Source organism: Dendrobium catenatum, unplaced genomic scaffold (genome assembly GCF_001605985.2).
Source record: "Dendrobium catenatum unplaced genomic scaffold, ASM160598v2 fragScaff_scaffold_740, whole genome shotgun sequence".
Taxonomy (NCBI): Eukaryota; Viridiplantae; Streptophyta; class Magnoliopsida; order Asparagales; family Orchidaceae; genus Dendrobium; species Dendrobium catenatum.
This window is the reverse complement of record NW_021319202.1, coordinates 1095108-1155089: the sequence shown is the minus strand read 5'-3', so window position 1 is coordinate 1155089 and position 59982 is coordinate 1095108. Positions and strand designations below refer to the sequence as shown.

Here is a 59982-nt window from a genome sequence, read left to right as displayed (position 1 = left end):
ATGAGTTCGAGTCATACATGAATATCTTAAGGTCTATTACAGGACTATCTTAAGATCTATTGGGGTATGCTGAACTGTTTGTCCCGATGGGGAGAGATTATTACATGCGAAGTCTGGACAAGAAAATTGTGAATGTGCACAGTAAAATTATAGTAAAAGCAAAATTAATTTGCACACTGCGTTTTTATTGTGTTTTTACTGTGCACTCACAGAATCCCAACACAATTCTGGTTGGGACTCCGTACGGAATAATCTCTCCCCCTAGGGAGAGCTCCCTTTCTCTTTCTCTGGTACCCGTATTCAAGCGCACTTGCTTCTAATTATCTTTGACTCACCTTCTAAAAAAAAAAATTCTATTCAATTGGATGTGAATCTTTTGTTAGAATTTTTTTTTTTTTAAAGTTAGTATGAGTATTATAAATATATATTTTTTGAAAGATTGGATAACAGTTTCTTACAGCTCTCATCTATTAGTAGATTTGATTGTAAAAAATAGTTTTCAATCACAAAATTTTTGTTAAAAGAAAGCAGTCAAAGAGAAGTATGATTGTGATCTGAAATGCTAAGCAGTTAGAAAGCCATCCTAAACAGGCTCTTCAATAGAATCTCTCTTATCTTTAAATAAAATGCATAGAATATTTTCAATTTTTTTATGTAGTTTATAAAAGTTTTCATTTATAAAAAGTTGAAAATAATTTTTTTTTTTTAATTTTCAACTCTAAATTATATAATTAGTCTCTTGCTTGATATCTTATCCATTAATTATTATTTAAGATCCAAAATAATAACAAATTATACAACAACCTCCTCTAATAATAATTTTAAAAAAAATGCTAACGGAAACTTTGGTCAATGATTAATCATATAATTAATTTCATTGAGAAATAATTGAAAGTTGTTAAGTTAATCACAAAAGATTATGATGCTTAATTAAACTAATTAAGAACAATTTTTCCCCAAATTGGGTGAAGTTGGTATAAGTTGGACTATCTAATCCAAATTTTAAAATAGGGTTTGTTGGGCCATTGAATGCATGTGGTCTGCTTAAATATAAAATAATATTCTATTGTGTTTAATTATTTTGATAATATTTTAATTAATATTAAAAACAACTAAGCACACCTGATTATGGACTTTTTTAAATGGTTGTTGAAGGCAATTATAGAGAAAAAAAAATCTATAAAAATTTATTAAAATATCATTTCAATTTGTTTATTTTAAAATGATTGATATATTAACAAAATCATAGTACTTTTCTTACTTTTTATGTAATTATGTGAAAAAATTTGAGTTAGTAGGATTGAAATAAACACATAACCTTAGGGTTTATTTCATTTGAAATTGTTCCACTAGTATCGTTTTGGATTACGGAGCGTCGATCTCCCTCCTAGTTGATAAAGACAAGAATATAATGTAAAAAATTTGAACTATAAGGGATGACTAATTTTGTGGTTGTAGTAGAAAGAGTTTGATTAACTCTAACTCATGATGAACTCAGCTTGATTTTGAGTTTATCCTAAGTAGCTCAAAATTGGATCGAAATGGCTCTCATTTCGGAGAGATTATTACTTGCGGAGTCCGGATGCAGAGAATCGTTCGGTTTTGTGACTGTGAGCAGCAAAATCACAATTAATTTTCATTACTGCGCTTTTACTATTCACTACTACGCTTTTACTGTTGCGCGCAATTAATGTTCACCACTGCGCTTTTACTATTCACTACTGTGTTTTTACTGTTCACAGTTATAAAATCGAACGGTTCTCTGTGTCTAAACGCCGCACGTAATAATCTCTCCTCATTTTGTGGTTGTGCTAAAAAGAGTTTGATTAACTCAACTCGCGATGAACTTGAGTTGATTTTGAGGTTATCCTTAATAGTTCGAAATTGGATCTAAAATAACTTCGAATGAGTATTTTTATAAAAGCTGAAACTAAAATATTTGATTATATGAAGAGCAAGAAATGCTAATTAATGACATTTTTCAAATATGGTACCATACATTTAGTTCAAACTTGAATGACTTAAGGTGATTAATGTACTCCTCCTTAAGGAGAAAAGACCTTACAACCAAAATGACAGGGGACAACAAGTGTCCTAAACGGCATTCAAAGCACAATTTTTTTTTTTTTCCACAGCTTTTTGCAATTAAATCCATAAGAAAATACCATTGGCATGAGATTCCTGATTTCCAAACATTTTTTTTTTTTTTTAATTCCACAATATCTCTTCAAGTTTTCAAAGGTTTGTTATGTAATAATGTTAAAGATTCTACTAAGTATGAAAATATTGACACCATTTATTTTTTTATAAAGGCTGTTTATTTTTTATAAAGGCCTTAATTCAGCATGTACAGAACTTTTTTTGGGACATTTTGATCAATTAAAATAAATTTATACATACATCATGTATACAAGACTCGAATTCGAGACCTCTTGGTTGTTAGCAAAAACTCTCAACCAACAAATCAATGTGAGCTACGTATAGGAATTGAACTCACTCTTCCTGCAAAGTGTAAGGGTGTAAATACTTGACATGACCCGAAAATCTGACTCTAACCTGACCAAAAAAATTCGGATTAAGGTCAACCCGTTTGAGAAATAGGTCAAGTTTGTATTTAAGATTTCGACCCATTTATAAATCGGATTGGGTTCAAGTTGACCCAAAAACCCTAAACCAACCCGGGTTGACCCGCATCAATCATCTTGTCAAGTCCAAGTTGTCCAACCGCATGACTCGTGAGTGCAATGACAATGAGTGCGACGGACCCTGAGGCCCCTGACCGTTAGACCCGAGTCAAGCCGGCGTTGCGTCCTTTAACAATTCGATGTTACTCGCCGCCCCGCGACTCCATCGTCCGCAGTCGCCTCCTTTGACAGTTCGATGTTACTCAGCGTCCCACGACCTTGCCGTCCGCAGCCGCCTCCTTCGACAGTTTGACGTCACTCGCCATCCCGCCATCTGCAGACGCCTCCTTCCCCTTGTTCGGCTTCGACACGTTGACGAATGAGAGGCTGCCCTTCCTCCCATTCATGCCTCGTGACTTTGCGTGTCTTCGGCCATAATCATGTCAGGTCGGTCAACCCGGAAGCCCGACTGGTCCGATCCGGGTTGAATTTTATGACCCATTTACAAAAATGATTCACCCCTAGAAAATTATACAAAAAATTCATCTGCAGAACAAACAAATAAAATTGCATATGTTATCCTCCATGTAGTAATTAAAATCTTCTACAAAGTTCTCATTACAAAAATTCTAAATGTCATCAAATTTATTTTTAGAAAAATATAATTATTAATTGATTCATTCATTCATAAATTATATTTATATCAAATTATGTAATAACTGTAAAAATTTGACTCAATTTTTTTTTATTATTATTACAAAGTCAAGTAGCCTGAGACATTACAAAAACAACAAATCTTCTCTGAAAGAATATCACAGCAGAAGAAATATTAACTCCAGAAGTGTGGTAGTGGACACTGGACAATGGGAGGAGTAGGTAGGTACATAGAGCACAAACGTTGGCAGGTAGAAGCATCGGCATGTGCTTTGTCTTATCAACTCCTTTTTTTTTTTTAATGTTTTTCATCTACCCGTTGCCACTCTAAAAAGAACAGTTTAACTAATTTCTCGGCGAAATTTAGTGAGGCCACCCAACAGCATCGGGCACACACTTGCTTTACCCTGCTTCAGAGGGGCAGCGCAGCCATAGCAGGGGGGATTCGAACTCGTGATGGAGGTTCTCAAACGTGCTCGCCCACCAACCACCCTAAACCTTGATGGTTGTTTTATCACCTTCTGAAAATATAATACTTTTTCCCAAAATAAAAAATAAAAATACCTATAAGGCTTTTTAATTATTATTTGAGGGATTTTGGATAGGGTTGCAACCCGATTGAGCAGTTGAGTAGGTATTTATTCATATTTGAGTCTTTTTATTATCAATTTGAGTTCGATTCGAACTTTTTTTACGTGTTAAAGTTTGATTTGCATAAAATGATAGAAGTTCATATTTGATTTATATTCAGTTCATTTTGAGCTTATCGAGCTTTAAACAAACACGCCTTATTGTGCTATTAAAGAGCTTTATGTTCTAAATGCTTATTAGCTTAACAAACGAGCACTTCGAGCCTACTAATAACAAACAATTATCATAAGGCTTGTTCATGAACTAAAAATTATGTAGAAATAGCTATCAGTTGTGAGCAAAGGTAGGGGTGTCAATTTCGGGTCATGGGTCGAGTTCGGGTCGGGTTGGAACTGACCCGGGTTCAAACTGGTTGACCCTAACCCGACCCGTTTAGGTAAACGGGTCGGAAATGCTAACCCGGACCCGACCCGGCGGGTTACCGAGTTGACCCGACCCTACCCGGGAAAGCTGGTCGCGCGGGGCGAGTGCTCGGGGCGAAGTGCGCAGGGCGGGGTCGCACGGGTGCGGGGTGCGGTCGTGCGGGGGCGGGGTGAGTGCTCGGGGTGGGGTACGATCGTGTGGGGTGGGGTTGCGCGGGTGCGGTCGGGACTGGGCGGGTGCGCGTCGCGTAGGACGGGGGTCGCGGGCAAGTCGGGCGGGGCAAGGGCAGGAGGGCGGCGTGCGCGGTCACCGCGCAAGCGAGCGCGGCAGCAGCGGCAGGCGTGCTGGCAGGGGGCAGGGCAGCGCGGGCGGGCAGGTCTGCGGGCAGGTCTGCGGGCAGGGGTTCAAACGGGTTTCCGGGTTGACCCGTCGGGTCAACTCGAACCTGACCCGTTTTTTCAAACGGGTCGAATCCGGGAACCCGAACCCGACCCGTTTTGGAAAAACGGGTCGTGTCTAACCCAAAAATTCCGGGTCGAGTTTTCGCGTCATGTCAAATATTTACACCCCTACTTATAAACAAGCTTGTTCACAATCTCTAAATCGATAATGAATTAAGCTTCTTAACGAGCTTTGAATTCGAGGCTTATTCATTGAGTTTTAAACGATGCTGTTTGTTCATGAATATAAACAAGTCAAATAAATAATTGTTCAAGCATGTTTATTTAACCATTGAGTATTTAAAGAAATGTTCAAACTATTTGATTACTTAGTCAAACGATCACGGATAAATCATAATTGAGTGGGAATCAATTTGTTTGCAGCTCTGATTTTGAATGTATGCATTTTATTTAAATATACTTTTTAAAATTTTTAAGTATTTAATTAAGAGTAAAATAAATTAAAATATTTTTTTGATGATTTTGAAACTAACATCATACTTAAACATGATAACCTACTAATTTTTAATAATTTATAATATGATTTTATAATTATAAGAAATAATTATGAAATAAAAAATATAATAAAATTCTTGATTGTTGGATGAAGTATGCACACATACCTAACCTTTAAATCCATATTTCAACTGCTCAACCAATCAAAAGACTAAAGAAATTTGTAGAAATAAATGCCAATGGATTACTAATAATTGTGCCATTATATTATTCAAATTGGTGCATTAAGATTTTTTTTTTTTAATAATGTGATAAACCAGTACATTATTTCTATTTGTGATAGTAAATAAATAATTTTTAATCGAATAATAGATAAAAAAATATTTCAATTTAATTAAATACCCAAACTTGGTGCCTAAGAGTTTATGCCTAAACATCATTGAATCTTATCTATTAAATTGATTTTCAATAAAGATTTATTGACTTGTTGGAGATTAGAATTGCAATTTATTTATTTTTTTTTAATTGAATAATACTTTATTAGAAGAGCATTTATATATTGATTATAAAAGAGAGTAATATTAAAAAAATAAGTAAAAATATTCCTAATGATGAACATATATTATAAATTTGTAATATAAATATTAGATATTTATTTTAATATTTATATAAAGCCATCTTCAACAATATATCAATAAAGCTCTCTTGATAGATCCTCAAAATCATGATCATTATCTTTGAAAGCTTGAAAAACTTGAAGCACATGGCTAGATTGATCTGATGTAACTTAAATAATGGCTAGGTTAGAAATTTTGTTTGGCTAAAGCTTATTGAATTTGGTTGGGTGGGATCAATTGGGTTTGGAATCTAAACAAATCTAAATCTAATTATGATTAGATTAATTTGTTTTATATCATTTTAGTGAAGGAATTTGAGCTCTAAATTAGTCGAGTATATATATATATACTTGGAATAAGAAAGAGAGATATAATTTTTAAATATTTTCAATAACTTTATATTCAAATCATTAGTTTTTAATATATTTTAAATATACTTTATATTAATAAATATTGAATGAACTAGCTCACGTTCTAAAGAGTCAAGTTATTAATATTGGCTCAAACTTAGCTCATAAGCTCGTTGAGCTCATTTCGCTAGCTATTTATTGAGTTGAGCTTGAGCCAACTTGTGAGCCGACTTGACTCAATTGCAACCCTAAACATCAATTTTCTTAGCCCAAGCTCATATACTGGTTGGCTCAGTTTGGGTCGGCTAAAAATAAAAGGAAGAATGCGCAAAAGCACCTATGGCTCAATCCCAATGAATAATCACAAGTCAAAGTTATAGTAATCAGTTTAGCATATGCTTAATCTATCAAAAAATAGCAAAAAAAAAAAACATAATAATAATAGGTTGAACAAACACTAATCAGAGATTAATGCATTTTATTTTATTTTTTAATTTGGCTTTTATATAACTAAGAGATAAATTTGATTTATTTAAAAAATATACTAAATGCATTTTTCTTATGGAAACCTCTCTACCCAATCCTACTAAAATCATTGTAATTCAATTATCTCCTCCCAACCCTAAAAAACTCAATTTCTCATAACCAATCAAACAATAAGAATATATTTCCTCAAAAAAAAACAAAAGAAGGAAGATTATCTCATTTCAATAACATGTTCACTTTCAATTCCTCCCTTTAAATTCTCAGTTCTTTCTGTTTTCCAACCTTGGTATTATTTGCTAATGCATTGAACTCTATTATAAGAGGAAAAAGTGGTCTAATCAAACCTTCACTTGACTAGGATACAAACAATTTCATAAATATTCTCAATCTCTTTTAAAAACACCTCCTCAAGCCCCCATCATGAAGCTTCATATCATCATCATTACTTATGTTTCATTTGAGATGACTTTCTTAATGATTTCTAATGCAGCTTTTTAGTACAATAATTTTCAGTTCAAGAAATTTTTATACTAAGAAATTTTGTAAAAATAAAAAATAAAATAGTCATCCCAAGGGAAATCTTAGGTTTCGTTTGGGGATAGATTTTTTATTGCTTCATAAAATAAATTTTTAATAATTTTTGTACTAAAAAAATTACTTTATAAATCAGTAAAAAAACCTTCCCAAACGAAACCTTAGTCATATACTTTTCTTCAAATTATCACCATAGATATTTAGGGATAGATTTTTTTATTCTTTCTAAAATGACTTTTTAGTAGAAAATTTTTGTATTAAAAACCCATTTTAGAAAGCAACAAAAAAATTATCCTAACCAAATCTTTGAGTGTTTAAAATAACATTATTATCACCCCAAATAAATCCTTAATTAATTGAAAGAGAGTTCTATCTCTATACTTAATTTCTTTTGCCACAAAAGATTATATACTTTTTGAGTCACATACTACATAATTTATTGCTCATCATTGAGGAAAACAAAAACTATCTACCCTTATGCACTTTTTCTAGGTCACAGAGCTTTCATGATCAATTTATTGTAAAAGCTTAATTTAATTAGCTAAAAGAAAACAAAATGATTTTTATTATAAGAATACCAATTCAAGAAACTAAATCTTATAAATTTACTAAGAGCAAATTTGAATGCTTGAATTTATAAAATGCACTTTGAATAATAATATATTTTATTAGATTCATTATTTAGTGAAATGCAATCAGAACCTATTGTTGTCTACGAACAATTATTAGGTCAGGTGACCTGACGTAGCTCTACGTTCGGACGCAAATAATATGTCGTCACGTGGTCTTACTCAATACCGCGTGGCCCGACGACTTGACCCAGGATTGCTATATTCGCATTTTGCTCGGTATTGCTCTAGGTATTGCTTGGCAATAATGAAAAATATCGCTCTGTGAAGACCAATACCAAGAAATACCGACCAATACTGAGAAAAACTCAGTATTGCTCGATATTTCTCGATATTGCTCGGAATTGGTCTTCACAGAATTGTATTTCTCATTATTGCCGAGCAAAATCGACCAATACCGAGCAAATACCGAGCAATACCGAGCAACATGCGAACATAGCAATCTCGTCTCCGTTCCGGGTCGGGGTTGTCGGGCCGCGCGGTAAATAGTGAGAACATGTGGCACTATTTTACTTGCATCCGAACGTAGAGCTACGCCAAGTGACCGGACCAAATAAAAGTTCGTTGTCCACAAGTATCATAAATCTTGTAAAAATTTTGATTTTTCTATCTGAGAAAATTAAATCATCATTTTTTAGAAAAGAATTGAGAATATTTATTAAATTTAAATTTAATTGTGATAATTTAAATAAATTTCATCATAATTTCTAACCCAAGCAAACAAATGATCCCATAAATAAAATGGAGTTTGATGATCTATACTGTTGGATATATTCATGAAGAAATTTCAATTATCTTTAGAACAAAAAAGGAAATAAAAAAACTGAATGCAGAAAAATCCAAACATTCATGGAAACTGAAGGAAAAAAAAAAGTATAAAAAAGAAACTATGAGAGTAACAGACTATGAACAGCCAATGAAAGAATTATTAACAGTTTAATCACCTGTTCATCCATAGGTGAACTTAAAGCCATAATCCTGATGAGTGCAACCTGCAAAAAAAGAGAACAAACTTTTAGATTGATCAGAATAGTAACTAATCAGAGAAGGAAAAAAATTTAAGATCAAAATATTCTGATCAAATTATTTATTATGATCAACTTTAACACAAATAAATTTTATGATTAGCTACTAAGAATATTCCAATTCAATTTCCTTCCACAGAAAAAAGTAAATAATAAAGCTTTATGACAACAGAGACTTCAGCACGACAGCGGATGTGATGACATTTTGAGCTCGGATTGAGCTCGGATTGAGCTCGACAAGCAGCTCGACTTGGGACGAGTCGAGCTCAAGCTTGGTTTTTGAGCTAGACTCGAGTTTGAGCTTGAGCTCGAGCTCAGTATCTGGCAGTCGAGCTCGACTCGAATAACCCTTAGCTCGAGCTCTCGAGCTCGACTCGGCTCGTTTGCACCCCTAAACACAATGATAGTCTAAACAATCAAACTGTTTGTCTAAAGCTATGAAGGTTTGTTGTATGGAAAAAAAAGTATTGAAGTCATTAGAAGATGTAAAAAAAGCTAAATGCAACATAAAGCCGTAAACTTTTTAAAAATTCAGATTCGTACGCTGCTCATTGCATATTGAATTCTTTCATTGTGTCAGGACTGCAGATGATGTCAAAAGTCTTTCTATCCAAGCTGTCCTTTAAAATGGATATTTGTCCTTCTTTGTAGAGTATATCTTCATCGAGCAATTCAATCTTCTTGTTTAGAGATTTAAGCTCCCAATCCATTATCGTGTTGTTCTCCCTTAGCTGCTTCATCTCTTCCCAAATGTGATCCCTCTCCTCAGACACATTTGTCAAATTGCTCCTCGTAGCAGTCAAGTCTCTTGTGCATTGTTGAAGATCTTGCTGCAGCAGCAGGAAGTTTTCATCTTTCTTCTGCATCTGTATTCATCACCAATTTTTTACTTTAGCTTTACCAAAAGATTCTTCATGCTTAGATAGGCAATTAATTTTGTACATCAAAAGATAATCTCTTTTATACAATTAAGCAGAAGAAAAACAAATTTGAAAATAACAACAAAAGCAGCACAAGATTGTTTGAGTAATTGAAATATTTGGTGATATCTATTGATAAATGCAACTCCTTTCTAACATTTAGTAATTTCAACTCAGTTTGAAACTATAGATTCCTGGGGCAAATATATAGCTTAATCATGATTGAAATAAATTTTATGTTCCAAGAAATCAATGAGTTTTTTCACCTGGATCTCTAAATCCCTTTTCTTGTGGTTGAGGCAGGAGACTTCATCCTTCAGCGTCTGGATATCAGTGCTAAGCTGATCACATTTCCTAATTGAAGATGTCAAATCTCTTTGTAATTGCTCAATTTCCAGTTCTCTGGAACAAATCTTTTCTCTCAATAGTCTAGTTAATATAGCTTCAGCCTTTAGTTCCACTTCCATGTCATCCTGAAGAAATTATTGGCAAACCTCAATCCTATCAACAGAAATCAAAAAATTTGCAAAGGGCAAGCTAGAATGCAGAATATACAACGAAGTACATTTATTTAGCTGTTGGTAAAATGTTGAAATAATGTAGGTTATCACTAATTAAGAGATCTAGATTTGGATCAGAGAAACAGAATGAGACTTAACTATTGAAAATAATCTGACCAAGAAGTGCTATAGACTAAAAGCTAACAAATACTACTAGTAAAAAATTTTGTATATCCAAAGATAGCAAGTGAAGGTACATCATCAAAAGGTTAATTTAATTTGAGATTAGTAATAATAGCAGATTACAGGTATTATAATTATTTCTTAAACAATTAGGTAATCTTCAAAGCTTAACTCTGAACAAGAGATTATTATGGCCAATCTTACCTTCATTTTAGAAAATAAATCTTACCTCAGATCCGTGGCCCTTCTGATGCTTTGATGAATTAATTTCTGCATTCTGACATACGCATTTTGATGCTTGGATGCTTGATTTTTCCTCAAGTGTTGTTGACACTACTTTCAAACTTCTTCTAAAACTTCCTATTGCTCTTGTTAAATTCTGATGCTTGTAAGTCAAATCGACAACACAATATTTATCAGTATCACAATTAGCATTTTCACGATTCTCAGAGCGCCTGCATGAAATAAAATCTAGCAACTGACCACAAAAGTGGCTACTTTCATCAAGTAATGACATACTCTGCTTCTTTAGGCATTCTAACCATGCATGAAGCTCTACATTAAGCCTTACCAACGAGAGGCCATATCTATTTTCAGTTCCTTGTAAGCGGTTTAGAAGACAGATATTCTCATGCCGCAGAGATTCTGTTTCAGTTCTGCAACATTCCAGCTCCCTCCTGAGCTTCTGCTCGACACCAGTCAACCGCATTTTCTCTGTCTGTAGCTGAATAACATCAGCATCTCCCTCTAAGAATTTCTTTTCAAGATCAGTACTATAACTCTGTCTAAGGCCACTGATTGTTTTGTCTTGTTCATTACATGTTCTTTGTAATCTACCAAGCAACTTCTGCAACTCCATGTTCTCCCTTTCAATCTCCTTGGAGCTCATTTTAACATGGTCACGTTGTTCCTCTGCCCCATTGCAACGCTCCTGCAACTCCAACAATGCTTGACGAAGATTGAGGTTTTCTGCTTTTAGTTCATCTTGGCTTGCTCTGCTCTCATTCAACTGCCTCTCTATATTCACAACACTATTTCTGATCTCCAGTTCACTCCCTTGAAAGGAAAAATTTTCTCTTTGAAGGGATACATTCTGCTCTGCTAGTTCTCTTACCCTCTCACGCAGCCTCTGTTCCTCAGCCTGGAATTTAGAACGGTTTAATGACCATTCATTTGACCTTCTATCAAGCTCATTCTCCAAGCTCAACTTCAGTTCATTCTTTTCATTCTCCAGCCTCCTTGTTCGGGTATTCAGCTCCAACTTTGACTGCTTCAAACGTTCATTTACAAAAGACCTCTCTGCAAGTCGGCTTCTTATTTGTGAAGAAAGTTCAATAGCCAAATGTTTCCTATCTTCTTTGATCTTCATTATTTTCTGAAGCAATTCTCCATAACAAAGCTTCTCAGTCTCGGGATCCTCTTCGGTCAATAAATCGTATCTTTCCTCCAACTCTTTCAATTTTTTAAGCAAATCTTCATTGCTTACATGCTCTTGAAGCTTAGAGTTTACAATCTCATCATGCTCAGAGGTCTTAGCCCCTCTCCTTGAGAAACAAACCGTCTTGTGGTCAAAAGGTTCATACAACAAATTACCATTAAACTTTTTCTCAAGCAGAATAAGATCAAAGGAGCACCCTTGAGCTGTGCTATCTGGGTTCCCATCTGACAAGTCCTCGGAAATGTCTTCAACTGGAGCATTTATTCTAGAGTCGCATTCCAGATTGCCAGAAATAGATTTCCCAAGCAATGCACATGTGCTCTCAATGTTTTTTCCCAAGTATTTATGTTGGAATACAGGATTGATATCATCACTTGTCCATTCTCTGTTAGAGAGGTCAGGACGCTTATCTCTGATCTCCCGAAATGAGTATGATCGATGATTCTCTCTATTATAATGAGGTGACATTGGTGCTGTACACAAAGCTCTTGGTGGCCTTCCTATGGTAGGAATTTTATTGCTTTCAACCAAATTACCATCTTCTTCAGTTTCAGAAGCACATTTTTTAGAATCTTTTTGTACTTTGGTAATCTTATGTTCTCCATCAATGTAGAGGTCAAGAATATTGTTCTGGGAAGAAATCTTGGATGTGCGAGTTGTTCTACATTTTAGAGGGATTGGGGTACTGCAAGCTGAGTTGGAATCTGATGAATTTTGATGAACACCAAAGGAACCAGGAGAACGTGGTTTCTCAATAGCATTGAACAGAAGATTCTCTCTTCCTGCTCTTCCATATCTATCTGGAGTGAAGGAGCCGTGGCTGCTGTAAGAATAAAGAATCCATTGTAAGAGAAAGTTCAAGTCCTCTGAATCTGCTTCTTCATAATAAAAAAACTTATTCTAACAAGAAATATTTGGCGCATGGAAGAAGCATGAGTTTTTGTTACTGATTTTAGAGGAAATATATAAATAGATTTCTTTATTGAGAAAGAAATTACAGAGAAATCACCATATAAAAACTTAAACACTCGAAGCATGAAACACAAAAAATAGTTCACCAGTATAACCGCTCTTACACTTAAAAAACATGAAATACTCTGTCAATAAGAGCGCATGGAGAGCCGATATATTTATTATACATCCATCCATGGATAAAAGTTAGAAACAAAAAACGAGCGAAAAGGACTTCTGCTGAAGAAAGAAAAGATGAACAAAAAAGAATGTAGATTTTAGAGGATAATGGGGCTCACTTTAGAGGATATCGTCCCACATGTTGATCATTATCACGGCAGGAAGTCATTCTGCTCTGATCACTTGAAGAACTAAAACTTCCCTCATTCAAATGATTGCAAATAGCTGCAGATGTAAGAGACAGGCTCCTTCGTAGATACGGATTAGATGAACTATCATCTTCCAAATTTTGATTTCGCGGCTTGAGAACACAATCTTCTGGAGTCTGAAAACCATCAAGAATCCTCTCCTGAGTTGAAGTTTTAGAATTGATCTCTTCAGTTGCCCGTGAACTGACCTTCTTCCTGCTCTTGTTCAGTTCTGAAGGAGCAAGTTTGTCGTTTCCACTACTATATGAAGATCTGAAAGAAAAGAACTTCCTCATCCTTGACTTCTTGTATAAATTTATTAAACCATCAAGATGTTGAGCTCACAAGCTACTAAAATTCTTTCATGAATTCAAACTTCAAGAAAGCTGCCATCAACCTGATGATTTATAAATTCTAGCTTAAGACACTGAAGAACAAGATAAACAGTTAACAAAAAAGAAACCATACAGCATGCCGTTATATTAGAAAGCTTGGAAACAATATAAGTCAACAATACAAGGAAAAAAATGATCATATACCCGAAGCGTGATGGAAAGCCATCGCAATCAACAAGGTTAAGCAAATGTGCGGGCAGGTTCAACATCCAAGAAAAAAGTCCATATAAAGAAATTAATGTATTTTAAAGGTTGTCCAAGCCATTTGCATTTTATGGTGTTTCTACCTCTTTTCTTGCAACTAACTCTCACCACTTCAGTGATGCAGAACCTAATTGTATTAATATGCTACATGTAATTATTGGGAAGTAAAACCACACACCAAAAAACAAACAAGAAAAAGAGTATGTAGAGAAGAAGAAAAAACACTATGATTTAATTTTAAATCAGAAAAAAAAAAAACCATGAAGTCACACCAAGAAATTCACTATAAAAATGGGAGGATATCTCTCTCTCTCACATTGTCTACTTGTTTCATTTCACTCTTACATCGTTCTACACTCAGCACTAACAAAGAGACGCATTTCAACATCAACAAAGGATGCAACCCTTCAAGTAGAATAAGAGAAACAAGAAAGAATAACTGCTCAGCGCAACTCGCAGCACATAGTGTTGGCATCTGGAACACCATCTTACTCAACTTTCTGTCCATGAGTCCACCCTGCAGCGTCGTGACGCCCAGCTCTTTGTCTCCAACTCTTGAGAGTGCAGTGCCACGATGCTATACACTAATGATGTATTTTAATCAAACAATCAAATTCTGCAAATTCTAAAAACCTCCCACATGAAACTAATTGTGATCAAATCTTCTCCTAATCTACTTGCCCTTGCCCTCAGCCTTCATGTCTCCAACTCTTGAGAGTGCAGGAGCACAAAGATGTTGGATAGGGAGCATTGCAACATTGTACTCTGCTTGGGAGTATCCAAAATATTCGATGAAGCGTTACGATGTTGTAAACGGTGGTGTTGCGGCACTAGGCACAAAATTGAGTTTTTCTATAAATATTCAAAACCATTTCCATTTCTCATTTTCACTATTAAACTATCACATAAGAGAGGAAAAGATGAGAGAAAAGGAACAGAGGATTTCGGAGGCCATAGAGTCACTGTCGAGCTAGTTAAGAAATTCATCGAGCACGAGATAGGTTCCCAATTCCCTATTTCTGATTTCAATTTCGATGTTTGTACAAAAAGTTATGAGATAAAATGTGATTTTAATGGGTTGAATAAATGTTTCACCATGTAATTTTTTATTTATTAATATATTATAGAATATCTCATTCAGATCATTTTAACTGTAAGAAATCAAATTTTCACCAGTTATTTTTATCTGTACAAATTTTTGACTACTTCATATTGAATATGATATTTTTGGCATTAGTTATAATTCATTGAAAGACTTAAAATGATGTTTTAAAGGCTACTTTTGAATGATTTTTCAAGTCACAAATGTCAAATTTTTATACAAATTATACATGTGTTACCGCTTAAAGTGTCATACATTTGACAAGTTATGCATGTTCATGTTAAATGTTACAATTACATGTCACATATGCAACTTTTGCATGTGCATATCATGTCATGGAGGATGTTCTGAAGTGAAAGATGATAAAGTGCACTATGAATAATGTTATAAAGACCCTCCCTATTTTGTTCTATTATGCTCTATTTTATTTTTGGCCTCATTTGTCTTGTGCAAATGTGGGAGGATCAAGAAATTTATAAGTGGAATCGGGCTAGGTCTCCATCTATTGTGGGCATAGTGAGTTGTCCTAGGAGGCATTAGTGAAAGTGAAGTTAAAAGCAGACATTAGTATATGTATATATCATAATTCATTTGTTGCATATTCTGTTAAATTAAATAAGTTCAAGTATAAGTGATATTATGTTAACATGCATACTTTGATATTCATGTATAGTACAAGTGTGAGTATATGTTAATATTTATAATATTCAAGTCTAAGTGGCGAGTCCCTAATAAGTTATTTTTATGCAAATTCAAGTTCAAGTTATACATATGTTGTTCTTCTAAAAATATAAGCAAATAAGCATAAGTAATCACGTGATAATATTTTCAAAGTATAAAGTCATTTTCTGTCATTCCATAAAGGTTATTTAAACTTTTTATTTGTATACAGCAAATATGGATACTAATTTTGTAATATGATTTTTGGTATAGCCTATTGAGCATCTTGTTGCTCACTCTGTAAAGTATCTATTATTTTAAGAAAAAGAAAAGAATCGGCTGAGTAGGAGTTGATCATATCATAGTTGTCAGGTGCTAACATAGTTTAATGTATTTTTTATTGCCCAATTTTTAATTTAAATATTTTAATGTTTCACGAATATTTTAGAATATTGTAAGTAATTATTTTGGAAGAAATAAAAAGTTGTGATTTTTGTGTATTTCATTTTATTACAATTTTGGATTTTTAGTGGATTTAGTGTATGTGAAAATTGAAGATGAGGTAATTATGTTCAAGTTTTAATTCTTTCATTAGGTTATGGGGCATGACAAAAGCTCTCTAAATTTTGTAAGAGCTCTACAACCCCACTTAAGACATCCCATTATCACTTCCAAGTTCCAAATCATTTCCCTAATTTTCATTGAGCCAATACCCTTCCACCATAAGCCTAAATCCTAAGTAGTCAATTAGGCCATATTAGGATTTTTTGGGACCTAATCAATTCTAAATTCCCAAAAATTATTTATATCTTTCCAAAATTTTGTGAAACTTTCCAAACAATACAATTACCACTAACTTTTGCAAGTAATCTCATGATTTATTTTATGAGTATTCAAGGATCTATTATTTGAAGTCAGCCTCATGATGTCTGAAATTTGTCCCAAACCCTAGGACGACCCTTATGGCTCTCCAAACCTTCAATCCACCATCAAATTAAATACACCTATAAATTCCTCATCTATATAAGTCTCTTGTGAAGGGTTATGAACCAACTTGACCCTCACCAAGTGGCATCTCCATCAAGCTACACCAATAGGCCCAATTATATTACAATCATGGTCGGAGCTCATATATTCCCCAATGGCTAATACTCTTGAATAATGAATCATAAGGTAAGCTCGATAGGACATAAAATCCTCTGTTAACAAAGATCACTTGAATTTATCACCTTAGACAAACATTCACCCCAAATCTATAAGGTGTTCTTAAATGAAACAACTCATAAATGTCAAAAAGAATCTTTAGTCAGATTGGGTCAGCTACCTTCTCTGCCTAAATAAATTAGGGATCATGACAACCCAAGATGACAGAATCATAAAATTTTGATCAGGTTTGTCATCATTTCCCCAACCACCCACTTTAAGTACATGGTGATATATTTAAAATATGATAATAAATTCATTATTATTACATGCCAGGTATTTAATATCTACCTAATGACTAACCATAATCGAAAGTATTATGGCATCATTAGACGGGATAATTAACTATAGGGGAAAGCGCTTATGGGGAAACTTGAACTCAGATCTTAAAGTCATCATAAAATGAGGGCGAAGTCTATGGGTACTGCATATGTTTAATTTAATATGCTTTCTGAAAATTTAACCTGGAGCATGTCTGTTAAAACTCTCTCAAAACGTGGCGAGGCAGGGGGCACAAATTTTCGAAGCACGCACATGCACATGACTAGCTATAACTATGTCTCAAGAGTGATCATCAACAAAAAGAAATAAAAAAAATCTTAATTCTAATGGGTAACAACAAGACTCAATCCGCAAATATTAAAATTAACTTACTCAAATGTAAGGCAATTTAGACTCGACATAGAGAATAGAAACGAAACTCGATGATATTTATCTAGCTCGCAGGCATTATATTCAAATTTGAATAGAGAGGAGGATATGGGAACAAACTCCATAAACTTTTATCATGGAATGACCAAAATAGAAATGTCATTGTTACAGAGTGATGGTAAAAGAGAAGACAGGAGAGACAAAGTGCCAAGTAGTAAATAACACTAGTGAAAGAGCATTGTAGTGGAATTTTATAAGCTTTTATGAGATGTTGAATGGTTTTAATGTTATATGAAGTTGTATGAAGTATTTTGGATTCAGTAAAGATTTCCTATTTTATATTTTCTTTATTTTTTTCTTATGTTTCTAGCTATCTTTTTTTGTGACTTATAAATTTTCCCTGATATTTGCTGAATTTTCCTATTGTTTGTTGAAATTCCCTGCAGTGTTTTCCCATTTTTGTTGTCTTCTCGTATTCTTGCTTCTTGTTTGGTCTTCCCTAAGTGGTTGTTTTATCTTCTCATATTAGATGTTGGTCTTCCCCATGCTGGACTTCGGTTTTCCCTCCTAGCTCTTTGTTTCCCCAGCTACTCCTTCGATTTCCTTGTTTTCTTTATTTGTTGCCTACTCATTTTCCCTGCAGTAGCAATGGTTTTCCCATTTGCTAAAACTTATGATGGATACTTTATTTCCTAATTAATTGGGCTGATTTGGAAGAGTTTTGTGACTGTTTTGGAAGGCATCCATTGGCTATTTGGGTGGCAAATTTAAGTGAGCATTTAATATCATTTCCCTTTTTTTCTATATAAGGTGGTTCATTTCTTTGTTGAAAAAGAGAGTGATATGTGATGAATATTTGGGGCGTGAAACCTGCGGGTTTGTCATAGCTTGCGAGCTATCCTCTTCTACCTTCATTTTTATATTTCGTTTCGGACTTTTATAGTTTTATCTATTCTTCTCTCCACGGTTCTCATTCCACTTGTATCTTTCTTCTCGAAACTTTGATTAGTTGTAGGTTATGTTGTGTCCAGGTGTTTATTTCAAGTTGTAAGTAGTGTTATTTTTTTTAAAAGTTGAAAATGGTGTCATGCCTTATAAGTTGTAAGGTGTTATTATGTTCTAAGGCTATGTTTGTTTTGTGAATTGTATATGTGTTGTATGTTCTATTATAAGTGTTATTTTGTCTTGTTTTATTGTTGTGTTTGTTTAAGTTATTTTGAAAGAAAGTGATTATTTGCATACCTAGTGTTCTCCTAAAAGGTTTAGGAACTTTAGGTTGCATCAATTTGTTATCAGAGCCGTAGATTGCATCAATTTTGGACTTGATAGAACGGATATATGGTTTGTCTAAGCTTGAAAACAAGGTTTGGCAGACAATTTATAGAGGAGGTAGAGCAGAAACAATGCAAAGCATAAAGCGAGCAATGATTATTTTATAGCCTCACTAAACAAAACTACAAATAATCACAAGGGCATGAAGGCCTTATCAAAGGACTTCAATAGAGGAGACGATCAATAAATAAACTCCAAGGAAAAGAAACTTGCCAAAACAATCTTCAAAGTACTTGAAACAAAAAAAAAATTCTATTACATCAATAATTGAAGTCTCTTACATCACATTTGCATAAATGGAGAACAACTCATTTACTAAGACAAAATTGCAAATTTTCATCCAAATACAAATTACACACTTCAACAAAGCATGGAATAAGCATAGCTTACAAGCCATAAAGTAATTGGGGTTCTCTTTCTAAATCCAGCAAGGTATTTCTTCATTTGTTTAGCAATACCTAAGCAACAATTTCCCTCTCAGTATTGCACATTTTCCTCAAAGAAAAACCACAGCCACTATTTCCTCTCTTACCCCCATTCCATCAGAACAACAACATAGAAACTAACATTGAGCTGGCACAAGCAAAGCAAGCCACTAATCCATCTCTCTCCAACAAATAAGTTATTCTAAACAAAACTACTTTGCCACCCACTATATTCACTAAGAAGTTACCAGGACTACCACATGACACATAAAAACTATTATGCTAAAATAACAAGGAAAATCAGCTGGTTTGTAATAATTAATCCCTAAATAAAGCTCTACATGGACCATTTCCAAGAACGACCACAAAAGAAATGAAACATTCACGAGAATCTAAGTGCTAAAAGCAAAATTATGTGAAACATTTTGATTTAAAGAATTACAAATAGCAGGAAAATTTGGCATCAACAAGGAAAAAACTACCTCAATATTTGCTTTATCTTTCTAGGTCACTGCCCAATCCAATAATAGGGATATAAGAGTACAACAACAATAATAATAACAAGTAGGATTGGCTACATGAATACTTTTTCTTCATTGTGTCCTATTAAGAGTCAAATTCTCATTTAAATCTAATAAAAAATCTAATTTCTAATATTTTCTAATCATGTATTTTAGGCCTACCTCTACCTTTTTCAACATAGGCCGGATATAATACATCTAATCTCCTAACAGGTTCTTCATCGAAAGGCCGACATTTCAAGTGTCCAAATCATCTAAGGCGAGACTCTCTCTAAATACTGTCATTGACGGATCCTAAGCCCTAGATGAGAAAAGTTAAGGGTTGCATTAGGTAGCCAACAACCCTTTAAAACATGTCGAACAATCATGACATAATTACTTTAATACATTGTGTTAACCGGTGTAACAGATTATCAATAAAACTTTGAGCATTAGAAAATCACATCTCCCATTACATGAAAACTAGATAATTTTTTAGAGAGGAAGGGCTATCTCGAGCTGAGCTGAACTACAATTAGTCCTAAAACAAGCTCAAAATTTAGTTATACTAGTCAAATTTGAGCTTGGATCGAGTCAAAATAATGGGCCTGAGCGCAATACATCAAACTCTAGCTACCATAAGCTCTACTATTGGAAATATAATATGGCGAGGGAAGCTGCCGACAATGAACAATTGACACTTGTCAGACTAAAACATATTAGATGATGTGTAGTCGTCCACTACAAGAGAGAAAAATGCAAAGAACAATGAAAGGAAAGAGAGGGGCCAATAATGATGTGTTGTTGTCAGAGGTTAAAGAAATTAGAAAAGAGGAAGGAGAGTACAAGAGGCTGCCACTGTGAGCCTCCAAAAGGGACACCGCTCCACGGGGGACAGAATGCAAATGGTACAATCGCACTATCCCGTAGGACAAAACGATCGCAAGCCTTTGCACTCTTCGCAAGCGGGCCAATGGGAGAGCAGATGAGATCATACATACGATTAATCATTGAGGATACCGGCATTCGCCTATGCACCTCGATGGGCAATAATATGTATAATCTGATTAAAGTTACGAGATTTTTCCCACCCGATACATCAGCTCGAGTGGGTTTATTTGATGTGGGATTCAGTTTCCCACGAGCGCAAGCCCCTGTGATTAATTATATCTTAAGTCGGGGCCTAAGAAGACTCTCAATTAAGGATTATATAATATTATTTCATATGGGATTGGCACATAGGGAGGAGTTTAGGAACTTCCTAGTCAAGGGGAAGGAAAGGCTCAACTTGGCTCAGTGGTGATGGCTTGTGCTAGCTGTAAGGAAAGTGACTGAAGTGGGTTCTCGGACTCATCTCCTGAATCCATGTAACAACCACCCTCTGGAATGGTAAACACAAATTCCTCCTCACACTCAAACTCATCATCAAACGAAGGATCATTAACATTACAAGAAATATGTAATACATGATAAAAACGAGTGCTAGAAGAAGTAGAGCTAAAAGGAACACAATACCAAAAGTAGTCAGAATCTTCTTCTATTATTTCAACATCAGTCGAAGTGAGAATGAAATCCTTCAGTGTAAGTGCTGGAAGGGGTCACGTCTTCCCCTTTGAAGTTACAACAATTTTTTATCTTTCATACATTTTCTTATTACATTAAGAAGAAAAATAAATGTGCTCAATACGCACTACAACAAAAGAAGGAAAATGAGCTAGCGAAGTAACTGGGCTGGCAACTATCGACTTGGCCTGAGAATGCCTCCTCTCAACTATCTCTAAACTCTAAACTACATGTATGTTCATATTCGAGAGAGTGCTAACTATCACTCTGCCTTAGAACTACGGAGTGATTTACTGCCACTGTTCTAACCATCACTCTAACTGTCACTATGGCTGGAACCTAAGATCATCTGAACAATTTGAGTAGCTTTGCCCTGGGGCTGCACCAAATCGTTATCTTATAGGTGGATCTTCCCACAAGTAATGAGTCTCTCAACTCTATCCTTAAACACATAACAGCCTTCAATAACATGCCCAATACGTCTATGGAATGGACAATATAATGGATGATTCGTATGCTCCTCTTCTTCCACCGTATTGTTCGTTGGGAATGTCAGAAAATTTTTATCAAGGAATTTAAATATCTTCTTCACACTCTCCTTCTTAAATGAATATTCATTGTTAAGCTTCTCCAGCAGGTACTGCTGACTCTATGGAGTCTTACGGGAGGGTCTATATTGTGTTGCTGACTGCCCAGGTGTGTACGACGACTGCTGTGGTGCTGAAGTAACCACGGGCTTCTTGCCCTTATCTTGTAGCTCATAAGTACTGTGTACCTCCCATTTCCTACGAGGAGGTACTCGTGAAAACTCTTGTCGCTGAGGTCTACACGAGGGTTAACTCTCAACCTTAGGAGAGACTGCAGCGGGTATACTATCCTATAAACTGATCACCTTCGTCAACAACTTCTGAAAGGTTCTAATGATGAAACCCTTCAAGTAAGGAGCTATAGGACCTACTATATTTTTTAGCAAAATCTCAACCGCAAGTTGCTCCTACAACTGAGGCTAACACTACAAACTGAGATTTCTCCATCTGACTATATAATCTGAGAAGGTCTCATGGGGGCGCTGTCTGACTACAACCAACTCACCCACTGTAACTCTGTGCTCGGCACTAATGAACCTTTGAACGAACAACTGCTCAAGCTCTGCGAAAGTACGTATTGAATTGTTAGGGAGGTCGGCGTACCATGCAAATGCCACCCCAACTAAGCTGCTAATGAACAGCCTCAATATCAAAGCATCATTCCCTCCTATGTTGTAATATATGACCCGATATTGAGCCACATGCTGCCTTAGGTTCCCAAACCCATCAAAAACTCTAGACCGTGGAGGGACCAAACTAAATGGTAAGGCTCCTGCTAGTACTCTACTGGGTAAGGACGCCCCCTGCTAACTACCTCTCAAGACTTCCTAGAGGAAATGGCCTGCTCGATCTTCTGTGCAATCAAATTCGAATTTGCTCGGCTGACAACTGCACTGGCTGATTCTGAACTGGGGTAGTGAAGGTAGTTACTGTAGGTGCCACTAGAACTGCACTATATACCATATCCACTACTACAGTATCTAATGCTAACACAGGTGGTACTACTGGTTCATCCCTGAACGTAGTAGGAGTACCTACACCCATAACTTGGGACATGGCCCTCAATGCTGTCAACTGAGCGGTCATCGCCGCCATTCCTCTAGCCATCTATGACATCTGAGTTTGTAGTTGTAGAACTGTGGCATCTGTCTTAACTGCCCGGGAGATCTACCTACTTCAGCCTCTCCCTGCTCATCATCATCATTTGGCTCTCTCTGTTCATCTGAAAGACTTCGTTTGCTTCTCCTTAGTTAGGTTCTTTTCTTTCCGGCCTACTTGGTCATTTTGTCCTTTATCCATCCTTCTTCTCTTCTCATGGTACCATCTTATACTAATTATTTTAAATCTCTTTTTTTTTATTGGCCGACAGTGTCATAGCGTCCTTCGTTCCTTCCATTACTTTCTGTTTCGGTTCTGACGAGCGGGTGGCACTCCCTGAGTCCCTACTAACTAGTCCTCCTGCCAGAGGAATCACTTTTGGTTCCTTCACTAACTCGGCCTTCGTCACCCTTGGCGGGCCTACCCCTTCTAAGGCTGTCGCCTTTTCTCCTCCACAGGGGAGAGGCCATGCAGTCATATGCCCTTTCAAATGTCCTGTTGCTCGGCGGACAGCCCGAGAACCTACTCGTTCTACTCTTGTTAGTGTGCAGTCAGTGCACCATGTGGTTAGGCAGCGAGTGCCTATGCCACTCCCTATTCAACCTACTCGTCTAGCGGTCAGGGTCAATCCGAGTTCGACCCAAACCCAAACCGCGAACCCATTTTGACAACCCTATATATGATTTTATCATTCTTATTATTATTATTTTTATTTTAAATTAATTATGTGAGGTTCCTTTGTTATTTAAAATATCGGCAACCTTCCGACATAGGGGGTGTCAAGTAGGCACTTGCCTTTGTTCATCACGTCGAATCAAAGAAACGATGGACGTGAAGGTCATCATAAATTTTTGTTCTTCACAGTCGGATCAAAGATACAACGGACGTGACGTATTCTTTAGTTCTTATTATTTTCCCGGTCGAATCAAAAATATGATGGATGCGGGTTCTTTTGTTCATGTTTAAGCAAGCAATAAAAAAAAATTTATACATTCCATCTTATGGTTATACTCGATGAACTGAACTTCATCCGGAGAATCCTTGGGTGAGTCGTGTAGTATAATTTTATGACCATATAATATGTTATGTAATCAATTCAGATATGATTAAATTCTTCAATTAACTAATCTAATTATGCAATAATCTAAAAGATTGTACATCACAAAAGGATTTGTACAACATGAACTGTTTAAATTTTAAAATTCAAATTTATCAATTTTAGGAAAGTTAGATTTGACAGGAGGATTTTAATTATAGCTAATCATCCATTACGATGTGGCGTTTATATTGTAAAGTTAGTTAAATTAGAATTTAATTTTTTTAAATTAAACATTTTAATTAAATTATTTTTGAACTTATTTTTTGTTAGATTTTTTCTTTTTTTTTTAATTTACATCATATGTTCTATATATTGTATTTTACTTGTAAAGAAATATTGTTTTAATTAAGTTCCTAAAATCATTTTTATTTATTTTTTTTTATTTTTTGGCCGAAGCATAGTAACTTTTGTAAATTTTTTTTGAAAGCAGAGAAAAATTAATAGCTAAGCAGAATTATAATTATAATTTGAAAAACAAAGCAATAATAAAGGATCCTAAAATAATTTTAAATCTTTATTATAAATAGGAATTTATTGTGACGCGTAATAGATTTATTAGTGTCATAACTCATAAGCCATGGCCGTCATCGTAATTAAGAAGAAATATAGAAATTTTTTTCTCTCCTAGTAATGCCCTTCATGTTATTGATTATTACAATAGTTTTGGCTAATTTAGTGTAGAGCGATTTGATGATTGATAGTGACTAGCGAGGGACATTTTTGTAAAAGGAACTGAGAGTTTGTGAGCCGGTTGTTGTTGACCGAATAACAGGTTGGTGCCGGTCAACATTAGACCGTTGTAGAGTAATTTCACATTTTTTTCGACCCTCTAAATTTGAAATCAGGCCCGACCCAAATGTAGGAGAAATTAAGGAAATATTTATTACGTTATTTATTTGTACGTTTTAAAACAGTGCAATGTAAAAATAAAATTAACTATTGCAGATATGAGGATGCTTAGGAGGACACCTGATTTTACATTTAGCGATAAAAAATAAAAGGAGAAATGGTTGGAAATAAGATTAGAGAGTCGTCTCAGGCTTAGTTTGGGACGATTTTTTTATTGCTTATTAAAGTAGTTTTTTATAAAAAAATTAAAATTTTATATTGAAAAGCTACTTTAAGAAGCAGTAAAAAAGCCGTTTCAAACAAAGCCTTGGATGGTATGGTCTCAAGACCTCTTAGTTCATAATCAAAGTTCCCAACCAGTAGATCAAAGAGAGTTTCTTTATCATGACTATATTTATGCATGAGCTAAAATTAAGATGATCGATTATTAGATCAATTAAGACAAATTCATACACACATCAGATACGTAAACATCGAACCTAGGTCCTCTTAGTTGGTAGCCAAAGCTCCCAACTAACAGATCCAGATGAGCTGCAATTAATAAGTTTTATTATTACTCAAATTTATTTGATAAAAAATTAAAAGAATTTTAAAAAATCATTTGATAGTGAAGCAAAAGTGAGAAGCTATGCCTTTTATTTACAATAAATTTGGAAAAACTCCTTAGTTTAGATAAGACAAGTCTGATTGAGCTAAGAAAATATAATTTAAAAAAAGAGTCAGATCGTAGCTTAAATTTAGAAATCCTTACATCTAACTCCTTATTTATAAATAGGTGATGACATTATAGAGTTTTAACTTAGCACAATCATACATAAAAAATTAGGATGATCTTCTTGCAACTATTTTGGGTGGCATGCAAGTTCATTGTTGACAATATTACCATCTCAGCGTTCCTTCTCCATGAGGACACTACTTAGGATAAGTCACTGTTGTGCCCTCACCTGTTGGAGACACCATCTCTAAGACATACAATATTTGGACCGTTCAACCATCTGTCATTGACTTTATAACTACTTGACAATTAGTATATATAGGGGTGCAAATGAGTCAAGTCAGAGCTCAAGTTACTCTGCTCATCAACCAAATCATGAGCTTAAACTCGAGCTCAGTTCATTGTTATGGGTGCAAGCTCACGAGCAGTTCGTGATGCGTAAGGCCCGTTTTGATCCAACTTTCGTGTTTCACGCTTCCACGTGCCCGCTCCGCTGCCCTCGACTGAGCCTGCACAGCCACTACCGCCCCCGCTCCCACACTTTAGTCGTTGGCCTTGTAACTACTTGGCAACCAGTATATGTAGGGTGCAAACGAGTTGAGTCGAGCTCTAGTCATGCTTAACTCGAGCTCAAATGTCATGCTCGAGCTCAACTCGCTACAATGGGTGTGAGCTCGCGAGGTGTAAGGCACGTTCTAATCTCTCTTATGTATCTGCAGTTCCACATGACCATGCCCGTGTTCCATGCGCGCTCCCGCGCATGCACTAACATTGTCGCTCTCGCTCCCGCACTTCTTGTGTTCGCCTCTCGCGCTTGTGCTTCTTCAATTTCATCTTCTGCGGTCGAGCCGCTTGGTGAGTATTCGAGCCAAGCTTCCTCTCAATCAAATTCGAGCTCAATAATCCCACGAGCTTGATAATCTGCTCAAGCTCGAAACTCAAGTAGGGTCACAAGTTGTTTTCACTCGTTTGCACCCTCTAAGTATATGTAATAACTTGTCGTATTACCATGAGTATGCTGAAATATTTTTCTAACACAGCTCATTTTGGTCGGTTAATTAGGAGCTTTGACTATCAACAAAGACCTCTTGAGTTCCAAGTCTATGTATGTGAGGTGTGTGTAAATTTATTTTAAATGTCCCAAATAAAAAAATATTATTCTACACAAAATTTCTGCATCATCTCCTCTTTGTAAATACAGCCCACAAGCAACTTGTACTTAACCGTTTACGCTTTGTTCATATATATATATAATATAAGCGTATGTATATATTAACATGATTGACTAATATCTTTTATGTTATAAAAATTTATATGTAAGATAAAATAATAGATTTTACACGATAAATTGGTGTACAAAATTTTATAGTCATAAATTATAAAATTATATATATACAATGTCCACAACATCTATTCCAAGTTTTTATTATATCATAATGATTTTTATAGATATCTTTATCTTCACTAGAGTGAAAAAAATATCACACATTGTAAAATACCCTATCAAATATATTTATAAACAAAATAATTCACTCGAAAATATTTCAAAAATTATATGATGAAAATTAATTTTGAATTTGTATTAAATTTAACATAATAAATATCACAATTCACAAAAGCGTAACAAAACTAAATTCAAAGCAGGGCAACAATGGCTCACTTTGAGCTACACAATTTTTTGAATTGAATTGACGGATGAAATTGACTCTAACGCCTTAGTCTATGAACTTTTCAAGATCTTTTTCTTTCACTCTCTTAAAGTCTAGAACTTCTAAAATTATAAAAAAATAGCCAATAAATGCAACAACATACTTACAACTTATTAGCAAAAAAAGTTTGCAAAAAAGACACCAATTATTTCTAAAACATTTTCTTTTGAAAAGGCTAATCTCTTAAGGAAGATAAACTTTAATAAGAAATAAAAAATATTCGCAAATAAATCAGTTAAAAAAATAAACCTAAAAACTTCTCTAAAATCAATAAAACGTGAAATAAGCATTCAAGTTTTACCAAATCCAAATCAAATTTCTATAAGTAGACCCCAACACTTTAGAAGTAGCTATTACATCTATGGCTAACACATGTCAATCATTACCCAGCCTTCAAGGACAATCAACCTGATATGTCATATGTTTATTATAGATCAATATCATGCCTGGTTGTTCTCATTATAAGTAGGGAAACTATTTGCAAGGAAGATAGATGCTAGTGTTTAACAGGCATAAAACATTAACAAACATCAAACAACAGTCAGCTAGGAACTTCAAATGTCGAGCAATCAGCTAGGAACTTCAAATGTCGAGCAATGACAATTATTCCCCTTATAAGATGAGAGACCAATGCCACATATGTGGGCTTTTGATATCGGTGGCTGGCAAATATTAGATATTAATAAGCATGAAATGAAGGTTGATTAAGAATGTTGAACATTAGTCGATTGTAAATGGTTTATTATGTCATTCTTCATATAAGGTGGGAACTAAACCTTGAAAATAGTGCATTCTACGTTGGATGCTAATAGATGTGAGATGACAAAAATCATATGATGATGGATTGAGAACAACATACATTAAATGATCGTCAGTTGTATGACCATTCGACTTGTACAAAGGAAGATTGATAACCAAGAAGATGGGCGCAAACATTGTTGGCTTACTTTTATGTAACGATATCAGCAAACTTCAGATGATGGTTTGGGAACTTTCGAAGTCAAACGATAATTGATTGTCTACTCCATTCTTTTTATAAGACAGGAGACTAATAACTATGAACCCAAAATTTGAATAATGGTTGATTAGGAATGTTATATGTCATATGAGAGAAAATGATCAACTTGATCATTCTCCTTCTTAAAAGAGAAAAACACCAATCAAGAACAGAGTGTCGAATGTTGATAATCAACTGACTTCAAATGATGACATCAACAAACATCAGTGTTTCACAATATCATGCATTAGCATCGGTCAATGAAGGGCATTGGTGGTGGCAATTACCTACACCACTGTTAGTCAATTATCAACATAGACGCCGAATGAACAACTAGAAATTTCTCGAGTCACAAAATGCACTCTCCTAAAATCCTCTCAAGGATCTTTTTTGGATGCACAAAAAAATAATCTTGATACATAAGTAAAAAAATTTCTTGAAGCTGATACATCCTTAAAAATTTTTCTTGATCAGGAACGAATCTCAAGGCAAAATCAAGTTGGAAACTTCCAAAATTAAAATTGGGACCATCCAAACTCTGATTTCAGCAAGCTTATAATCGAACTGAAGGTCTCGGAAATACAAACCCAGCGAAACCAAATTTGACTCAATCTGAGCCCAAATGGGTCCAAAGCGTTGTTGGAGGGTTCGAACCACAATTTGGATTACTAAACGGTTTCCAAACATTATGTGTTTATAATTGAATTGAGCGGCTTAATGAGAAAAATTCAACAAGCCTAAGATCATTGAATTTTGACATCATTAAGACATTCAAATGTCCATCAAATGATCCACGATCAAGGGATTCAACATCGGTCGTCCATCCAAACCACTCCCCATATGCCCTTGATATCCCACCTATTTCAGGTCGTGCCACTCCAGGAAATCTATAAATAGACCCCCCCTCCTCCCTCTTGAAAGGGAGGCTCTAAGCAAGAGAGCAAGAGAGAGATCGGAAATCACTCATGCATCCTCGCTCCTCCTCGACCACCATCTGAGTTCCGTCGGACCACCGCCTAATGTCGTTTCTCCGCCGGACCACCACTTGAGGCCCTCACCTCCGCCGGACCACCACCTGAGGCCCGGACTTCTGTCAGACCGCCACCTGACGCCCGAACTTTCGTCGGACCACCACATGAGGCCTGGACTTCTGCCGAACCACCACCTGAGGCCCGTACTTCTATCGGACCAACACCTGACACCCCGACTTCTGCCTGACCACCACCTAAGGCCCAGACTTCTACCGGACCATCACCTAAGGCCCAGACTTCTGTCGGACCACCACCTGATGCCCAGAGTTCTACCAATATACCGCCCTACTACAACGATCTTTCTGACCCAATCTCCACCCTACTATAATCTTTTCAACCTCTATCCTATCAACTACGGTCTTGCCGACCAAACAAACATGCCTATATTGATTATTGTAACTCCCACGTGGTGATGTGCTCTATATGATGTACATTTGTGACATCAAGCCAAGGCCTTCTCCCTAAAAAGGGCCTCGTTTGTAATCAACTACAAATGCTAGTGAATTTATTCAAACTGAGTCAGGCCCCGTGGTTTTTCCCCCTTTTCAAGAGTTTCCACGTAAAAACTCTGGTATCTCTTATGAGTGCTACACCCTCTCTCTTATATGATAGTGTACTAAATCTTCGTACAACGCTAAGACATTAAACTATATATTTCTCCACCGCCGTGAATACTCCAGAACTGAACAAATCTATTTATAGATTATTAGAAATATAATCATGGTCTTTTCCCCTAAGAATCATGACACTCTATTTGAAGGTCAATTTGGGTTGATTTATCTAAATCAATCAATATTTGTTTCGGTAACTTTGTGGCTTTATCAATTCGTAATTTTTTTTTTTTTTTGAAGAAAATCAATTCGTAATTGAGTGATTCGTTTTTGCCGCTTTTAGATGCTTGCTTTTGCTTTGGCTATAAGCATGCTAAATTCAAAATTTTTTTCGTTCCTCTAATAGTCTCCTAAAATTTCTAATTATACCTATAAGTAGTTAATTTATGTTAAAAAAAAGTTAATTTACGTTTATTTGGACTCATGTAAAATTATTCTTGATATCATTTAATTTATGTCGTTTAATGGCACTATTTGGGTTATTAATTTATTAAAAACAAAGTACATATGATCTGATCTGAAAATATTTTAAAACTTTTGATATGAATATTTAAATATTGGGATTTTTACATATATAACACTTGAAACTATTCTAAATACATATTCAACACTCAAACTATTATTTTTACTAATATACCACATAAAACCTCCTTTTCCAAAATTATACCACTTCGTTTAAACCCCCGTTAGAAATCTCGCATCGCATCATTTTACATTCGTTCGTGCAAGATGGGGTTGGCTGGTAGAACAAGAGCAACGACGGCCATGGAGATGTCTCCGGCAATCTAGAGCCAGCTAACCCTCATCAAAAATCCCTGTTTCACCTGCAAGGTTGCGAGCGGAGCTTGCTCCATTGCTTCCGCTTATGCTCTCTCGGCTGCAAGGTCCCCCTTCTCTGATTCTTCAAAAATATGCTGCTCAAATTATACATTCTTCCGCTTCATGTGCTGAACAATCACCTCATTCACGATAACATCATCATCATCTTCCTCCAAAACGCCATCTTGGTCACCTTCCTCATAATCTTAACACCAAAACCTTACAAGATCCTCAAAGAACATCACAAATCAAAGAAATAATGCAAAAAACAATCAGTAAAACATCCATAAAGATGGAGCAATAAGAAAATGTGCGGTAGTGCAACCCCAGGAGACCACAATCTCCGTTCAGGGATACAAGATAATGCACTAAATCATCATAAATCGAACTCAATCAGAAAAAAAAATATAATGTGGGTTGCCTAAACCCTAGTAAACTCAGAAAAGATCCTCATTTTGAGAGGCTGACAAGAGCAAATAACAAAGCTCTTCTCTCAGAGGACTGCGGTTCTCCTGGAGCGCTGATGTGAGCTCATTGGAAGGAAGAATTATGGAGCTCCAGGCATATTAAATGCTCATCGGCGGGAGATGGTAAGTTTATGAGATGACCAAAATAAGAGCTGGAACTGGGCGGCAGCGGTGGAGAATACCCAATCGTCTTCACAACGGTGAGGTACAAGGATGGCGACAATCGCTGGTTGAGAAGGATTTGATGTGGAAGACGGAGAATCGACGACGGCGACTGACGGGATTTCTGACAAGCCTTAATGGAGTGGAGAATTGAGGAAAAGTGAGGTTTTATGTGGTATATCATTAAATACAATAATTTAATTGAATGTTGAATATGTATTTAGGATAGTTTTAAGTGTTATGTATGTAAAAATTCTTTAAATATTTTGTGTTATGAACATTGTAAATCATTTTTTTTAGTTTCATCAGATGAATTTTCTGGTTCTATGCATCATCTAATATAAAATAAAATGATATTTGCCTAATACCATTTTGTGTGCCATTTTTTCTCAAGCATTTATATTCAGTAATTGTAATTATTACTTTAATAAAAAATCCTAAGAAAATCTTTAAATAAATAATCCTAAGTTATTTTTAGGGTTTTAAAAACAAATCAGTTAATTAAAAAAACAAAAAAACAAACATTTTTATAAAAAATCAAAGCAGAAATAGACCCCAAACAAACCCTAACACAACAAGAAAGAAAAAAAGCTCTGACAAAACTTAAAAACTTTCACATGAGAACAATTTAACAAATAACATTAACGTATGTAATCACATTTAAGGCCGATGTATGTCATTGATAATAATTCTGACATTATTTGTCAGTGTAGACCAACGAGGCATATCATTGTTGTATGCATTTTTAAGTATTTTCTTGTAATAATATGTTATCAAGATTAGGGATGCAAATGAGTCAAGCAGACTTGCGGTCCTACTCGAGCTCAACTCGATAACAAGCTCACGAGCTGAGCTTATTGAGTTTTGAGCTCGAGTTCGATTGAGTTGCGTGTCAACTGGTTGATTTGTCGAGCGAGTTGAATAGGTGGAAGGTGGAATAGAGGAAGACGGAACTGTGGAAGGCAGAACCAGAAGCGAAAAACCCAAATATCCATTTACTTTTGGTCGAACCAAATCAAATATGATTCTCTTTCGTTGTTGCGTGTGAAGTGCGAGCTAGGGCTTCTGTTGTGGTTCGTGGAACATGATCAAGGAGGAGCAAGGAAGTTGTACAACATATTTAATTTGGTGCTGCCTTTTGGCCTCACATGCGCTGGTCTTTTCTACTTCTTGCATATTCTTCGGCTCACTCAATCCTATCGCCGCCATGTCCATCTTCAGCCTCGTCCTCCACCAGTCTATCACCGAGTAGAAGCATGCTCTTCAATCTAGAATCAGAAAAGAACTTCAGTCACTTCCTATTGTTCTCACACCTCACGAGTCTCCATCTATTGCCACGAGTCGAACTCGAGCATACCCTTTGAGCTCGAGTTAAGGTCAAGCTCCAATTCAAGCTCCAATTCAAGCTCTCAATTTGGCCTATGAGACAAACTCAAGTTAAATATGACTCAAACTCGACTTGACTCTACTTATTTTCACTCCTTATTAAGACTGCATGTGGTCATGAGAATATATTACAAACTTTGTAGGAGTGTTTATAACTAGATATAGAGGGTCGTAAGTAAAGACAGATTTACAAAGATAGGTTGCCATTCAATCGAAATTAACTTATTTCAGATGAGATATCATGAGCTGATGATATAATGTAATGATGTGAATTGTGATATATAATTTGAACGTTATGATGTATCAAGTGAGGAATATCGCATAGGTGGAAATCACACTACACTTTGTATGATCGATTAATGAGTGGACAACTTCAATGCGGCTAGAAGATAATTTTTTATCCTCTACAAATTGGAATTATATAAAATAAAAAATTGATTTTTTTATATGATACGTCATCAAAAAATTATATTGATCGGGACCATCCGAACAATGCAAAATCAAGTTGGAAATTTTCAAAATTAAAATTGGGACCATCCGAACTTTGATTTTAGCAAACTTACAGCCAAACTAAGCGTCTCGGAAATATGAACCCAAGGACACCAAATTCGACTCAATCTGAGCCCAAATGAGTCAAAATCAAGTACCCAAAGCATTGTTGGAAGGTTCAAACCACAATTTGGGTAACCAAACGGTTTACAAACACAATGTGCTTATAGTCGAATCGAGCGGCTCGACGAGACAAATCCAACGAGCCTAGAATCGCTGAATTCCGACATCATTAAGGCCTTCAAATGTCTAATAAACGGTGTATGATCAATGGATTCAATATCGGCCGTCCATCCAACCACTCCACATTTACCCCTGATCTCTCACCTATTTATGGGTCATGTCACTCCATAAAATCTATAAATAGACCTCTTATTTCTCTTGAGAAGAGAGGGAAACAAGAAGAGAAGAAAGAAGAAGAGAAGGAAGAGAAGGAAGAAGCTCCTCCTCGACCACCGCCGGACTTCCGCAGGACCACCACTTGAGGCCCTCACCTCCGCCGAACCACCGCCTGATGTCGTTGCTTCGGCGTACCACCATTTAAGGCCCTCACCTCCGCTGGACCACCGCCTGACGCCGTTGCTCCATCGTACCTCCACTTAAGGCCCTCACGTCCGCTGGACCACCGCCTGACGTCGTTGCTCCGTCGTACCGCCAATTGAGGCCCTCACCTCCGCTGAACCAACGCCTGACACTGTTGCTCCACCAGACCACCACTTAAGGCCCTCACCTCCGTCGGACCACTACCTGACGTCTTTGCTTCGCCGGACCACCACTTAAGGCCCTCACCTCCACCGGACCACCGCCTGACTCTATTGCTCTGTCGGACCACCACTCTAGGCCCTCACCTCCACCGGACCATAGCCTAATGTCGTTGCTCCGTCAGACCATCACCTGAGGCCCGGACTTCCTCCGGACCACCACTTAAGGCCCTGTGCTCCACCAGGCCACCACCTGAGGCCCGGACTTCCACCGGACCACCACCTGAGTCCCGGACTCCGCTGGACCACCACCTGAGGCTCGAACTTCCATCGGACCACCACCTGACGCCCGGACTTCCACCGAACCACTACTTGAGGCCCTATGCTTCACCAGGCCACCACCTAAGGCTCGGACTTCCACCGAACTGTCACTTGAGGCCATGTGCTCCACCAGAACACCACCTAAGGCTCGGACTTCCGCCGAACCGTCATTTGAGGCCCGGAGCTCCATTAGGCCACAACCTGACTCTCGGACTTCTTCCGGGCCACCACTTGATGCCGAGAGTTCTCCTGAAGTACAGCCCTCCTACTACGGTCTCTCATACCCTGACCTCCTGCCAACTACGGTCTTTCGGGCTCATGTCTCTTGCCGACTACGATCCTTATGACCTCCATCACCTACTACGGTTGTTCCGACCTCCATCACCAGACAATGGTCTTTCTGACCCCGGTCTCCTGCTTTCTACGATCTTTTTCGACCTCTATCTTATCAACTATGATCCTGTTGACCAAACAAACATATCCATGTTGATATTGTAACTCCCACCATGTAATGCGCTCTATACAATGTATATTTGTACCATCGAGCCAAAGCCTTCTCCCAAGGAAGGGCCTCATTTGTAATCGACTATAAATACTAGTGGATTCATTTAAACTGGGTCAGACCCTGTGATTTTTCTCCCTTTTCAGGGGTTTCCACAGAAAAACTTTGGTGTCTCTTATGAACGCTACACCCTCTCTTTTTATCTGTGTGTGTGCTGGATCTTTGTGCAATGCTAAGACGTTAAACTATACATTTCTCTACCGCCGCGAATATTCCAGGACACAACAATATATTATGCTATCAGACAAAAAATCCTATATATCATTATAAAATAACAAATACAATGTAATGATATGACTATGTAAATGTTGTTTTTGCAGTGAAAACATAAAACAATATATGGTTTTTGTTTTAGTAATGTTGGGTTGGATATTATTTGTGGTAATATAGGCTTTATTTGGGATAGCTTTCTTACTGCTTCTTAAATTAATTTTTTATAAAAAAATTTAATATTTGTATTAAAAAATTGCTTTAAGAAACAGTAAAAAAATCTTTTTAAATGAAGCCGTAATTTAAGTGTTAGAGAAACAAAATCAAGCCCAACTCCTTGTCTTCATATATTGATATTAAACTTATATATTATTGAATAAAAAAATATTCTTTGATATTTCAAAGACCCAAAATTTCTAATAGCAAGTGCTTAGAAAATTTATGCCTTGCCTTGAAGCTTGAGCTAAAATAATTAAATTTACCTAATCTATTTGGGTTTATTTGGCCTGGATTAGGTATTAGCTATGTAACTATTTTAAAATCATATGTGTATTAATCCCCTTAAAAGAATAAATTATCGAAATCATAACACCCATAATGCATTCAGCTTTCGCCCCAACTAACACTTTCAATTTTCAAATCAAGTGTTATGCATATGTGCACGAACACAAGTATTAGCCACCAACAACGCATAATTTCACCGAGACAGCAGAAGAACGCTATTAATCTCGCGTGACGTTATCTAACTGCTTCTGTTTACTGTGTATGTTCGTCGTTCTACAGCCGGAATAAGCCACTACGGAGCCGTCAATTTCCTAGGATTTTAATATCAGTTTGCTTTTCCCTCCACCATATAGAGTTTTCTAAGCGCTTAGTGCTCTAATTGCGGACGGCTTTACCACCTTTAGAGAAAGTTGTCATATTTTTTATTTTTATTTTATTAACTAAACTAAAAAGCAAAAATAGGAGGAATTATCATATATAAATTTTTATTATTTATATATATATAATCCAAAATATTAAAATAAACTAAATAATGCACATCTATCATTAAAGCATTATCTCCCTAATTGGGTGACTAGAGGTGAATCAGGACACGCCACGTCATCATTATCTATGTATCGGTGCTGTGTACTGCTATGTATAGTGGTGACGTGGTATATTCTGATTCGTCTTTGAATCTTCCGATAAACACACATAATAATTTCTTTCTTATTGGATTGCTGGTCTGAATATAAATACTTGAACAAATAATAATGTTACTCAAAATTTCAAAAATAAAATAAAACTTTCATTTTTTTTCTAAATATTTATTATCTTTTAATTTAGTTATATCGTTCATAAAAATAAAACTTTATTAGTTAATTTAAGTATAGAAGTTGGTTGGTGGTATTTTTCAAAATTTTATTAAAATTTATTTTCTATGTATTTTTATAAATAAAGAAAATGATTCATTTTATTTTCCGTCCTGAGATTTTCCGTAATTAGGCACATGCCCGTCTGTACAAACCTTAAAGCGGTTTGCAAAGGCTTTAAGCCTTGAACGATTTCTCGTCGTTTACCTACCAACCCTCTCCTTCCACCATTACTCGCCTGTCACTTTCCTCCATTTGCGATTCTTGGATCCAATCACTCCGGCGGTGTCGACACCATGGCCGCCCAGCTCCGCTTCTCCCCGCTCCACTACTCCGCCGCATCCTTTGCCGGAAACCGCCGTCCCTTTGCCGGAAACCTTCTCAAGACATCGATCGTTCTCCCGACGACCTCTCCTCTATCCTCCTCTGCCTCTCTCTCGTTCCTTCTCAGATCATCAAATCCCAAGCTCTCCCAGGCTTTCACCGCTGGTGGCGGTGGCATCGGAGGGTCCGGACACCGAGGATCTGGTGGCGGAGGAGACGAGAACGATGGACACTCCGGTGACAACCGGGAGCGATCTGATCTGGTGGGTCCGATCGGGCTTTTTGTCAATGGATGGAGAGCTAGGGTTTTGGCTGACCCTCAGTTTCCCTTCAAGGTTCTTATGGAGGAAGTCGTTGGCGTCACCGCTTGCGTCCTTGGCGACATGGCCTCACGCACTAACTTCGGCCTCAACGAGCTTGATTTCGTTTTCTGCACGCTTGTTGTCGGCTCCATCGTTAACTTCGTCCTCATGTACCTTCTTGCCCCTACCACCGCTGTCTCATCTGCCGCCGCCGCCTCTCTTCCGAGCTACATGTTCGAGCCAGGGCCTTTCTCGCTCCTTGACCGGATTGGAACATTTGCTTATAAGGGCGCTACGTTTGCGGCAGTTGGCTTTGCCGCCGGACTTGCTGGTACGGCGATCTCTAATGGGCTGATTTCACTGAGGAAGAAAATGGATCCGGAGTTCGAGACGCCTAACAAGGCCCCACCGACGGTTCTTAACGCGATCACTTGGGCGCTGCATATGGGATTGAGTAGCAACATTAGGTACCAAACACTGAACGGTGTGGAGTTTGTGATGGAGAAAGCGCTGCCACCGGTGGGTTTCAAGGCGTCGGTGGTGGCGCTCCGTTGCTTGAACAATGTAGTGGGTGGCATGTCTTTTGTAATGTTAGCCAGACTAACAGGGTCGCAGAAGGTAGGAGCTGAGGAAGCCAAGGAGAACTTGATTACTGATGGATCGACGGTCGTAGAGTCTGGAGAAGAGGAGTTGCAGAGGAGCGACTCTCATTGCAAGTAAGTGTTAAGTTGTTTTGTTTGGCTGAATCTAATGTAAATGAAGAAAACTGATGTGATATTTTGTTTTCTCGCTGGGAAGTGGGGGAAAAAGGAAAGAGGATTGAATGTGTTCTTTTGGAAGTATTTTATGTTTTCTTTATTTGCACTTGTAATAATGAGCAGGTTTTGGCTCCCATTTTTCTTCTCTGCTTTGCTTTGACTCGGTGAATCTACTCCTTTATGAACCTATATTGATATAAATATTAATGTTATGTTGGTAAGAATAATTTTATACAGTATTCTCCTTCTGGTTATTTATGCTTTAGGTTTTGTTTATGTAAATCTGAATGCTGTAGAAGCAGCTTGCTTTTGTAGCTCTGTTTAAAGCTCTGTTCATTGTTCTGAAAAGCTTGCTTGTTATATAGGTTATAAGAGGTTTGGGCAGATTTTTTTCTATTAGGTAAATTTGCCTGCTGTAGATTTGATGGAAGATGATGTTTTTAGGGAAGATGAAGATTGCCATATTTTAAATTTAATTATTTTTTGTGTAATTTCTAGCAGGGGATTCTAAAGGTTTAGTTTTTCCTGATCTATGGTTCTGATTCTCTCGAGTTGTTTTCTAAGAGAACAACTAGATGAAATTTGAAGAATACCTTTGGTTTTGGCCAGTTTTTGAAGATGCAATTTGAAGCTTGATGGCATTGTTTTGTTTTGTTTATTGCATGTTCTTTTATTTCCTATGCAATTTTCTAGTTTGATTTGGTTTTAAGAGAGATTTTACTTTAACTTCCAACAAATCATTACAAAATTTAGCAACTTTAAGCTTATTGTTCATTTTGCATGAGTCAGACATAAAATCTATTATTGCTGCTGTGTCTATCATGTTGTCCCTTATAAGCTAAGGCTTCATTTGAGACGGTTTTTTTACTGCATAAAATTTTATTGCACTTAAAAGCTGCTTTAAGAAGCCGTAAGAAAGTCATTTCAAATGAAGCCTAAAGCTTGACTGGTTGAAATGTGCTGTAGTTTAATGGCACTAATTGATCATTTATCCATGAATCTTGTAAACTAGAGCTTCCCTAATCCCTTTAGGGTATATGTTGAATCGTATTGATAATTATGGCATCAGCTGGCAAGCTTACAGGTTTGTAATTTTTCTTCTATATGTTTTTTTGCTAGTTGCTAATGATTATTTGCCTGGTTTGCTTTTCAAAAACGCTTTCTAGCAATGAAGGCTTCACAAAGATAAATTCAGGGAACCTGCATGTTTAATTTCAATTCATAGCAAATGCCCGACAATCACATAAACCAATTAAATTGACAAAATCTTTCAATTGCATTACTCTTTTGATGGCCAGCAGAGATTTAGGCTTCATTTGGGACAGTTTTTTTATTGTTCTGTAAAATCTTTTTTTTGTTTAAAAAATTTTATACTAGAAAATTATTTTAGAAAGCAGCAAGAAAATTATCCTAAATGAAGCTTTTCAATGCTTCTATGAATTATTTGAATTGGTAGCTTCTCTGACAATAGGCCATATTTTGAAAAAAAATTTGTGTCACGATATTCTAATACAAATTATGATTATGTCATTATCTATTTTAAAATTGTTGAAAGATTTATAAAATACAAATTTTTCATATGTAGCAGTAATTTTTGAAATATATCCGATAAATTTCTAAGTCCATTTTAATATAATTATATAAAGATTATATTAGGATATTCTAATACAATTATGTTACATTAACTATATCCTAATGTCTTTCTTTAAATTATTAGATCAAGCATAATAACAATTACATGGCAGGGGAGAGGATTAAATTGAAATATAGCAGAGTATAAGATAATTGGGGTAGTCAAACCAGCAAAACTGATACAATTCTCTTTCGGTTGCCTTCTATAGTTCTATTCCCTCTCCATCTTATTGCTTTGTCAGAGCCGAAGCTTCTGTCTCCTCTGATTGTAGGAGAACGGGAGAATAGTTTGGATTCTGTAAGAGTGCATAATAAATATATAAAAAAATATGTAGTTTTATTTTTTAATGTGTAACCTAACAGAATCAGGATAGTTCTCCAATCCGGACTCTGCACTTAATAATTTCTCTTGATTTAAGAGGACTAGGCACGGCCTGTGCTCCCCGTGTGACTTGAGAGAAGCTTTTTGATTGGGTCTTCTTCCAAGTGAGTGGCATCATTCTTTTGCGTATAATAAACTAGTCTAGAAATTTCGCTCAATCAATACAAATTTTTAGATAATTTTTAAATGGAAAACTTTCAAAATGTAATTCATGATCATTTGAACTCCGATTTTAACAAATTTAGAGTTAAATTGAACTTTTTTATGAGATGAATTCATCAACACCATAAATGATCTAATTTCGGTTCAAATGAATCTGAACTAAGTGCTTAAAGCCTATTTAAAAACTTTTAAACTTCAATTTAAAAGACAAAATGATCTTCAAATCTTATGTGTTTATAATCAAATCAGGTAGCTTGATGGGATGAATACAATGAGCTAAAGATGATTTGATTATGACATCATTAAGATACTCAAATACTGGATAAGTAATCTGTAGTGGAGAGATTCAGCATGATCCATCAACAATATTTCTTATTACTAGAACCATCGGTTTTTCTTCCGTTTGAGTTGTATTCGTAAAAAATTATGGTCTTCTATAACTTATATTTTTTGCTTGTTAAAGATTTAAACGGAATTAAGATATAAATCATGTAACCCACTGTTGCAAATTTTCGAGCACAAAATTTAAACTTCGTTAAAAAAGATTTGAATCATCTAACTCCAAATCAATAGATAAACTTCGTTAAAAAAGTAAAACAAAAAGTTTAATTTGACTACAACATCTTTAAAAATGAGGGCGAAATCTCTGGGTAGTGTCTTATCTACAAACCCATCTGCCTTCCAAAATTTACCTCGGAACTTAGTTCGTTAAAACTCCCTCGCCGAATAAGAAAAGCGAGCGGAGGCCGGGGACGAATTTTCGGAGCCCACAATTGTTTGGTATTGCTCGGTATTTGCTTGGTATTTCTCGTTTTTTAGCGCGATTTTAGCTCTCGGAGGACGTAGCTCTATGTCAGGTGGGAGGACCTAATAATTTCCAATTTGAGGCTGACTAAACAACTATAGCATTCCATGAAATTCAGGCTTAGTTTGGGACGGCATTTTTAGGCTTCTTTTAATTACCCAATGCTTATTGTAAATGATAATTTTGGAAATTTTTTTTGAGAGAATAGATGTTTCTAATGGAAAAACAAATACTAAAAAGTTTTTTGAAAAAAAATATAAAAATGAAGTTATGTAAAAACAAATTTTATAAAAGTTTAGGGTACAAATAATAACCCAAAAATAATTTTGTCGTTTCGAAAAAAAAAAAAGTAAAATTAAGCCGTCTCAAACGAGACCTTAGTATTTTTTAAAGGAGTTAAGTACAAAATTTTTCCGTCCAAAGCCCGAAGTTTGAAAAGAATTTGTAGTTGCCAAATCATATTTTTAACAAATGCATCATAAATCGTATCACATAAATGAAATTAACTTATGAACCCGTACTACATAACAACAAGTTCCTATGGAATGCTTAAGAGATGATTAATGTTAGATTTGTAGTAATCCAGTAATGCAAAGGTCACATTGGGAAGAAATGAAAATAATGATAAGTAGATACTAAGCTTGAGTCCGAGACTCAAGAAAAATTTGAAAAGTGATTTGCATTAGCATTATTGTTGATGGTAGATGATGATATTGTAGATTGGTGGGCCATAGTTTGGGACATGGAAGCCAAATGTCATGGCCAGTTTGGCAATGATAGTTCAAAGGCCATAGTTGGGCGGCATTGGTCAGAATAATCATAGTTGGGTGATAATAGTCGGAGGTCCGTAGTTCAGCGAAGGTGACCAAGGATCATAACTAGGCAATGGTGGTCCAAGGACTGTAATATGATAATGATGGCTAAGGTATTAGGCATCTTATGCTAGCCTCATATGTAATTTCATATATTTACTTCTCTACCCTGTTAAGTCTATATAAACTGTCACTGTAACCTTATTATGTAATATACTCATTTCTAATACTTTTCTATTACAGAAGTTTCTCTGTGTCTCTCTCTCCTTCTCTCTTTCTCTCATGGTATCTTGAGCCAAAAATGGGGGATCAAGATTCTGCTACTTCTCTCCCCCCCACCTCCACCATTGTCGGCACCTCCACCGAGCTTCCTATACCGGCCTCATTAAAATTTCTCATCTCCAACATAAAGAATTTGATTCCTCATCCCCTCACCATTGACAACTATGCGATATGGCGCATACAGATCACTCAACATTTCACCGCCAATGGTTATGCCGGACATCTCACCGGTAACTCCCCTCCACCCTCTACCGAAAATACTAAAGATCATCTCCTGTGGGTTCTTATTGACAGCAACCTCATCTCCGCCTTGTTTTCCACCATCTCACCATCCATTCTTCCCTATGTCATCAATTCCTCACCATCCATTCTTCCCTATCTCATCAATTCCTCCACCGCCCATGAGGTTTGGATAGTTCTTGAACGTCGATTACAGCCAACAAGTCGTTCTCGAGTAATACAACTCAAGAACGAACTTCATCACATCCAACTGAAAGATCTAAGTATGCAACAATACCTTTCTCAAGTCAAGAATATCGTCGACAACATTGCCGCCTCCGGCTCACACGTCGACCCGGAGGACGTCATCCTCTACATTCTAAACGGGCTGCCTTCGTCTTACAACTCGTTCAAGACCACTGTCCGTACGGCATCCATTCCGGCAGATCTCGACAACCTGTACTCCCTCCTCTGTAGTGAGGAGATCCATGTCCAGCAAGAACTGCTCAAAGATTCCGCTCAAAGCTCTTCGGCAACGGCTCTCCAAGCAACTGCACCGAACACTACTCGCTGGCGTCCTCAAAAGCGCTCGGTCAAGAACCTCACCAACGACAAACGCTATGTCGGTACAACACAAACATCACAAGCCCTGCTCGCGCCTTCCACGAATAGGCCTACTTGTCAAATCTGTGGGAAGATCGGGCATATCACAATTAACTGATGGCATCGCTGTAATCCTAAATACTCTCCGACGGTACCTAACGGACAACGTGCCATGCTGGCCCAACCAACGACCTACCCGACTCAAGATTGGATCGTCGACTCCGGAGCTTCGTCTCATCTCACTCCGGACTCCTCGAACATCTTGTTCCCCCTCTCTTACCAGGGAAACGACACTGTCTCCATCGTAAACGGAACATCACTACCAATTCACAACTCCAGGCAGGGACTGCTGCCGTTACCGGACACCAATCGTAAGCTTCGCCTGTGTAATCTCCTACACGTTCCTTCTCTCACTCATAATTTATTATCTGTTTCAAAATTAACCTCCGATAATTCTATTTCGATTACCTTCGATGCTAATGGCTTTGAAATTAAGGATCTCCAGGATCATCAAACGCTTCTATGTGGTCATCTACGTAACGGATTATACCGCATCATACCGGAACTTAGTCCTTCGCTAGTCGCTCTCAGCATCTCCAGTACCAGCTCCCGGCTATGGCATGATCGCCTCAGTCACCCAAACAACGGGCTTCTACCAGTTCTTGCAAAATTAATTCCACATATCAAGATAGATTCTTCTTCTCTCTTATGCAAATCTTGTAACGTGGCAAAAAGTCACAAACTGATGTTTAATAAAAGATCGTCGGTTTCTACTACGCCTTTCGAACTCATTCACTCGGACGTCTGGGGTCCTACCCAAGAACCATCCCTAGATGGTCACCGTTATTATGTTATTTTCATCGATGACTTTACTCATTTTACTTGGATTTATTTGATGCATACTAAACAAGAAATGTTTGCTAAATTCAAAATGTTTTGCAGCTTAATCAAAAAGCAACATGCGACCACACCAAAATCCCTCCGCTCTGATGGAGGTGGTGAGTTCACGAGTAATGCTTTCAAATCCTTCTTACAAGAACTCGGCATTACTCAACAACTCAGCTGCCCTCACACACCCGAACAAAACGGAATTGCCGAACGAAAGCATCGGCACATTTTGAACCTCACGCTCACCCTGCTTCATGCCGCCTCGCTCCCGCACAAATTTTGGGCTGATGCTGTATCAACAGCCAACTATCTTATTAACCGGCTTCCCTCCAAGGCCACGACACTCAAATCACCTTATCAAATCCTGCACTGGGTCATCCCAAAATATGATCACCTTCGAACCTTCGGCTGTCTTTGCTATCCCTGGTTGCAGCCCTACACCACAAGCAAGCTTTCACCCCGCTCTCAAGACTGTATTTTCATTGGCTACTCCCCAATCCACAAAGGATATCGCTGCTACAACTGTGTCACTCACAAAGTTATTACCTCTCGGCATGTTGTTTTCCACGAACAAAATTTCCCTGCTACCTCAGTTCCCACTACTGCTCCATCCCAAAACAACACAATGTCTGTACCACCTCTCCTGCTCATACCTTCTTCCATTGCGTCTAGGCATCAGGCTACACCAACCGAAATATTCCTTCCCAACCAAAATAAGCCACCCAATGCCCCGGTCAGTCAAGCGCCTGTTATGTCTCAGCCAACTCGTGCCGAGAATGACCATAACTCACCTCTTCCGCCTCGTCCGACTCATGAGATGCAGACCCGATTAAAGTCCGAAATTATAAAACCAAAGCAGATTCTAAATTTATTCAGCCATACCAACGTGGACAACACACCAACTACATACAAACAAGCTGCCAAATTTGAACATTGGCGTGCGGCCATGCAATCGGAATTCACTGCTCTCCAAAAACAGGGAACGTGGAAGCTTGTTCCAGCACCTCCGCATAAGGACATTCTGGGATGCAAGTGGACGTTCAAAACAAAAATCCTTCCAAATGGACAAGTGGATCGCTACAAAGCACGCTTGGTTTCACTCGGCTACAATCAAAAGTATGGTGAAAACTACACCGAGACGTTCAGTCCCGTAGCCAAGATGCCAACTATTCGAATGCTCCTCACATTGGCACTCAATCAAGGCTGGCCTATGCTACAACTCAACGTCCAAAATGCTTTTCTTCATGGCGAACTTCAGGACGACATTTATATGCGTCAACCGCCTGGCTTCACGGACATTAGACAACCACAAGCGGTTTGCAAACTTCAAAAATCTCTCTACGGCCTTAAACAGACGCCGAGACAATGGTTTCATAAGCTCACGGGGTTTCTTCAAACACGTGGCTTCGGGTTTAGTCGCTCTGATCCCTCTCTTCTCATCTTAAATCACAAGCATACGCATCTTTATATTCTAATTTATGTCGATGACATTCTTGTAACAGGAAACAACCCGGCTGAAATAAATTCACTGCTGACTGCTTTACAATCCCAATTTGCACTAAAACAACTAGGCCAAGTGTCTTTGTTCCTCGGTATACAAATAATCAAGACCGGAGCGAACTTCTTTCTCAACCAATCTCACTATGCTACAAAGCTGCTTTGGGACTCCGGATTTGAACATTGCAAAGCGGCTCCAACTCCTTTGGCACCGTCCCACAAACAGCTGACGCCGGAACTCACTCCCTTCTCCGATCCCTCTCTCTACCGTCGCCTCGCAGGATCACTACAATATCTATCCATTACTAGGCCCGATATTGCTTACGCAACAAACTGGGTATGTCAACACATGCAACAACCAACCGTTTAAGACTTTCAATCCCTCAAGCGCCTCCTACACTACATTAAAGGGATTCTCTCCTACGGTTTTCCTATTCGCACAGGTTCTCTTCAACTACGGACCTATACCGATGCAGATTGGGCTTCTGATGCGCAGGATCGGAAGTCCATCTCAGGTTACTGCTCCTTTCTAGGACCAAACGTGATCTCTTGGACTGTTAAGAAGCAAGTAACAGTGGCTAAATCATCGACCGAAGCTGAGTACCGCACTCTCTCGGCAGCCGCTTCTGAGGCCATCTGGCTCCGTCGCCTGGCTGCAGAACTACATCTTTCACAAACCAGACCGACCACCATCTATTGTGACAACATCTCGGCAATCTCACTTGCCAAGAATCTGGTTTTTCATGCTAGAACGAAACACATTGAGATCGACTACCACTTCATCCGTCAGCATATCCAGTCCGGCGACATTCACCTAGATTACGTTCCGTCTCAAGAACAGATCGCGGATGTGCTAACCAAACCGCTCTCTTCCACCCGCTTCGATTACCTTCGATCCAAATTAACCATTTAAACTCCGAATGATTAATTTGCGGGAGGATATTAGGCATCTTATGCTAGCCTCATCTGTAATTTCATATATTTACTTCTCTACCCTGTTAAGTCTATATAAACGGTCACTGTAACCTTATTATGTAATATACTCATTTCTAATACTTTTCTATTACAGAAGTTTCTCTCTGTCTCTCTCTCCTTCTCTCTTTCTCATAAGGATGATAGTTAAGGGATGATGGTCAGAGGATTGTGGTTGGACGACCATGGTTGGAAGACCATAGTCTACGGGTGCAAAAACGAGTCGAGTCAAGCTCGAGCCAGGGGGTGTTCGAGTCGAGCTCGGCTGCCAAATACTGAGCTCGACTGCCAAATACCAAGCTCGAGCTCGACTCGTCTCACGAAATGAGTCAAGTCGAGCGGCTCATTGAGCAGCTGCCTCGTACCCAAATCCCTCTACCGCTCTCGCGAATCCCGCTCCCGCTCGCTGTCTCGCTCCCGCTCCCGCAGACGCGACCCGCTCCCGCTCGCTGTCCAACTCCAGCAGACGCGACCCGCTCCTCTTACGGGAGCTACTCAATGAGCCATCGAGTTGACCAGCCCAGTGTCCGAGCTCGAGCTCGTTTAGCGTTCGAGCTCAAACTCGTGTTCGAGCTCAACTCGCGAGCTCGATAAGTTCGGCTCGTCGAGCCCATTAACGAGTCGAGCCAGAGCCGGCTCATGAACCGGCTTGACTCGGTTGCACCCCTATCATAGCCAAACGATGATGATTAGGGAACTATAATGAGACGACAATGTTTGGAAAGTCCTTAGTCGGTGATTATCAATGGTTGATGGTGATGGTCTGATAGTGGCCTGATAATGGTGATTTGGGACATGTGGAATCTCATGACTCTCTTGAATCTCAAGTTAAAGTTCAAACTTAAGCTTCGAGCTTATCCCCTTTAATATAGAGAGCAAAACATATTCATAGTTTTTTGATGGTGACATGTCTATAAATATAGAGAAAATCCAAAAACATTCTATTGGATAGCCCATATATTATTATATTGATCATAAAATATTTTTTCAACATTTTAAGTGCCTTATCGATGTTGAAATTAAGCAATATTGAGCTCATTCGATTTGTCTCATTTAGCCACTTAATTTGATTATAAGCTTGTCAAATTTGGAGATCATTTGATCTTTCAATTAATGCCTTGAAATTTCTAATATATATTCGTTCTTAGATTTGTGCTTATTTGAGCTCGAATTAGATCAGTTTTGACGTCATTGAATCTGTCTCATAGAGGGAAAATTATTACGTGTGGCATTCAAATTCTCTTAGAGGCGAATCCGAATGTGCCACGTCACTCGGGCCCAGTACATCCGGGTGACGTGGCACGTTCAGATACGCCTCCGAACGGTCTGGACACCGCACGCAATAATCTCTCCTCATATAGACTTTAAATTTGATCATAAATTGGCTATAATCAGAATAAAGATGGTCCTGCACTCCTGCATCTAATGTTTGAAAAATTTTGTATAAAAATAAATGCATGTCATATCAAGATTATTTTTAGTGATGGATGAATGAAAAATCTTGATTAAATATTGATATATCAGTAGAAAGTTATCTTTGATCGGGCACAAATCTCAAGGCAAAAATCAAGTTGGAAGCTTCAAAAATTAAACTGGAAGCCATCTGAACTCAGATTTCAGCAAACTTATAGTTGAATTGAGCGTATCAGAAATACAAACCCAACAACACCAAATTCAACTCGATCCGAGCCAAAATGGGTCCAAATCGAAGACCCGAAGCACATTCGGAAGGTACAATCCATAATTTGGATTACCAAACAGTTTCTAAATATAACATGCTTATAGTCAAATCGAGCGGCTCGATGAGACAAATCCAACGAGCCCAATATCACAAAATTTTGATATCATTAAGACCTTCAAATGTCTGACAAACGGTCCACGATAAAGGGATTCAATATCAGCTGTCCATTCAAACCACTCCACATTTGTCCTTGATCCTCCTACTTACGGGTCATGTCACTCTCAGAAAACTATAAATAGTCCCTCATTTCTTTTAAAAGAGGACCTAAGGAAGCATGAAGAGAAGAGAAGAAGAAGAAGAAGAAGAAGAAGAAGAGAAGAGAATGGGGAAGAAGCTCCTCCTTGACCTCCGTCGGAATTCTGCCCGACTTTCAAGTGACGTCGGAGTTCCGCCCGACTTCCAAGTGACGCCGGAGTTCCGCCTTATCTCCAAGTGACGTCGAAATTCCGCCCGATCTCCAAGTGACGTCGAAATTCCACCCGATCTCCAAGCGACGCCGGAATTCTCCCCGGCCGCCAGCTGATGTCGAACTTCTACTCGACGCCGGACCTCAGCTCGTCGTTAGATTTCTACCTGATGTCGAACTTCTATTTGACGTCAGACTTTCAGATGACATCTATCCGATGTATGATTTCTGTCTATTGCTAGACTTCTACCTGACGACGTTATTCTGACCTCTGTCGTTAGACAACTGTCCTTTTGACCTCCGTTACCCGTCGTCTACGATTCTTCCGACTTACGTCGCCCAACCACTATGGTTCTTCCAACCTCCGTCACTAGACAACATTCTTTATGACCTCAGTCGCTCGCCGACTACGGTTCCTCTAACTTACATCGCGCCACCGACTATGATCCTTCCAACCTCCGTCGCCATACAACGGTCTTTATGACCTATGTCGCCTGCCGACTACGGTCCTTCTGACTTACGTCGCCTACCGACAATATTCCTTCCAACTTCATTCGTCAGACAATAGTTTTTATGACCTCAGTCACCCGCCGACTACAGTCCTTCCGACTTACGTCGCATATAGACTACAATCCTTCTGATCTCTGTCGCTAGACAACGGTCTTTATGACCTCTTTTGCTCGCCGACTACGGTTCTTTCGACTTCGTCGCCCATCAACTATGGTTATTCCAACCAAACGAACATGTGAATATTGACTCTTTGTATTCCCATAATGTACTTCATATAATGTACATCAAGTCAAGGTATTCCCCCTAAGGAAGTGTCTCATTTGTAATCGATTGCAAATAATAGTGGATTCATTTAAAATGGGCTATGCCCCGTGGGTTTTTCCCTTTTTCAGGGGTTTTTCACGTAAAAATTTTGGTGTCTCATCTCTTATTTGATTGCATGCTGGATTTTTGCACAAAATTAAGACGTTAAAGTTTATATTTCTCTTTTGCCACGAATACTCCAGGATGCAACAAATATGATTTTTTTTATTTATTATTTAATCACTTATTAAAAACAATCTATCATTATTATTCTCAAGAATGCGACGCACACTATTATTGGACCAAAAAAATTGCTTGATAAAGAATACATATCATAATATGCATTTAAAAAATAAAAGAAAAATGACTCCTAAAGAACCGCGTGCCGATGAACTGGAATGCGGTCCTGGCGTCGATAAAAGGTCCGCGGGCTCTATGACCGGTAACAGAGTTAGGGTTTTGAGCGATCACCTAAGTCCCTCGTCGTCGTCGCCCATGGCGTCTTCCGAGAAGGACGCTGCCCTCGCTGCCGTCCCTTCCGACGGCCCAACCATGTGAGTTGCTTCTCCTGTTCTTGGAGCCGCACTCCTGTTCGTCATTTTTTTCCTGCAAATCTCTGCTAACCGCATAGCTCGATGATTTTACTTTTTATCCTGTTGATTTTCCCTTTGTCCGCATTATTTCGATTGCGGCCTACCCTTTTCTTTCTTCTCTGGGGTTTGTGCTTATCAATCCCATTCAGAGTGAAATTAGGCGGATATTCAATAACACGTTGTTATTAATATGGTTTTATGTTTAGTTATATCTTGGTTGGCTTCATTTTATCTTCAAGTATGTTTTATCATCTCAATCTTTTGCTCTTCCATTGAGGCAAGGAGTGCAAATAATTTATTGGTAACTGAAATTAAAGCAGTGTGAGTTACTCTGTAAAATTTCTTTCATTCTTTAGCTTTACTGTTGGCTCTGTTCAAGACCTTTCTGAGATATTCCTGTTTTCTGTTAAAGGTGATCAAATGCCTGAAAAAGTTATCTGAAGCGGTGATAGCTACGTCCTTATGTTGATTCATGAAACTCATAAATGCATAACTGCGCTAGGTGATTGCTGACATAGCGCATTGCTGACATTTTTATGCAAGTCAGGTTCGGATGTGAAACATACATGTTTTCAAGAATTGCAAGACATTAATATAAGTTGTTAAGTTATGCAAACTATCTAACAGTGCTTCACCAAAAGATAGAATTATAGAAATCTGTAGTATTCGATTTCGAGAGGCAAAGAATTACAATTAAAATGCAGAATATTAAGATAATTCAAAGGTAGCAACACTTATGACAATAACAACGAATCCACCTCCTAACAATTAAAAAATGTGCCTAGGAGTTTCCCTCACATTCGCTAATTTGGAGTGGACTTAACGGGAAAAAAATTTAGATAATAAAACTGATGCCACTAATAAACAGTAGGCGCTGGGAGTAATGGCCAACAGAGAGTTACCCGGATTCAGCGGATTCGATGGGCGGAGAACAATTAACCACTGGCTGTCGGAGAAGCGTTCCCCAATGGCGGTGGCTAGTTGGAAGAGAACACTATCCACGTATCCTTCCACAAAATTGTCGAGCTCCAAATCTAGGTTGGAGAACGATGATTGTTGGATGTTGATGAGACCCTCTTGATCGTAGACGAGTCCGGGGTCAAGCTCGGGACTCGTCTCATGCTTAATGGAGAGAGGAGGATTAATTTGAATTCAAATGAACCCAAATATGGGCTGGGGGAAGGGACATCAGCTATGGAAGAATTAAGGGAGGAATTAATTGATGCTTATGTGGCAAGTAGAGAGAGAAAGGGAGGAGAGGGGCCGACCAAACAAAAGGAGGGACTTAAGGATTTACTCATTAATTATGGGCCCCATAGGATTAACTCTTGATTTAAATCAAATATGAAATTAATTCGGATTTTTGATTTATTTGGAGAGTTTCCTAATTGAATTTGCATAATAGGAAATGAGTTTTGAATTTCAAAATTGATTGAATAGCAATTAAATCCCTTTCTATTTGTGGTGAGATATTTTAGGAAAGAGTTAACGAGGGGATTTTAATTTTGAAATTCAAAATTCAAACATGGGAGGGAAATTTGAATTTGAATCCCAAATCCAAATTAGGTAGAGTTAATGTGAGGAGAGAAGAAAAAGGAAAGGGATCAATAGGGGGGTCAGCGGCATGCATAGAGGAAGAGGGGTTTGGGGAGGGAAATTAATGCTCCTTAATGCATCAACTCACTTTAGGAAAAAGGTGAAGAAAATCAATCTAATTTAATATTAAATTAGATTCAAAATTTGAAAACTTTCCTAATTTGATGTAGTTAATTTAGGAAGGTTTTTTGAAATTCAAATTTTTGAATTTCAAAAGGATGAAATCTCTTCCCAAAATTAAGTGGATTGGATTAGGAAAGTCTTAATGGGGATTGAAATCAACATTAAGGAAAAAGAGCAAGTGGTGGCCGGTGGTGGGGGTTGGAGAATTTGGCTTGGTCGGAACTTGGAGCAAGGGGAGGGGAAAGCCGGTGGTTGATGGGAGATATGGAGGGGATTGCCGGCAGTATAGGGGAAGAGGGAAGAGGAATATGAAGACTAAAATAAAAGAAGCAAGAACTCACAAAGTGATTGTAGAACCGCGAACCATAGAATCTTCCAACGGTTGACGGGTATTGCTTTCACCCACCTAGTGTCTCTCCTCTCAAGAACTCACTTAGAGATCAAGCAAAAAAAACTGAAATTTTATTCATAATTTATCATCCCTAATACAAAGTCTTGACCTTTATAAATAGGCCTCCATGAAGAAGAAAACACAAAGACAAACATGCCCTCTGGGCTACAACTCACTACATTCCCTCATAGGGGTACAATGACCAAACATAACTAAAATAATAAAATTAATACAAAAACACAAAAATAGAAAAACATAAAATAGCTTATAAATAAATGCTCCTGATCGTGGCCATCGATCTGCGATGTCTCCTATGATAGACGTGCCAGAATCGTCTACTGATGTCCTCATCAGGTTGTGCTTCTGAGCCACCATATGTACCCGTGATCTCCATTCTCTTTCTCTCTCTCTGTTTCTGTCTCTCTCTCTCTCTCTCCCCTTCCCTTTCATGATATAAATAGCATGCCCCTTGTATCTTGCACCCAATAATTGATGTTATTGGATGCGCTTCAACTACATTTTTTTATCATTTCCAATCTATTTGGTTCAAATGTTACATAATATCCAATGTTTTAAAAACTGGACCGAACCGTTTGGTTCGATCGGTTCAACAATGAATCGATCACAAGATCGGTCCGGTTTAGTCTTAAAATCGCTTGTGCATCCAACCGTACTGAACCGCCGGTTCAATCGGCGAATCGGCCCGGTTATTTTGAACCGACTGGTTCAAATTCCACAATTTTTAAATATTTTTTTTAAATAAATATATTAATAACAACATAAACATGTAAAATATATTTAATCATATAATATAAAATAAGAATAATTTATATTAAATTTATAAACTTATGTTATAATTTAATTTATATTTAATATGTAACATAAATTAATAATAATTTATATTAAATTATATATTTATATGTTATTTAAATTTTAATTAAAAATCAAATTTAAGATTTGAAAATTATTTAAATTTAAAATTATCATACTTTCATTAGTGTAAATTCTTATAATTATGAGATTTAGATTTTTTTTGCTTTTATGTGATTTTTTAAAATAATTCTTTTACTTAATTATGTAAATTTTATGTTTTATAGTTTTTTTTAGTTTAATTTTTTGTCTCATACTTTGAATGTTAACATTACTATTATGTTAATTTTATTAAATTTCAATGATATTTATTATTTATTACGTCATCTGGTTCGACCCCGGTTAGACTGGTCAAACCGGTCGAACCGTTAACATCTTCTTCTTCTTTCGGTTCGTTGTCCGGTCCGGTTTTTACAACCTTGCAAATATCAATTGCATGGTTGGCACCTGACACCCTCTGCTTTTGTTGTTGTAATTTATTTTGGTAGAACTTTATTTCCTTTAAAGTATCTATTTTCTCATTCCAAATTTGGATGTAAACAGTTGATTGAAGGTGTATGTTAAGTTGAAAACAATAGAAAATCTAATGTCAAAATTTATGAGATGAATCCAAAATTATTGTTTTTAGTGCTGAGAGCTTTCTTAGAAGTGGCGACTCATGATTTAACTCAATTGTAGTAAGGACTTACAAATGATTAGTTAAAATGTCACGCACACGTGATGTGCAATAACTTGACTGTGGTGAGAATAATGTAAAAATCAACTAGGTCGTACAAACCTGTGACATGTCATAACTTGACCAAAATGTGATGAATAATGGACAATGCTTATGCTTAAAACAATATTTAGGTTTCATCATTATCTTTAGTCTTATTCCCAACAATTTTAGTTTTATGTTATGAATTCTCACTCACTTTTTGTTCCTTTTTAGGGTGTTTATGTCTTTATGGTATTAAAGCTTTTATAGATGATTTTGAACAACTTTGATTTGTGTAATTTTTGGTCTATCTATTTTTCTTCCTATTAATTCCATCGTGAGTGCTTTCCAATTGTCCTGGGTTTCCCCCAAGGTTTGCAACCATTTCATTCCCAGGATGATATCAATACTTCCTAACTCTAGTGGGAGAAAATCTTCCCTTACCTGAATTCCTTGGATGATTAGCATCACTCATCTACAGATCTCCTGGCCTTTCTCCACCTTCCCTGTACCCTTCATCACCCCATAACAATCGGTGTCCACCAATTTCACTCTCAGTTGATTGGCAACCTGAGTGAAAATGAAATTATGGGTAGCCCCACTGTCAATCAAAACAACCACCTCCATGCCCGCTATCTCCCCATTCACCTTCATCATATGACTCGAGGTGAACCCTACTACTGAATTCAGGGAAACATCGACCATATCCAAATGCAACTTCTCCTCCCTCTCTTCCTCTAACTCCCCCTCACCTCCCTCAGTTTCCTCATCATCACAGACGGTGAGAACCTGAAGAGTTTGGTTCTTGCACCGATGTCCTGGCGCATACTTCTCCTCGCACCTGAAACACAACCCCTTTGCCTGCATCTCCTTCTCTGTCAGCCTCTTGAAATTTTCCCCACTCCATCCTACTGGCTTCTCCCTGGTGGTCTCATTAATGTTGCCTGATGCTGGCCCCTTGGGTGCTAGAAGGTGGTCGTCATCTTGTAAGATCCCCTTGAGCGGTTGCTCCTAGCTCCCTTCTCTAGATTCTTATGATTTTCTACCAGCTGGGCCAACTTCATTGCCTCCCCTAAGTCATGAGGCATCAAAACCTTCACTGATGCTCGGATCTTTGCCTTCAACTCCTTCATGAAGTTCTCCTCCAATACTGTTTCTGATAATCACTCCATCATACTGGCTAATTGCTCAAACTGCTCCCTGTAGTCCGCTACTAATCCCTTATGGGCCAGAGCAAAGAACTGCTCGTAGAAATTTCCTCCCCGGTAAGTTTGGAAACGTTCTATTATGCAGTCCTTGAATTCCCTCCAGTTCCTGATAGGTCTCCTCTGGTCTCTCCACTGGTACCATGAAAATGCCTTCCCCTCTAAACATAGGCATGCTGCTGTCAGTTTTTACTCCTCTGTTAGCCCATTAACGACAAAGTACCTCTCCACCTTATAGATCCACCCATACGCATCCTTCCCCTCAAAGATAGACATCTTCAACTTTCTCACCTTATGATCTCCACCATTCCCCCTTATTCCTCCATAGCTTCCCCTCTCCCAAGTGCTCGGCCCACCCCACGTCTCCCGGTCTTCCCTTGCCCTGCCATAGCCCAAACACCCTTTGAATTCCCCTCTTCTTCCTTCAAACTCAGCACCTCGGCGACCATAATGTCCCTCCCAGCACTCCCAATTAGCACCCCTTTGCTCCGTCCCTCCATACTCATGCCTTTCCCCATATCTACCTCCTCTCTCCTCCCTATGGAAAGGCGCCAGATAGGATTTTCTTCTTTCTCCCTCCATGATTTACACCTCGTCTTCCTCGCTACGAATTTCTGAATTCGTGTTTTTCCTTTTCTCCTCTTTTGCCACTGAAGTAGCCGTTTGATTTTAGATTTCCAACATTTTCTTCATCATGTCCTGGAGATCGGCTACTTGTCTTTCAATGGAGGAAATCCTTTCCTCCACCGTTTCTTGATTTGGCTCATCTCCCCTTCAAGCCTTTCTTCTAGCGCATCAACTTTCTTGGCCGCCATCTCGATCCAAACTTTTGTAAATCCAAAAATTATGGATTTGGATTACAAAAACAGCACCTTGTCTGTTCCCGACCAAAAACCAGCCGCTGAAATTCGCCCAACACAACCCACAAATGGTTCCAAGACTTGCTCTGATACCAATTTGATAGGAAACACTTGTAGATCTCAAGTATTTTCTATCAATCTTTGGAAAACAACGAGAATCATTCACAAAGGTCCACACAAACCATGAAACAACAGATAATTTGTATTATTTGATGAAAGGAAAACATAAATTAGCAAGATACAATTGATCCTCTATTCGAGAGGAGGATCGATCTCTCCCAAATCTCTAGACGCCGCTAGAGCCCAAAGAAAACCTAAATCTAAGAGATCTTAAATTTCAGCCAAATTCATGATGCCCTAACCTTAGAAAAACAAACTATTTAATGCATACAAATCAAAAGGAATTCCCTAAACAATCTATATATTCAAATTTCCCTCTTAATTCCCCCAAAATTCTTTACTATTTGGCTCCCGCACGGCGTACAGCTAGCGCGACATCCTAGCGGGCGAAAAAATTCTGCCATGTTCGTGTCTGGGCCGGTCCTGCATGGACCGGCTGGACCGGTCTAACATCCGGGTTTGTGGCTTTTTTGTTATTCTATTTCCTTTCTTTTATCCTCCCCTCCCCCCTTGCCGTTGGCTTAGGGTTTCCCAACCCCAAAACCGTTGGCCTCCACTTCAAGCCTAAGCCCAACCGCCGGCCTCCACTTCAAGCCGAAGCCTCACCGCCGACCAATACTCCTTCCCCTTCCCACCAAGTCTCCGGTCATCCAAGGTGGCTCACCCCTTGATGGGTTAATCCACTTAATTCCCACCACCACGCCTTCAAAACCCACAAACCCTAACCCTAATCCTAGCCCTAGCTGTCGGCTACCCCATCTCCCTCTTTGCCTCCAAAATTTAAATCTCCCCATTACTTCTTTCGTTTTTCCTACGAATCACTTTGGGAAAGCTTTCAATCCAATCAATCAATTAAATTTTGAAATTTGAATTATTTTCTAAAATAGAGTTCTATTTAGGGAAATTTCTCCAATCATATCCGAATCAAATTTGAATTGGATTGGAATTAATTTTCCCTCCTTGATTTGGAATTCCCAAAGAGGCAAGCAATAAAAACTTTCCCCAATCCCCTTTCCCCTCTTTGAAGCCGCCGGCCCCCTCTCTCTACCCGTCCCTCCTCTCTCTCTCCAATCCCCTTAACTTGTTTCCAAAGGAGAAACCTAATTCTTGGAAACTTTCAATCCCTTCTGCCTCCAGATTAATCCCTTTCCATATTTGGCCTTTTGTACTTTAGGAAAGTTCCATAAATTAAGTCCAAATCAAATTCAAACTAAATTGGATTTAATTTCTCTTTCCCAATTAAAGGGTCTTGATTTGGTAAGCCATAACTCCTCCCCAAGCCCCCCAAAACCCATACATGTCATCGACCCCATGCATGTCCCCTACTTGAATACTTTCCAAACATCAAGTCTCTATCTTTGGGATGAATTCAAAGTTTTCCCTCTCTCCTACCCGCCCCCTTCCTCTCTCCAAATCCCCAATAAATCCTTTCCAAATTAAAGGATTAATTAGGGGAAATATTTTATTAATTCCCTCCTTTTTTATTTGAAATTCAAATTTCAAATACCCCATCTTTACTTGGCCAAATCAGAAATCTAATTTCAAATTTATCTCTTGGAAAGAAGTTGCTTTCCCTAGCCTTGGTCGGCCATCACCGTCCTCTCCCCTTCTTTGCTCCTGAAGTCATCCCAAACCCTAGCTCTATGGTTGTCACATTGCTGTCCAGAATTTCTGGACAGTGTCGGGAATCTGTCCTGCTACTCGGAGATCACCGTGTGCTGCCCGGAAGATTTAGGTTGCTACCCAAAACGCCAGCCGAGATTACTTTGCTGTCCACCATCCCGAGATCATCAAATTGCTTTCCTAGGGCAGCTAGGAATTTTGAACCGCTGTTTACTACCTTTCAAGCACCCAAACATCCGCCCCAGAGCTTCTTATTGCTTCTCCTTTGGGTAAACTCTTCCTCCAAACTCGGCTATCTTCTTTTGTCACGATCCGGCCCGGATACTCTATTTAACGAGGCGGGAACTGAAAGTCGGACGGTATTACAAATTCAGCACATTCAAAATAAAACTTATTAACATAAATTTTTCATCAACTGAAGAGTCACTAAACACAAAGAAAACTATAATCAATCTAGAACCAAACTAAGCATTCTCATCAGTCATTTTACCTGTTGTCATTTGCATGTCATCTTCTATGGACGAATTCTTCTCATTCAGCTATTTCTTATTCTTTGGAGATTTACCTGAAACATTAATTTAGGGGTTTGAGTTTACAGTGTAAACTCAATGGGTAATCATCATCATCAATGAAGTACTTAAATCTATCCAGTTAACAAGATACATACATTTCTTTTCTTTATTTATTTTATTTCATCTGGCCGTTCATGCATCTCATAACATTTTCATTTACATAAAATATTTTACTTTAACAATTATTCTTTTTTCCATTTAATTAGTACACGAGCATCGTCTAAATGTACCAAAGGTACAACCATTTCTATTTTCATTTCCTTTTCCATAACCTTTTTCTTTTACGTACACGGGTACGTGTTGCTTCCCCAGCTAGTACCATACGGGGGTGACTTCTGTATTTGCATGCATATCCTTTTTCCTTTTTATCATTCATTCATTTATGCTTTTTGTTTACAATATAGATAGTGCCATTCTTATTCTCATTCTTTCTTCACTTTCATTTCTTTTACATATTCATTTACTCATAATATCATATTCATAATATCAGACATTTGAATTTATTTAGTGTCAAATTCCATACTCACATATACAATTAAATTCTTTCACATGATAACATGACAAGATAAGTAAAATTATTACTTAGAGAAAAATTTTAACTAGAAATTCAATGGTAAATAAAAGTTTAACAAATAATTATCTAAATATAATAATGATTTACCCACTTTGATTCTCTTCTTCCAATATTCGTCTTGTACAAAACCCTTTTTAACTGTTCACAATAACATAAGGATTTAGTTACCATTAAATCCTAATTTGAATGACTAAAAAGAAATGTATGATTTTCATATGAAATTACCTTACAAAAATTTTTCCTTTCTCTTTCACTTCCAAAAAAATTCTTCCCCTTGCTTTCAATCTCTTCCTTTCTAAAATCCCTAAATCCATATACTATAACTTGCATGAAATGTAATTACATAACAAAATTTAAAGAATGTTATACAACAAAGAATTTACTTACAAATGAGAATTTCCTCAAAATCCCTAAATCCTTCTTCCTCTCCTATAATTCTTTCTCTTTGCTTTCAATCCCTTTTTTTTTTCCTTTAAGAAAATATCATTCGCTTTTAAGTGAAGAAATCGACAAAATTTATAAGAAAAAGGAAGGAAGAATTTCAACAAACCTTCTTCCCTTTTCTTCTCGATCATCCTTCTTGTCCACAAAAATTTCTTCCAAAATTATCACTCATTTAACGGTAGAAAAGAAAATGAATCATTAATTCTTAGCATTTAGAAGAATCGTTTGCTAAATTTTGAAAAACGGAACTCATCTCGCTCTCTCGCATAAAGTCCCCTGTCACCCATTCTCTCTGTTTCACGAGCAGCACCGACCCCTGTTGGGGTCACGACTTATTAAAAGGGGGTTGAACCGGCCACCCATTCGGTTCGTTACATCCAATCACTTTTTAATTGTGGTTTTAGTTTGATTCACAACTATCATGATAATTTTCTCTGCTAAAAGCCTAGTGAATTAGAGAATTACGTGTAGGATCCTTGCATAGCGACTAATCTCATTGTTAGCATAGAGATTTTGTTGAAAATCTTCCATGTATGCAATGTTTGATTAATTGACTATTTTCGGATCTTAACTCCTACGCATGTAATTTGACCTAAGCTTGTTTTATCATCTTATGATTTTTTTGTCTTATCATTTAAAATCAACAAAAGTTTTGCTTATTATTGTTCTCTAAATTTAAAATGTGCAAATTTCTTATTTCAATCATCTTTGCATTTATGTCTTGCATCACTACTACTTGTAGGGGTGTCAAAATCTGACACGACCCGAACCCGACCCATATGACAAACGTGTTAAACTGAACTTGAAATTTTCTAGGTCGTCGTCAAAATCACAGTCGCGTTGTCGCCAAACCCTTCGTGTTTAATGTCTCGTCAACCACATCACTCAAATTGCTGTCTCGTCATGCGTGCTGCTGTCGCCGTCCGTTGAGGCCGAATCTAGTCGCGTGCCGCTGCTACCCGTCGTCTAGTTGTTATGCATGCATGCAAGGCCTTTAATGAAACATCAAATGATAATAAGGTGGTTTTAAAAAAAAAAGTTGCAAAATCTATAAACTTTACAATATTGAAACACAAGAATTGTTGTTTTTTTTTTAACTTTAAAATTGATTATTCAATTAGTCCCTATATTTCCTGAATGATAGATATTATTCTTTTTAAGTTTATCTCAGCTTTGCCTTGTTGATTTTTTCATTTGCAACATTTGGCTAAAATCTTTAAAGATGTTCAACTAATTTGTTTCAATAATTTCAAGCTTTATGGAA

The 59982-nt window shown here is 37.5% G+C and overlaps 3 protein-coding genes across 5 annotated transcripts in view; 2 read left to right on the top strand and 1 right to left on the bottom strand.

The window, feature by feature from the left end:
* Positions 1 to 8551: 8551 nt before the first annotated feature.
* LOC110098764 (myosin-11-like) lies at positions 8552 to 13619 on the bottom strand. 2 transcript variants are annotated; one of them, XM_028696382.1, is made up of 5 exons: positions 13121 to 13619; positions 10662 to 12693; positions 10016 to 10222; positions 9373 to 9695; positions 8552 to 8796 (listed from the first exon to the last, which is right to left on the bottom strand). In XM_028696382.1, exons 1-4 carry the CDS (start codon positions 13483 to 13485, stop codon positions 9378 to 9380), a joined length of 2922 nt encoding a protein of 973 aa, XP_028552215.1. In that variant the 5' UTR covers positions 13486 to 13619; the 3' UTR covers positions 8552 to 8796; positions 9373 to 9377. The 2 variants fall into 2 exon arrangements, with proteins under 2 accessions (XP_028552215.1, XP_028552216.1); XM_028696383.1 differs by having other exon boundaries at positions 10662 to 12690.
* A 22980-nt stretch (positions 13620 to 36599) lies between these two features.
* Positions 36600 to 38072, top strand: LOC110098747 (protein RETICULATA-RELATED 3, chloroplastic). Its single transcript, XM_020825659.2, has one exon. It carries the CDS (start codon positions 36749 to 36751, stop codon positions 37796 to 37798), a length of 1050 nt encoding a protein of 349 aa, XP_020681318.1. The 5' UTR covers positions 36600 to 36748; the 3' UTR covers positions 37799 to 38072.
* An 11390-nt stretch (positions 38073 to 49462) lies between these two features.
* LOC110098758 (14 kDa zinc-binding protein) overlaps positions 49463 to 59982 on the top strand; it is a 25289-nt gene continuing 14769 nt past the window's right edge. For both annotated transcript variants that reach the window (XM_028696381.1, XM_020825673.2), the window contains exon 1: positions 49463 to 49604. In XM_028696381.1, the coding sequence (XP_028552214.1) occupies positions 49486 to 49604 (119 nt within the window). In that variant the 5' untranslated portion in view covers positions 49463 to 49485. The remainder of the gene's footprint in view (positions 49605 to 59982) is intronic.

Excerpts from the sequence above, each read along its gene's own strand:
- LOC110098764 (XM_028696382.1), bottom strand. The coding sequence starts at position 13,485 with ATGAGGAAGTTCTTTTCTTTCAGATCTTCATATAGTAGTGGAAACGAC. Across the intron at positions 10,223-10,661 it reads AGAAGGGCCACGGATCTGAG|GATGACATGGAAGTGGAACT; the intron begins GTAAGATTTATT and ends TAATTTCTTCAG. Across the intron at positions 9,696-10,015 it reads AAAGGGATTTAGAGATCCAG|ATGCAGAAGAAAGATGAAAA; the intron begins GTGAAAAAACTC and ends TGATGAATACAG.
- LOC110098747 (XM_020825659.2), top strand. The coding sequence starts at position 36,749 with ATGGCCGCCCAGCTCCGCTTCTCCCCGCTCCACTACTCCGCCGCATCC.